Consider the following 60,948-nt stretch of genomic DNA (forward strand, 5'->3'; position numbering starts at 1 on the left):
TGATCTAAATTTCAAATTCAAGGTTATTTAAATAAAGTCACTGTCTCTCTTTCAGTTTGTAAATGCAGCGACGTCATCGTGCAGAGTTTCGAGGGTGAGAGTGTCACTTTGCCATGCAAATATGACAGCAGATACCATGGAAAATGTGAAATATGCTGGATAAGAGGAGACATTCCCACAATGGGTTGTGGTGATGAAATTATTGGAAGCGATGGGGATAAAGTGGTGAGGAGAATATCTAAGAGATACCAGCTGGATGGAGAAATATCGCATGGAGACGTGTCTCTGACAATCCTTAACATAAAAAAAAAAGACTCTGGCAAATATGGATGCCGTATACATGTTCCTGGATGGTTTAATGACAAGATGTATTACGTTCATTTGATTGTTGATGACGGTAAGCAAAGCCATAATCCCTATATACTTAATACAAATGTTGTTGGCTTTTTTGTTTTGGTTTGGGGTCAGTAAGATTTTTTTTTTAAATAAAGGAATAAAAGTAAAAAACTAAAATACTTTTTGTGATAGTAAAGACATTTAATTGTTACAAAAAATATTGCAAATAAATGCTGTCAAAAAAATTGTGAGCACAAATGATTTCGGAAGGATCACACTGTAAAAATATATGATTAATAAGTTATGACAACATATGTTTTTACATTGCTTTAACTCATAAAAATAAGTTAAGCAATTTTCTACTTGTTTTATAAGTTACAAGATTCAACTCACTTTTAAAGTCAGTTTAATGTAATTTAAGTTGAAATGACTTAAACATCCAAGTTGATTGTATTTAAAAAAATGTAAGGAAGCTACTTTTTTTACACTGAGCACTAGGGTAATGATAATCCAGCTTTGCAGGAATAGATTTTATTTTAAATATATTAAAATAAAAATGTAAATAAAATAAAACCATTAATTTTAAATTGTAATATTTCACAATATTACTGGTTTTACTGTATGAATCTGATCTGATAAATGACTCGTTGAGCATAAGAGACTTCTAAGAAAATCTTACACACTCCAAACTTTTGAATGGTAGTGCAGATTTAAAAAAGATCAATAAAAAAATATTTTTTTAAATATTTTAAAAAGTATTACAGTTTTGCATTGAAATACACTTTCTTCAAAGCACTTATTCCAACAACATGGGAAACTACATCCCCGTCGAGCAGCATATCTGAGCATGAAATCACAGGAGTATTCACCACTGTCATGGCAGAGGGTACTTGTGTGTGTTTCTATGTGAATATCTATGATGTATACTGTCTTTGTGAATCTGTGATGGCTGAATCATGAAAACATACCAGACAAAACCAAAAAAGTACTGATAATCAAGTCTAAAAAAGGAAGTGTTTTTGGTGATGGTGACAAGTTTGACATTATTTGCCATCATTCGGTCATCGCAGATGAGATCAGTTCTGTGTAAAGTCAGTGCTTTTAGCAGTTTTCTGATAGCTCGTGCTCATGTGAGAGTTTGAACATTAAAAAAAGGAAAATTCTACATCCTGTTTCAAAGCACCTGGTCCAACCACACAAGAGCCTTTGGTAACCCCTAGTTCTGGGCTTATAACCCCTGAATCACAGACCACTGAAACATCAGGAGGTATTATGATTTTAACCCTGGCAGTGAATCTATAATGACTGAAGCAAAATGTTCATTTACAATAAAAAAAAAAAACGTTTCATTATCTATAATTTATCATTGCTAATAATGACCAAGTGGTGAGATTTTGGCGCTTGCATATTTTACAAATATTTAGTCATTAAAGATCTCTGCTTTATTTAAAGACATTTAAATTGTTAGTGTAGACACATTATGTGACACTATCCTTTTTTTACTAGAAACGAATAAAACACACGAGACTTCTTCATTCGTCAGTTCTTCAAATGCTCCTGAGAGCAGCACTTCTGGACTGTGGAACTCCAGCACAACATACGGTATAACACAGCTGATGATCTGTGCTCTTTGAAATTGTTTTGTATTGCAACATATTGTATGTATTTGCAAATATGCTGATTGTGTTTTTCATTAAAAAGCAGAAACCTCAGTTAAGTATCCTAATTCGTCCTCTGTGGAACACAAAGAGAGTGTGAGTATTTCACCATAACAGGAAGCCTGATTTACGGTTTGAAACAATCAATAATGACTTGATATCCTGATACTGATTTTTTTTCTTAAAGGTAAATAAATCTGCAGTTATTGTGCCTGTCCTCCTGTTACTGTTGGCTTTGATAGTCATTGCTGGCATTCTGTTATGTGAGTCCAAACTGGCACTTCACACTTTAAAATTTAACTGCAAAACTCGTTGCGTTTATTTATAAAATGGAATTGTCGTTTTCTATTTTCAGGGAAGCAAAAGAAGAAAACCAGAGCTGCGTTAGACATGTAAGTCAATCCTTCAAGTGCTAGTATTTATGCTTAATTTAGAATGATTAAAAACATTAATTCCAAAATTATATTGATTAAAAACAGATTTACAGTTTGCATTATGCTGACAAAATGCTAAAATGTTCCTATTTAAAATAAAACTACTCACTTTACACAATGGTGTTCACAAGTTTGGGGTCAGTAAGATTTTTTTTATACTTTTATTCAGCAAGGACCCATTAAACCAATTAAAAGTGGCAGTGCACTTTTACATTGTTACAAAAACATTTCATAAAATGTCAAATAGAATGTTTTTATAAATGCTGTTCTTTTAAACTTATTCATAAAAGAATCCTGGGGGAAGTATAATGGCTTCCACAAAAATATTAAGCAGCTCAACTGTTTTCAATATTGATAATAAAAAGAAATGTTTCTTGAGACTCAGCATATTAGAATGATTTCTGAAGGATCATGTGACACTGATGACTGGAGTAATGATGCTGAAAATTCAGCTTAGCATCAGATGAATAAATTGAATTTTAAAATATATTCAAACAGAAAGACAGTTATTTTAATTTGTAATAATATTTCATAATATTACTGTTTTTGATCAATTAAATCAGTGGTTCTCAACCTCTCCTGCAGGGACCCCCTGACACACCATGTTTCTGTTTTAACCCTGAAATGGCACACCTGATTCAATTAATTAAAGGCTTAATGAGTCATTATTAGAGTAGGAAGTAGGAATTAGTTAATTGATCAATTAGTCAACTACTCATTAAGCCTTCAATTAATTGAATCAGGTGTGCCATTTCAGGGTTAAAACAGAAACATGGTGTGTCAGGGGGTCCCTGCAGGAGAGGTTGAGAACCACTGAATTAAATGAAGCCTGAACATGATGGTGATTTAACTTCTTTCAAAAACAATGTACCAACTCCAGACTTTTGTACGGTAGTCTATCTTTTAATTATTTAAGCAATACTATTGTGCATATTATAAATAAAATAAAAAAATGATATGAAGAATGCAACACATACCACAGTCAGCATCAAAGAAAGAACATCCCTCCATTAGGTCACATTTTATGTTTGTATTGAGGCCTGATCATATCATGGGCATCGCTAGTCATTAAGCACGATGTTTCTTATCATGTTTCTCTCCCTCAGAACCCAGAACTCCGAGAACTCTGTCATCTACAGTAACTCTGGCAGCAGTGTGGGCCTGTACAACAGAGAGATGGCTACGGAAAACATCTATCAAATACAGACTGAAAATGAATATGAACAGTGGCATTAATATCTCAGCAAATTCACATTTACTATTAACGTTTAAGTTGATCAGTGTGGAGTCTGTTTTCTGTTTTTGAAATATTTGTAATATTTGTAATAATCTGTATTTGTAATAATGTGACAGCTATTGCTGATCAGAGAAATCAGTTCTCTGGACTATCCTTTCTCTGACAGGCTAACACTATATCATTATTAAAACTAATCTCTATATCAAATTTTAATTGAATAATTTACCACAAATGTGTTTTGGTGCTGTACTTTTCTCATATCCTTCATATTACCAGGCTACACGAGCTTATGCCGATGTGGGTTCAGAAAGATCATAAAACTTAATTCAATAGAAACTATATTGTAAAGAAGGTCATAAAAATGTTCTGTTATCTGTAATACATATTACCCCTCCAAACTGGTTCACAACTCTTATAACACTTATAGACCACACGGGAAACTTCCTCCATAACAACTAAAAACAAAACTCACTCTTCTGATTAACAAATGCTGCATTTTTTCAGTTATGAATGTTGTACAGGTATTCTTGCAGTGCGTGACACGAGGAAAATAGTTGTAACATAATTTTGGTATAAGTGGACTATAGCCTATGTGCTTGCTTATTTTTATATTATTTTTATTATAATAAAAAAAAAACATCTCGGTTACGATTATAACCCTGGTTCCCTGAAAAGAGAACGAGACGCTGCGTCAGAATGTTGACGCAATGGGAAAGTAGCCCTTGAGAAGCACTTGAGAGCCTGTGGTAGATTCAGTCTCCAGGCTAGTGAACCCAATGAAGGTATGCGGAGAGGACCAGCCTGCCACATCACAAACATCTTGAAAATAAACCCCTGACAACAATGCCTTAAAGGGTTAGTTCACCCAAAAATGAAAATTCTGTCAACTCACCCTCATGTTGTTCCAACCCCGTAAGACTTTCGTTCATCTTCGGAACACAAATTAAGATATGTTTGATGAAATCTGAGAGCTGTCTCACTCCTCCATAGGCTTCTATGTAATTTCATCTGCCGGCCCAGAAAAGTTAGTAAAAACATCGTTAAAATAGTCCAAGTGACTACAGTGGCTCAACCTTAAGTTCATCAAGCGACGAGAATACTTTTTGTGAAAAAAAAAAAAAAAAACGACTTTATTCAACTATTTATTTTCTTCCGCATGGGTCACTGACGTGAGTTCACGAGAGCGCCAGGACTCAAGTAAAACAACGGACAGAAAATGTTCTGAGAAGAGCTCTGATTGGGGGATTTAAATCTTTACATCTGGCAACCGCAAAATGAAAGCTCATCGAGGCTTGTTAAAACAGTCAATATTTATGTAATATTGTGTGTCCTCTTTTTATTAAACTAAAACAAAGGTTTTGGTTGAATAAAACTAAAAAGTTGATGGCGTGTATCACAAGCGCACTTTGGCGTCCGAAATCGCATAGGGCCTAACGTTACTCTCTCGAGTAGGTAGCTGCTAGGCCTAGTACTTATTTTGAATAAGTAATTACTTCACGACCGCTAAAAAAGTAAGTTCTATATATAGTATGAGTGTGTGTATAGTTTATGAATGTAATTTGGACGTAGCCTAACGTTACTACATTCGCCATGTTAATTGTCATTATCATGTGACCGACCAGCGTCAGCTTCATTGCTATCAGATTGCTATCTTTTACTGTCTATGATTGCTATTCACAAATCCTCTCCTGTGGCCTCATGGGATAGTAAAGTGTCCATCGTATGCACTTCAGATTTTCTCTTTTATGAGTACTGTGAATTTGGACAAACTTCTGTTGTCACATACTGTTTTTCGCCTACCTACGAAAGTATGCGATTTCGGATGCAGCATTGGTATGACTCAAATTTTATATTAATTTGTTTCGTTAGAGAAATTGTAACTCATTTTAGAAACAATTGAATGCTTTTTGAATCAATGTAAGTGTGGCAGGTCCAATGAAATTCGTCCCGCCTATATGCGGTTGGCTCGCCTACTTGTTAAGTTGCTCCTATCAGTGAGCTGCAGTAGCGTCTATAAAGGGGTTGTTTAGAGTGGGTGATGTTACGAGTCACCGCCTTTACTTCCGGTGTCGTCATTTGGCCGTCATTCAGGGTGGCGTATGAATCCCTACGGCTGGCATTGAGCGAGACTGTCCCTCTTCGGGTAGGTGAAAGAGTTGATTGTGTTATCTGAGTATCCGTTTCTACTGTAGCAGTACCCTTGTGTGTTTACAGTCAAAGGTTGGAGTGAGGCTGATTCAAGCACGGGTGTTTATAGGCTATTTGTAGCCCAGTACGAAGGCGCTTGGTCGTCATCGGCGCGTTCGTTCCCCCACGATAAACTGGACGAGCCCTCAGCTTCCATGTATATCCGGTTGGCTAACTGATCGGGTGTCTGGCGATCGCACTTACAAGGTATGTGCGTTTATAATTTAAGGGTGGCGATCTCCTGTAGAGAGAAACTAATTTTATGAACAGCTGTAACTAGTTAAATTATGGAGATCTCGTCTAATTGTTAAACTGGTAATTTTACAGAGGGATTGGGTACAGAGTGGTCGTGTTATGGGCGATTTGTTCCGTGCTGTGGGACTACGTGGGACATCGTCTGGAGGCGCTGCTGCTTGCTTCTGATATTTGCATTGAAATTGTTTTTTGTGTTTGTTACCGAAGTGTGTGTGTGTGTGGGTGTGTTTATTTTCCTTTTGTAAGATTGTAATATTGTTAGTGTGTGTATGGTTGAGTTGTGATACTGCACTGGTCAAGTTGATGTGAATTTTGTTAACTGTGAATTTCTTTATTTTCTTATTTTTGTGTGGTCAGAAGTGGTTCTATTTATCTCTTTTTGTATTGGATTTATTTTGGCATCCTAATTGTTTATGTGTAAGTAGAGAGGCGATAACCTTGTTCTGTTGTCTTTAGTAAAGTGACTGTTTAGTGTGAGAGAGCCTGAGTGGTGTATACCCTGAATCTGTTACAGGGGTTAAGTGCTGGAGCCGGCGCGGAAAGCTGGTTGTGGTCTGTTATCACGAGTGCTGTGTCCTGAGTGGTGTACGTGTGCGAGAGTGCCGAAGCACAGGGGTATGGGAAGAGTGATTTGCCGTGGAGGCCATATTGTGTTTTATTGTCAAACTTCAGCTCCCCTGTCCAGATTCAGCTGTAACTGATTACTCAGTCGTTTTGTGTGTTGTCAAATGGTGTAATTGTTGTGGTCTATAAACTGTTGCTGAAGGTTTGTTCTGTGCTCATGAACCTCAAATTTTATCTGTAATAAAATTTATATTTTTTCATCCACGTCTCCCGCCGTTTACTGTGAGCGAACCATGCGTTGCTTTAAATAAGAAATGTTATTCTATCGTCCCTGGCAGGATTCCAGGGTGGCGTAGTCGCTAACTGATCAACCTGGCCACATTTGGCGTAGTCGGCAGGGTCCTCACGGTTGCAAGGTGGAGACGTGTATGCATATTGGTTTAAAATTGTAATTGGGGTGTTTGTGCAATTCAGTGTGTCTGTTTTTGTTTTTTTGTATCAGGGCAAAGCAGCAGCGTCTGTCTAGATTGTGGAGAGCAGTTCTCGTTAGTGGTGAGTGTTGACTTTAAGAATGGAGGAACAACTCCAGGAACTTCGAGATCTGGTGGTCCAGTTGAAGGCAGACAATGAGAGGCTGCGTCAAGAGCGTGCCCTTGCATTGCCTGGCTCCGCTGCCTCTTCTAATATGCCCGATGCAGAGCCTGTTCCGCCCCATCCAGTCGAGGTGAGTGCTAGTCAGCCCGAAAGATTCGTGTTTGTACCTAGGGACCGGAGGTGTCCCAAGTTTAATGGAAAATCAGGAATTGGCATCAATGAGTGGATTGAGGAGGCACAGGCCTGTATTCGGGCTCTGCATTTGTCTGTAGCAGACCAGGCATTCTTTTTATTTGACCACTTAGAGGGGGAGGCACGAGAGGAAATCCGGTACCGTTCTGATATTGAACGCGGGGATCCAGATAGGATTTTCCTCGCGTTACGTGAGGTTTTTGGTTGCTCTCAGTCCCACGTAGCATTGCAGGAAGCTTTTTTTCCAGAAGGCAAAGGGAAGGGGAGGGCTTATTGGAGTTCTCACTTGTCTTGATGGGCCTTATGGAAAAAGTTAAGCACCGGTTTCCTGGGGCTATGTCAAATGCCCCTGTTTTGTTGAGGGACCAGTTCGTCGAACATGTGGCCGATAATGCTCTGCGCCGTGAGCTCAAACAGCTAGTCCGCCGTCAACCGAATGCCACACTGTTAGAGGTGCGCAGTGAAGCGATTAGGTGGGAACAGGAAGGTATGCCTGGGGGTGTGCGGGCTCGTAGCCAGTCAGTCCCATTATCGTATGGGATTCAATATGGAGTTCAGGGGGGAACGCGTTCGGACGGGGGTGGGTCCTCTCAGTCAGAGCTGAGCGAATTAAGGGAGATGTTGAAGGGGCAACAAAATCAGTTGAATCAACTCACTCAGACTTTTGCTCAGTTTCAAGGTGCTCAGTTTCAGGGTGCACGTGAGCGGGGGCGTTCCCCTCGTTATGGGCCGCTACTTTGTAGGCGTTGCCATCAACCTGGCCACTTTGCCAGAGAGTGTAATGTTCAATTGGCCGGCCCCCCGTCTCCTGGTGCTGGTACATTGCCTGTGGAGGGGCAGCGTCGGTCAAGTCAGCTGTCGGGAAACTAGTACCCACCGGGCTTTCGAGCCATAGCTCGGAGGGGGAAATCGCGGGCTCAATGTCGCGTTTAATGTCTGGTTGCCCGCAGTTGAGGGCAAGTATTGGTGGAGTTTTGGTGCCTTGCTTGATCGATACCGGCTCCATGGTATCGACCATAACTGAAAGCTGTTTTTTGGAACATTTTGAACCATGGGGCCAAGAGCGGTTAAAACTTTGCCAATGGCTTCAGTTGCGTGCCGCTAATGGGCTTGCAATTCCGTATATCGGCTACATGGAGTTAGATGTGGGGTTGTGCGGAAAGACAGTGCATAAGTGTGGGGTTTTGGTGGTCAGGGATCCTCCTGGTGGCATGTGTGCTCAGGTCCCGGGTGTTTTGGGGATGAATGTGCTGAGCCGCTGTTACCGAGAACTTTTTGGTCAACATGGTCAAGCCTTGTTTGCTTCTCCACCGGTTGTGGAGGTTCCTGGGTTTGTGATGCAAGCATTGCAGCACTGTCATGAAGTTAGGTCTCAGCCGTTAACTGGACAGGTGGGTGAGGCGAGGGTACGAGGACGCCACCAGTGTCGGGTCCTAGGTGGTACAATGAAGATAGTCGTCGCTACTTGTTCCGAGCAGTATTCAGGGGGTACGGTGTTATTCGAGCCACCTGATTCTGGCCTCCCGGCTGGCCTACTGGCCTCACCTGCCTTGGTGCCAGTGGTTCGAGGTACTGTTTACATACCGGTTGTTAATGTAGGAATGCTAGATGCAGTACTCTATCCAAATACTGTGTTGGGCACCTTGTATGATGTGTATGTTGCTAGCTTACCTCCAGGGGTGACTGAGGTGAAGGAAGTGGTTGCTACGGTGGGTTTCCAAGATTGTGTGGTGGGACCCTCAGTGCAGGAGCAAATAGAAGCTGTAGATCTGTCTCCATTGGGAACGGTGGAGCAGGGTCCGGTTAGGACCCTGTTGTGGCGTTATCAGTCTGTGTTTGCAGGTGACGGCACGGATTTAGGGTGTACCAACTTGCTATCGCATGACATTCCCCTCTCCGACGATGTCCCAGTCCGGCAGCGATATAGGCGCTTGCCTCCCTCCGAATATGACGTGGTGAAGACGCACATTCATCAGTTGCTTGAGGCCCAGATAATTCGGGAGAGTTGTAGTCCCTACGCCTCTCCTATTGTCTTGGTCAAGAAGAAAGATGGTAGTCTACGCATGTGCGTAGACTACCGTCAGTTGAACTCAAAGACCAGGAAGGATGCGTTCCCACTGCCTCGCATAGAGGAAACATTAGATGCATTGACAGGGGCCCGCTGGTTTTCCACCTTGGATTTAGCCAGCGGGTACAACCAAGTTCCAGTCACTGAGGGGGATAAGCCCAAAACCGCATTCTGTACTCCATTCGGGTTATTCGAGTGGAATAGGATGCCTTTTGGACTTTGTAATGCTCCCAGCACCTTCCAACGGTTGATGGAAAGGTTGTTTGGTGACCAAAGGCATCAGTCGTTGCTTTTATACCTCGATGACATTGTGGTTTTTTCCTCCTCAGTGACACAACATCTGGAAAGATTGGAGGTGGTTTTGGGTCGATTACAGCGGGAAGGCCTCAAAGCGAAGTTAGAGAAGTGTGCGTTCTTCCAGCAACAGGTAAAGTATTTGGGTCATGTGGTGTCTTCTCAGGGGGTGGCCACAGATCCTAGTAAGGTGGAGGCTGTGGCCAAGTGGCCTTGCCCGGGTAATGTTACCGACCTCCGTTCATTTTTGGGGTTCACCAGTTATTACCGCCGTTTTTGTGGAGGGGTTTGCGAAGTTGGCGGCCCCTCTACATAAACTGGTGGCAGAGTTCATTGGGGGCAAGCGTAAGAGACCATCCAAGGAGGGCTTTGCCAGTGCCTGGACAGAGCATTGCCAAAGGAGTTTTGACTCCTTAAAGGAGAAGCTTACCACAGCACCCATTTTAGCTTATGCCGATTTTTCATTGCCGTTTATCTTGGAAGTTGATGCCAGCCATCGGGGGCTGGGGGGGGTTCTGTCCCAAGAGCAGGAGGGAAAGATCCGACCCATTGCGTATGCCAGTCGTAGTCTGCGGCCCACTGAGCGGAATATGGTAAATTACAGTTCTATGAAATTAGAATTTTTGGCGCTCAAGTGGGCAATGACAGAAAAATTCAGGGAGTATCTGTTGGGGCATAAGTGTGTTGTTTTTACAGACAACAATCCCCTGAGTCACTTGGCGTCAGCAAAGCTGGGGGCCACGGAACAGCGTTGGGCTGCCCAGCTTGCTGTTTTCGACTTTCAAGTTCGGTATCGGCCAGGAAAGAGTAATAGTAATGCTGATGCTCTGTCGAGACAGCCCCCAGCTGATAGCGAGGGGGTGGGACAGCTACTACCGGCTACTTTGGTCCCGGCAGTTGTACATCAGGCAGCAGGAGTGGAGCCGGTATATCAGGCTACTCAAGCAGCGCTTAAGATTTCCCAAGTTATTCAGCAGCCGATCTGAGGGCGTTACAAGAATCTGATCCAGATATTGAGAAGGTTTTGTTTTTTTGGCGGCGCGAGCGCTACCCTAGCTTGGATGAACGACGACTATTATCTAAGAACAGTTTGACTTTTCTCCGTCAGTGGGACCGCCTGCTGGAGCGTGGGGGGGTTCTTTACCGTCGGATCTTTCGCCCTGATGGCAGGGAGGAAATCCTTCAAGTACTCTTGCCCTCTGTGTTAAAGAAAGAGATTTTGAGGTGGCTGCACCAAGAGCATGGACACCAGGGCATTGAACGAACGACGGAGTTAGTTCGTCGGCGTTGTTATTGGCCTGGAATGTCAGGAGCTGTAGCCAGTTGGTGTAAGGAATGTGAACGTTGCCAAGCTGCCAAAGGTGTACAGCCAGTTGCCTCCAGTTTTATGGGGCATTTGCTGGCCTCCAGGCCAAATGAGATCTTGGCTATCGATTACACTGTATTGGAACCATCCAGCTCAGGTTTAGAGAATGTGCCCGTGATGACCGATGTCTTCACAAAGTACACGTTGGCGGTTCCTACAAGAGACCAGAGAGCTGAAACTGTGGCTCAAGTGCTAGTGGTCGAGTGGTTCTGTAAGTTTGGGGTTCCTGGTCGTATACACTCTGACCAGGGCCGTAACTTTGAGTCTTCACTCATACGGCAGCTGTGTAATTTATATAAGGTGGAGAAGTCTCGTACCACACCTTATCATCCGGCAGGGAATGGTCAGTGCGAGAGGTTCAATAGGACCCTGCACGACCTTTTGCGTACTTTGCCCCCCTCAAGCAAGAGGGATTGGGCCTTATGTCTCCCGCAGGTACTGTTTAGCTACAATACTACCCCCCACCAATCAACAGGTGAGTCACCATACTATTTGATGTTTGGTCAAGAGCCTCGTTTACCAGTTGACTTTCTGTTGGGTAGAGTAGAGGAGACGACTACAGGACACGTACATGAATGGGTGGTGGAGCATCAGACACGACTGCGGGTGGCGTTTGAAGGTGCACAGGAGCACCTTAGGGCTGCCGCCGAGCATCGTAAGGCACTATATGACCCTCATGTACGAGATTCACCACTGGGGGAGGGTCAGATGGTCTATCTCCGCAATTTTGGCGTGAGAGGTCGGTCAAAGATCAGTGATCTGTGGAGCCCAGTGGTGTATCAAGTGGTGAGGGCCCCTAAGGAGAGGGGTTCGGTCTACTCTATTGCCCCCGTAGATGATTTGGACAAGGTAAGACAGGTACATCGTTCCATGTTGAAAAAACGCAGTCAGAAGGACCCCTTGGTCCATAAGTCCATGTATGATCCTGTAATTGAATCGGGGCCATCTTCGGGGGAGCAGGCTTCCGAGGGGTCAGAGCAGGGAGATTTGTGGGTTTTGGAACCAGGGACCCCACCAGAGCATATCCGGGGACCCGTCGGGTCAGGGGTTGTGGAGGTTTCAACGGGCAGTAGACTTGAGAACTTGGCTGATCCAAATTGGACCTTTGGAAGTGAGTTAGTCCAACAGCCCCTCGCCCGTCCTGAAAGTTTGTCTGATGGGGCTGATGTAGTGCCGCAACGATCCAGGCGAGTAACTGCTGGTCAGCACTCCAACCTCCACCATCTCCCGCGGTCGGTGGGAGTGTTAGGTAATGTTGGAGTGTTGCCCGAGGCGTCATCCAGGGCAGTTGTGGCGTGGTTTAGACCCTGGGATTGAGTGGCAAGGGTTGGTTTATCGCCGGGGCGACGATACAAAAGTTAGGGGTAGATTGTGGCAGGTCCAATGAAATTCGTCCCGCCTATATGCGGTTGGCTCGCCTACTTGTTAAGTTGCTCCTATCAGTGAGCTGCAGTAGCGTCTATAAACGGGTTGTTTAGAGTGGGTGATGTTACGAGTCACCGCCTTTACTTCCGGTGTCGTCATTTGGCCGTCATTCAGGGTGGCGTATGAATCCCTACGGCTGGCATTGAGCGAGACTGTCCCTCTTCGGGTAGGTGAAAGAGTTGATTGTGTTATCTGAGTATCCGTTTCTACTGTAGCAGTACCCTTGTGTGTTTACAGTCAAAGGTTGGAGTGAGGCTGATTCAAGCACGGGTGTTTATAGGCTATTTGTAGCCCAGTACGAAGGCGCTTGGTCGTCATCGGCGCGTTCGTTCCCCCACGATAAACTGGACGAGCCCTCAGCTTCCATGTATATCCGGTTGCCTAACTGATCGGGTGTCTGGCGATCGCACTTACAAGGTATGTGCGTTTATAATTTAAGGGTGGCGATCTCCTGTAGAGAGAAACTGATTTTATGAACAGCTGTAACTAGTTAAATTATGGAGATCTCGTCTAATTGTTAAACTGGTAATTTTACAGAGGGATTGGGTACAGAGTGGTCGTGTTATGGGCGATTTGTTCCGTGCTGTGGGACTACGTGGGACATCGTCTGGAGGCGCTGCTGCTTGCTTCTGATATTTGCATTGAAATTGTTTTTTGTGTTTGTTACCGAAGTGTGTGTGTGTGTGTGTGTGTGTGTGTGTGTGTGTGGGTGTGTTCATTTTCCTTTTGTAAGATTGTAATATTGTTAGTGTGTGTATGGTTGAGTTGTGATACTGCACTGGTCAAGTTGATGTGAATTTTGTTAACTGTGAATTTCTTTATTTTCTTATTTTTGTGTGGTCAGAAGTGGTTCTATTTATCTCTTTTTGTATTGGATTTATTTTGGCATCCTAATTGTTTATGTGTAAGTAGAGAGGCGATAACCTTGTTCTGTTGTCTTTAGTAAAGTGACTGTTTAGTGTGAGAGAGCCTGAGTGGTGTATACCCTGAATCTGTTACAGGGGTTAAGTGCTGGAGCCGGCGCGGAAAGCTGGTTGTGGTCTGTTATCACGAGTGCTGTGTCCTGAGTGGTGTACGTGTGCGAGAGTGCCGAAGCACAGGGGTATGGGAAGAGTGATTTGCCGTGGAGGCCATTTTGTGTTTTATTGTCAAACTTCAGCTCCCCTGTCCAGATTCAGCTGTAACTGATTACTCAGTTGTTTTGTGTGTTGTCAAATGGTGTAATTGTTGTGGTCTATAAACTGTTGCTGAAGGTTTGTTCTGTGCTCATGAACCTCAAATTTTATCTGTAATAAAATTTATATTTTTTCATCCACGTCTCCCGCCGTTTACTGTGAGCGAACCATGCGTTGCTTTAAATAAGAAATATTATTCTATCGTCCCTGGCAGGATTCCAGGGTGGCGTAGTCGCTAACTGATCAACCTGGCCACATAAGCCTTCTGTAAGGACATTGTTTTATTTGCCTAATGAATAATGAGCTATCCAGTTGCAACATCACAAAATCATTAGGATATTTTACAATTTAAGTAACTTAGCCTACTATTCTATATAAATACCCGAACAGTCTTTTAGCTGTTCCAGCTGAATATTCTCACTCATACTGTCCATGTTTGTTCAATAATTCAGCCAATTCCTCGAGTCTGATGAAGAATTAGCTGGTTAACTTAATCCACCAGCTGTGACTGCATGAACACTTTGTGCCACTTTGTTTACCAACAATAGCAAACACACGTGCCACCATGGACATGGCGTGTGCTGTGTGCAGCCCCACCGACTCATTCATGGAGCCTGTTTACAAGCACATTAGATATCCAGACATCACACAATGGCCCTATTCTTTGCTTCACAACTCCACCTCCAGATGAGGACTGCAAATGGGTCAGTGGCCCTGTCCTTCTTGGAGATGTCACAGGCGCAGAGCTGGGGAACACAGTCACTCTTTCACATGTCCTCCTCTGCATATTCCTGCTGCCGCCCAGCACAAGGCAGTGTTGCCTAAACACCACACTGGAATGGCTGCTCCTCCCCAGTTATCAGTCCTTCGCTGGATCCTCCTCCTCACCATTTCAGGCAAGAAACTATAAAATTATGTAAGGCGTGATAATGTGTTGTGAGAGATTTAACTTATTACAGAAGTAATCTAAAACAACGATAGATAGATAGATAGATAGATAGATAGATAGATAGATAGATAGATAGATAGATAGATAGATAGATAGATAGATAGATAGATAGATAGATAGATAGATAGATAGATAGATAGATAGATAGATAGATAGATAGATAGATAGATAGATAGATATTTTTACTGGAAGACAAGACAAAAATACTGTTTTTAACATTATAAATGTTTTTTTTTTTTTTTTTTTTTACTAATTCTATAGATAAAACTGTGTGTCAACATTCCAATCTAAAGGAACCTTCATAGTTTGGTTTTACAAAAATTTTTGTACGTTTTAAAAATATTTCATTATATAGCCTACACTAATAGTGGTTCTCAACCAGGGGCCTCGGGCCCAATACAAGCTTCCAAGGGGGCCTCAAGATGACTTAAAATAATTTCACAAGCCTGCCTGCCCATCCAGTCTTAATAGTTAATGGTAAATGAACTTGGCTTGTTGTTCGAGCTCAACCCCCTTATGACGGTACTATAGAGGGACAATGAGAGAAATGTAGATGAGAGATGGGGAGGTGGAGGGATGCCGGAAGAATTGTCACCTCTGAAATGTTGCTTATTTTTGTGCTGTGCAGTTGACAGGTGCTCCGTGTTGGCGTTTCAAGTGACGGAGGGCAGCACGGTGATTTTGTCATGTCATTACTCAGTGAAGCACCATGGCCTCAGCCACGTCTGCTGGGGACGGGATTGTGGAACGTTCTGGTGCAATGACATCATCGTCCAAACAGATGAGTACGGCGTCATCTCCAAAGTCTCCGACAGGTACAGGCTCATTGGAGACGTTCTGTCAGGACAAATGGACCTCGGGATCCAAAGAATACAGAAGGCGGACAGTGGCCCATACTGCTGTAGAGTGGACATAGAAGGATATTTCAATGATAAGAAGATGTCCTACACATTGAGGGTCATGAAAGGCAAGTCATACAGATGCTTTAAATTTGGACAACATTTGGAGAGCTTCATATTTGAATAAATCGTCATGTATGTTCATTTCCGAAGCCCCAACGACTGTGCCTCCAACAACCACGACCCCGATGACTACAGAACAACAGGACACACAGACAGGTGAGGGGCTTTTATAAGGCAAGACACTACAGATGAACTGGGTAGTTATTTTAACAAGTGTATTGTACTAAAAGTATGTGAAATGTTATGTGTAAATATGCAAATGAGGCATTATGTATTTAGAAATATGCACTAGTTTCCATAAATCTCCAGAACAGAAATATGAACATTAGATGAAGCCAGGTTCAAAATTTGTTGGCATAATAAAGGTTTTGACAGAGGTGATTTTGGATATCTCTTTTTATCACTCCATAAATCAGAAAATACTGTCAACAGCCAGAACAACAATACCACCATATTTTTAGGAATCAATTGTTATAGAAATCATGATGAACAAACCCCTCTGTTCAAACCTTCAGAATATAGATAGGAAAAAAAACAATGGTATTGCCTCCTGTGACTTGCCTTAAAAACATTTTTTTGCCGATAGACTAATTCCTTTATACTTGATTTGCACAGTAAGTGTCGTGTAAGTTTTTCCTTAGACAAACCACAATATATGATGAATCAACGATTGCATTTCAGTTATTATTTCTATGTGCACAACCTTAACATGACAGAGACCACATAGTGCAGCAACTCAAATGTCACAGACCCTTGTGGGTAGAGATAATGTGTCTCACGAGTCAACTGGCATTAGCTGCAAAAGCAATTTCCTGTTTCATTCTGAATTTCATAGTGTCATCACTGTCAGATCAGTCCAGAGGAGCAGATTCATCATTCTCTGACATTTCCTGGCAGAATGTCACTCATGTGCTTTCTGGGGCTATGGTGAGTTACTAGTGCTCAAACACAGTATATGAAACATGAATATGAAAAAAATATGAACATATTTTTATGGTACTCCCTCTATACACAATCTATCTAATCTATCTATACACAAAAGTTTGGAGACAGATTTTTCTAAATACTTTTATTCAGCAAGGATGCATTAAATCGATCAAAATTGACAGTAAAGATATTTATTGTAACAGTGGTGCCTATAATGATGCGCACAATGAAGGAGCTGAAGAGCCTTTAATTAATAAATTCACAATGTAAAACTCAGGAAATCACAGGAGAATAAACCCAATCACATTAACTAAGACATTGTCAATACCAGACAGAGAACAAAGAAAATCTCAGGGCTTAAAGTAATGAGGAGCAAAGAGGAAGAACCGAAACAGCTGTGATAAACTAAGGAAAACGGGAACACAGAAACTAAACAGAAACTGTGACAGTACGCCCCCCACCGGAAAGGCGCATCCTCGTGCTGACAACAGTCCAAATGGGGAAGGAGGGTGGGGACCGTGGAGGTGGACGAGAGGCTGGTGAAGGGCAGAAAACAAGAGGAGGTTGTGGTGGGTGAAACCAGGATGGCGATGACAGTGGGATAAGCCAGGATCAAGAGTAGCCATGCAGTGACCCAGACAACAGCCAGGTCGATAGCCCACAGCGGAGTAGCCATGGTAGCTGACGACACCAGAGGGATGACTGATGGATGTGAAGACCCAGGTGGAGCTGAAGAGCCGATGAGCCCATGCGACATCGGTGGCTCTGGAGACCGAGGTGGAGCCTCAGCGACGAGCGTTCGAGGTGCAGCCAGAGGACTGAGGTGGAGCCGGTGGGACTGAGGAATAAGATGGAGCCTCAGGGAAGGCGAAGCCAAAGGGGTGGAGAGAAGGACTGCAGCGGACGGCTCGGAAATTCGTGGCGCAGGCAGAGCGACATCTGACCAAGGCGGAGCCAGAGGGACGAGGGAGCCCGGTGGAGCCGTAAGGACAATAGTCTCTCATGGAGCCGAGGGAGCCAAGGCGGAGCCAAAAGGGTCGACGGACCGAGGTGGAGTGACGGGATCAGTGCCTGGAGGTGGAGCCAGAGGATCCTCTTGGCTGGGCGGAGCTGGAGACCTGAAGACCCAAGGCAGATCCACACAAAAGAGTGCCGTTAGAGGAGGAGTCGAGGGGCTGAAGGGAACCAGCTGATGGACTGGCTGATTTGGGAAGAGGAGGCGGGAGAGGGAGGCTGGGTGGGAACTCTGGAGACACAGAAGACTTTGTTCTGGACAGGACCAGCGGGAACAAGAGACATAGGGAAATATCCTCTTCCAAATCCTCAAGTAATAATGCAGAGGTCAGATTATCCGGGGGTCAGACTCTCTCAAATGCTCTGGGGCAATGGTTTGCTCAGTCCTCTTAACTGGCTCCTGCATCGCGGCAGGGTTGGACTCCCTGTCTGCAGTGAACGCTGATCTGTTATTCAGCACCCACTTACCCCGAAGTTACCCTGAGGACCGACATCGGGCAGGCGTGCTTTGGTATCTGGTAAAGGGAGCAGTCCAGAAAATGTGTGTAGCGTGCCAGTTGTAGGAATCCTAGGGTGTTGGATTTCTGCTCTTGCTCCAGGCAGAGTAGCAGGACAGCTGGTAAGTCCATGACTACTCAGTTTGAGGGTCTGGTATTCTGTAATGGTGGTGGCTATAATGATGCGCACAACAAAGGAGATGAAGACAAGAAGAACAGAAGAGCCTTTAATTAATAAATCCACAATGGAAAACTCGCAGTAGAATAAACAAGCAACTATTAATAAGCAGTAATTAGGAGTTTATTTATGTAAAAGTTGTAGTTGATAGTTGGACCCTAAAGTAAAGTGTGACCAAAAAATCTTACAATCCCCAAATAGTATTAAGAAATTTGATAAAAATATAAATAGATATAAAGAGTAGGGTGGAAGTATAACATTTAAAAAGTGTTTGAGGAACTGAGACTGTTTTATGACAGCTGTTTTTTAGCTGAATTGTAACCTTAAAATGACGAAACCCTTGTGAATTTGTGATTTAAAGATGGAAGAGCCGATCTCTCGGATCACACTACAGATAAACATCCCGGTGTTGTCTCTGTCTCTCAGTCTGCTACTGCTCCTCTTGGGCGCTCTGGCCTTTTTCACCTTCAAACGTACGTATGGCTATGAATCTACTGGACATTTGTTTAATGACATTTCTATAATAAATAAGTTACGTTGTAATGTACATTCTGAGCTGAAAGGAAATATGTATATTCTGATTCAGGTGGCCTTTATGGGAAGGCATTTAACAGTGGGTGGTAAGTATGTGATTCACTTCGAGAATACTATAATGCTCTTTGAGATGCAGTGTAATTACCATGATTGCTGTGTTTTGAACCTCAGTTTCTCAAAGGAGCCCCGACACATTATATATGAAATACGCACAAGAAGACCAGTGGAGGAGAACATCTACACCCTGGAATAAGAAACAAAAAACACCTGATTCTCGCCGTTACTCATACACAGACATTCACACATCCTGCAAGTCTTTAATATTGTTCAGTTTTTGATTTAAGAAAGGGATTGCTCACTCAAAAATTTGTGGAACTGGTGATGTCATTCTAAAAATGTGTATTTTGTAAGAACATAATGACAAACTTTTCATTTTTGTGCGGAGGATCCCTTTGAGTATGAAATCTCCTGTAAAATTGTAAAAAAGAAAATATATGTCTACACATTTTTTTCTTTCCTTTACATATAACCTTTCATTTAAAAAATAAATAAATCTGGAATTTTTACTATTGATTCATTTGTTTGTTGGTTGTTGTCGCATTAGACTTAAACATACTGACTTTGCTCACATAGGGTTTAACAACTTCCTCTCCAAAAATGTATATTTTTAATCTCTTTTTGGGGAGGGTGGGAGTTTGGGTGCTGGAGGGTTTGACCTTTTTACATTTGTGGTGAAAAAATTGCTTATAAATCTCTCCATATTGCTACGTATTGGATTCAGTCTTTATCAGCTTGTTTTCTTTCAATGAGGACATTTTTGTAACGAATTGATCGTATAAAGCTCAAGTCTGCATAAGCTCAGACCAATGAGGCTTACGATCAGTCAAAAAGAAAAAGAAATGCAAAACGTGCTAATTAAAAGAATTGAAGTTGGCAAAAATATTTAATCCAATATTTGGTGTCTGATAATATAGCATAATGAGAGATTTACAAGCAATTTAAAAGGCCGGTAATTTTTGAACGGGAACACCGAATTTGGTAGCCTGAAGCATTTTCAACAGCCACAGCCACAGCATGAAGTCATGATCTGCAGTGTAAGAGCATTTTTCACCACACGACGGCAGACTTTCTTCAATTTCCGTTATAACTGCTTTTAGTCACTTTTTATACACTAAAATAAGCCTTTTTTCAAGATGTATGCATTTCAGTTAATAGTAAAATTCCAACAAATTTAATTGAATAATCCTTACATATTATGAATTAAGAATTAACATTTTAAAAAACCTATAGATCTTAATAAAACATTTTGCATGGAAACTCTTTGACCTAGTAGCTTATATTTACTTGAAGTACCCCTGAGACTTGAAGTTAATAAGTTAGGTCAATGATAAAATTGTCAATAATAATAATAAAATTAAGTTCACGGTTCTCTGATGGTTAATGGTCACGTGACGTTCAGGTAAACAAATATTTTTGTAACAAGTGTTATATATTTTTTAACAAGTGTTTTATTTTGATTGCTTTTATTTTAAAATTAGTTATTTTAATTAAAAAGAAATATGATTTAATACAAGATTATCCTTTTCAAATCAATGCGATAAACAAGTTAGGTCAAAATTAGCCTAATCTAAAAGTAAGCAAAAAGTAGTCCGATTATATTACCCTAAATATGTAATGTTATGGATTATGTTAGCCTACTAACAACATTTTTTGTCATGTAATTTGGAATCAGTAACTGGTTATAATTTCTGAAACAGGCTGGTAGGGTAATGCGCACTGATTTTCATGATGAACGCGATGTCTTGCGCCCTCATGTGGCTGAGAGAAAAAAATACAACCACTTCCCACCACTTCAAGTAAATAGTTAGTAGCCTAGAGTGGTTTCATGTTTTGGTTTCAAACACTAAAACATAAAACATAACCATAATCCCAAACCGGCTATTATTATATTTTTGTAATAGGCCTAGCTGTTGGGTAAATACATTCTGGAATACATTCAGGTCAACTTTGTGTTTTACGTATGTCATACGGTGGCCTCAAAAAATATTAGGACAGTTCAGACACACTTAAAATGTATGTCATTGCATTATCTGCAAACACATTCTCAGTTTTCTCAGAAACTAGCTGAGCCATTCATTCTTCCATTTACTTTTAACCAACTAGTGAATTTGTAAAGTCAAGATCACACATGGTGTCCTATTGAGGTGTCTAGTTGTAGTGCATCAATTTACATCAGATTAAAATGTGATAGCGAAATATTTTGGAAGCCACTCTGCACAAATTAAACATCTGTCTTTATACTTTCTTGCTACAAAAAAATGTATTATATTAAAAGTGAAGTGCTCTATGAGAATGATTCAAATAAAATCTGTAAAGTGTAATAATAACATTAGGCCTAAAGATAACAAAAACAATAATAAAATATGTATTTATACAATATAATATCATACATTTTGAATCACACAAAGATTAATAAATAAAAAAGCTAAAAAAATATATGAAAAAATATAACATTTTAAAAAGTGATGTTCGGATGGGAACCTATTTTTTAAAGTTTTTCCTCATCTGCAGTACGTCTGTAGGACGTTTCCTGTCAGATGTCAAATATACGTTTAGAAAATGTCTTTAAGATGTTTATGGTTTAGAATGTATGTAAAACTGACATCTTAAAGACGTCTATCAGATGTTAGTAAACAGCAGATGCTTTCCAGATGAAGTGATCTTTAACAGACATCTTGCCGACGATTTATTTATTAATCACTGTTGCTCCAAAGGTTCCTTCCACGGCAACTGTGTCCCAAAGATCCTGTCAGGTCCGCTCCAGAAATCAAGGCCGCCATAAAGGTCACAGAGGTCAGAGTCACTCACAGGCAACAAAGAGGTTACTTGCGTACCTTTTCAGAGCTGCCCTGCTGCTGCAACCCTAGAACCCGCTACGGTTCCACAGCTGTGTCATAGCATGAATAATATTACATCTGTGTGCAACTTTTAACCACATGTTTGAGAAAATAAACACATAATGTGTTATTTTATCGGGAAAACATTTAATAATCTGTAAATATTAACTATTCTGCTTCAATCCTACACAGGTTAATTATCTAATTTGAGCAGTTTCATCAGGTAAGTAACATCTAAAAGAGGAATTACCTCCTTTTACTATTTAAAGTGCAAAGTCAAATGTTAAAATTTGTGTAAAAACAGGATTTAAAAAGGAAATAATACTGGGTTACCTTATAGTGGCCGATATCTTCGTAAGACAATACAACAAAATCAACATACAAATCTGCCAAATTTTCTATATGTTGTAATCACTATGATCACAAAATGTAATCAATGCTTTAACATGCTCATTGTTTCTGCTTAACTGAAAACTCAAATGATCTGTATTATCTTAGACCTGTACAGTTCTGCCGTATGGACATTACTTTAACAGTCACCTCTGATAACAGATTACTCTTAATTGTACCATATAAAAATGCATCTTCTGTAAAGCTACTTTGAAATAATGTGTATTGTAAAAAGCGCTATACAAATAAATGTGAATTGAAAAATATGTAATGGGAAACTAAGAATAACTGAGTTACAGTTAAAAGACTTACAAACCATCCACTACATGAAAAGTGTTTCAACTTGCATTCCATAAAACGTACCTCAGTGGGAAATTTACCATCAAAAGGCATGTGATATTCCTTTTTACAATGTCATAATGGAAAATTAAATTATTTTAACTCAGTTGAATGTATGTAATATTGCCATTCATTAATTATGAGGGAAACTCATTTGGGTTAGTATGTCAACTCGCCATAATTTCAAATAAACTTTATTTTTACATAAACCGAGTCTGAATTGATCACACATACAATAAAAAAAATCTCTAAATGACAGAAATAGCCTGTCTCCAACCTTCAAGCTACCATCTTTACACAACTTATTTGAACAAATACTCGCTGTACAATACAGTATAACAATGTGCCTTCAGAATACAGTGGTTGCTTTCATTGTTTCTTTCTAAATGTCCCAAATACAGTGCATTAATAAATGTATACACATTTCAGTTTTAGAGGAATGCATTGTACAGATAAAAAAAAAAAAAAAAAGAGTCTGCAGAAAAAAAAAGAAAGAAAAAAAACAGAACAACAGCTACAGTACACAATTAATTTCCTTGAGGAATCTTTTGATTAAGAGGAAGAAAAAAAACAGGCATCTTAAGGCTTATGTTGAATTAGATGGACCTTCGTCAGGAAGTATAAAGGTCTGCAGAGTAAATACTGCTATGTCATACTGCCCTTTTATATTTCAACCGAACAAAACACTGATATTTATAACCGTCATCCAAGAAAGTCTATTCTTACTATCAAAACAAGTCGAGAGGAAAGACAAAAAAAAGAAAGAAGCGGGAAGCTGTTCGCCTCCGGTTCCGTTCTGTCAGTTTGAAGATGAATTCTAACAGGACGTCCGATACACATAAAACCTTTTTGAAATATTTGCATCCTTCAGACTGTCTCAGCAACTCATTCTGGAATGTACAATGTTGATGGGTCAGCGTCTGTGACTGCCTGCATATGATAGTAGTCGGCATGTCTTCATTAATGGGCGTCTACGCCTGCGCGCCTCGTGCGAGGGCAGCAGGGTTCCTGAGAGGCCTGCCAGTGTAAGGTAGCAGGTGGTGCAGAGCTGAATGCTGGCGGTGGAGGTGAGGGGGGGGGGGAGGAGATCTTCCCCAGATAACTTTCAGTTCTCCTCAATGAGGGTGATATCTAGTTCAGTACAATCCCTTTCAAACACGCTAGTTTGTCCTCCGTCGCGGTCTTCGGGGTCCTCCTCCTCTCTCTCCTCCTCCTCGTCACTTTCACTTAACGGCCCGATACTTGTCCTGCCCAGGCCTTCAGCTGGTGAACATGAGCCTCTGAAGTCTCCAAAAAAAGGCTCAAGGCCCATACAGACATCGCCTCCACAGGCCAATCTGCCACGTTCCATATAACTAAGAGGGTCTGTGCTTCGAGTCTGAAAACGAAGGGATAGTAGTTTAGTTTAGTGACGAAAAAGCATGGGTGTAATTTCTAAGATTGCCCCCGCAACTTTTTGAGACACAATTATTATATATTTTAAGAGTTTTAGGTGCCGTGGACAGATGCCACGTATCGTTTCTGCTGTGAACTGAATTAAGTCATTACATTCGTGTTAAGCTACTATAGCTAGCACACATTTTTTAATAAGGATTACTAGGCATGTGTTACAGCACCTAATCAATATTCATAAGTAAAGCTGACAAGGGTTATACGTTTTTTAAACAAAACAATTTGTCAGTTGAAGTTAGACATTTGGGTAACACTTTACAATAAGGTTCATTAGTTAACTACCTTAGTTAACATGATCTAAGAATGAACAATACTTCTACAGCATTAATTAATCCAAGTTAATATTAATTTCAACATTTACTAATACACTATTAAAATCAAAGGTTGTATTTGTTAACATTATTAATGCACTGTGAACTAACATGAACAATGAACAGCTGTATTTTTATGAACTAACATTAACTAAGATTAATAATACAGTAACAAATGTATTGCTTATTGTTAGGTCATGTTAGTTAATACATTAACGGATGTTAACCTTATTGTAAAGTGTTACCGACATTTGTTTTGAGGGGGATTATTATTATTATTATTATTAAATCTGTAAGGTCAAGAGCTTGTGAACAGGAATTGAATCAAATAAAATAGAATCAGGAAATCTGTATCAATACCTAGCCCTATTTTACACGCTATTTGATGTCACATTTTGTAATGTCTCTTTTTCTTTATCGTACAGTCGACTGCCTCTTTTTCCTCCTCAAAAAAAAGAAGAAGATATTTTTAGTAACAGTAGCTGCAGTAACTGTAAGGAATAGCAAACGCATACCTGAGTCATTTTGGCGAAGTCTAGCACAGGCCGTGCGCATGGCCTGTCCGGGTCCCTCCGGCGTTTTAGGCCAGGTTTGAGCAGGAGAAGGTCGCAGGGCTGAGAATGGCACCGTGGAAGTTGAGGAGGAAGAGCACGGCGCACAGAAGACGGAGTGCTGCAGGCGGACGAGGGCGAGGCCGGCACCGCCGGAGGGTGAGACGTGATTTGCGGGGGCACCGGAGGTGGCGGCAGGAACTGGGCGGCAGCTTCTCGAATGAGGACGGGAGAGAGGGAAAAGCGCCTCTGTGGCGGAGGCGGCGGGTGGAGCGGCGAGGGAGAGGAGGAGCATGAGGATGGCGAGGGGAAGAAGCAGCAGCAGGCGCCGCCTCCGGCAACGTCACTCGGGTCCCAGGGGAAAGTCCACGGCAGTGGGGAATCTGGGGAGAGGGCCAGACTGAAAAAGGTGGGGCTGGAAGAAGAATGCAGCGAGGAGTTTAGCGAGGAGCTGGGGGCACGCAGTGGACACGGCCCCCCCGCGCCCCCTCCACTGTGGCATCGGCGGTTCACTGGTGTCCAGACCTTGGAGGCGCTCGGCCGCCAGGTGTACCGGCAGCGTGAAAGGTCCTCTGGTACAGACAGCGAACGACAGTGGCGTTTGGGGGGTGGCGGGGGGGGAGGGGGAGGCCCGGGAAAAGACAGGTCCGTCACAGAGGTGCTAGGGGCGAGCGGACGGTTCAGGGCATCCCCCTCCGGCAGGTGGCTTTCTGGAGGACCCAGGGGCACGGGGCCGGGGGGGAAGCTGGAGCTGAGCACCCCCTGCAGGCTGGCCTTCGAAGGAGGGCAGAGCTGCCAGTAACTGCTCTCTGAAAGAGGTCGGACAGAGTTGTACGAGTTAATAGTGTGCTCCTCAGCATCAATTGTGGGAAGCATGTGACATTTGGAAGACATTACATATTGGTGCTATGACAAAGCCTTTATAGGGTGCTGCCGGGATGACATATTTTTGTAGGCCCAAACCCCAGAAATGAGTTAGCATTTTAGCACTTCTGGTTCCATCGCCCTGAAGTGAATTGGTTTTTTGAATGTCTGGAATCAGGTCTGTAGTTAAGATAAGCTCAAGACACATATACTCTACAAAATAAAATACATCAGTAATACCCCCTTGTGAATTTTTTTATGCTTTTACTTGTCTTTAAAAAAGCCCATCGCTAATAAGTGGCTAAAAATGGTACTAAAGAGGTTGTTGGGGTCATTAACATCATTACACCGAACGTGTAAACTCATTTACTTACTAGTCCGCTTTTACAGCCTCATTGTGTTTATGGCCCTGTATACACCTGGTATTAAGATGCGTTTTGGTCATTCTGATCACAAGTGGACGACACTAAATACAGGTGTAAATGGGGTCTAAAACGTTTTGAGCTTGTCCACTTTCAACCACTTCCGAGGTAGTCGAAAACACATCTGACAGGATTGCTTTCGTAGTGTAAACGCTCATGTGGTCACTCAGGTTCGAACAGCCACAAAAAAAGCCTACTCTCCACCTACTGACCTAATGCGTAAACATTCTTGGAAGCGCACTAGCCAGACGCAGGTTCCGAAATTAACTTTTTGGCTCACCTGCCACGGGGACTGGTAGATGAAAAAATCCACCAACCAAGCATATTTTTTACCGGCCAAAATAATAAACAGCCTTTTTGTGTCACATATACATTAATTTATATATAGGCTATATTTAAACATTTTTGTCATATTTCTGGTCTATTATTTTCCATTTTTACTTTTATTGACACACATATTACACAATTTACACACATTAAAATAATATTTTTGTGGTGGTGCCTATGAAAATAGTTCTGTACTTCGCTTTGGAACAGGAGCATCGATAAGAGGACTCGTTAACGTTAACTCGTTACATTACTACTTTGGTATGAACATTCACCCGCCAGTAAGGGCGGATAGCCTTTTGAGATATACTCGCCAAACGGAAAATCTACCCGCATTTGGCGCTTTGCGGGTGTTAATTTCGGACCCTGGCCAGACGGGATTTAAATTTGTCGGCTGAAGAAAAACGTACCAAGCACAATGTTCTCTCCCCATTCCTGATTTCTAACACTCACTCACCGTGTTCGGCGAGGTTTTGCGGCTGTCAGAGCAAAAACGAAAGTTACTGCTCTGCTCTCCGTATGTTTTTCCTTTGTCTCCGGGCGCGTTCATATGTAAATTTTGCGAGCTTATTTTGTCCATTAGATCAAAAGATCTGAAGAAAAAAACAACAACATACATTTACCCGCACATATAGACCCTCCCCTCGAAGAAATCAGGACAGAAGTGGTTGAAAGAGAACAAAAGAGACAGATTAAAACACCAGGTGTAAACGGGTTTGTGTCTGCCTCGTCTACTTGTGATCTGATCGAACAAAACGCATCTTAATACCAGGTGTAAACAGGGCCTATAAGTGTGCTCTTGCAAACTATTCTAACTTTTTTTTTTAAATAAAGAATAAAATAAAGTGTTTTTAAATAAAATAAAGGGGGGTTATGTTTGTTACTTTTACTTGGAACTCAGAATAACCAAGAAACTCTGCACTTCAAATTATGGAGCTATTTAAAGTGATGGATCAATGCTCCAGATACTCAAGAGAGGTCCGATAAGTTACATACCAGGCATCAATCCATCTGTGGGCCGGCAGGTTTCGGGGCTCTGACGATGAAGTAGAGACTGAAAGAAGAAAAAGAAAAGATTAATTGCATTGCATTAACAGACAGATATTCTGGAGAGCTTGACTGAGCCTACTACACATCTTAAATGGTAAAGTGAATTACATCATACTGTGCTGCGATCTAAAACACAAGTTTTACCAGTTTGCTGTCCAGTGGTTGTTGCTGATGCTGGGACAACGTTGTTGATTAACATTTAACGAAACCATGGCATGGCAAATTGGAGGAAGAAGGAAAGGTGGGGAAAGAGTCTGATGTACACTAAATAAAACTGAAGCACTGTCCACCAAACATCCAGGACACGCTGCTCGCTCGGTCTCACTCAGGAACCATGATGACGCCCTCACCTGGGGCACAGATGTCAAAACAATCAATAGATATTTAATCAGTTTTATTATTTTGAATATTATTATTCAAGTTCTTTTTGTTAAAAATATTCATATTAGTTCTTCACTACCATTTCCTTACCCTGTAAAATTATTTGGTCTTTTTTTTGGACTCTTCGGACGTTTTTGAATTACAGTACGTTGTCAGGATCTGACTCTAGAAACGGATTCCTCATGATTATGACCCCTTTAAATAAATGTATCTGAACGCTAAATGACACATTTTGTTGTTGCTTGTACATCAAGATATTATATAAGAGATACACTGCGGCCGAAATCGAATACTTTCCTACTATATAATATGCGAAAAACAGTACACCAACAGAGTAGTATGTCCGAATGCAAAGCATTCGATAAACAGTAGACGAAAAGTCCCCAGATTACCTACTACTACTTCCGGTGAGATGCTGAGATGTGCATACGATGAAAACGTAACTATCCCATGAGGCCACGGGAGGGGATTTATAAATGGGAGTAAAGCGACGCAACTGCTGGTAGGTCATGTGACAGTAACAAGATGAAGGATGTAGTAAGTCTGAATTTCATTTAATGGTCGCAAAGTAAGTTTAAATTCAATTTAGGAAGTGTAGTACCTACTCAGACAGTATGCAATTTCGGACCCTGCAATGGTCTCTGTCCCACATCCCTCTCAAAGCACAGAGCCGCATATAGGACGAGACATTTATCTTTGAGAAGATATATAAAACAAATGTTTTTTCATGTAATATTTAACATTCTTATGTTATTTAGGTTACCATTATTTACTGATATTTATTTCAATGCGTTACAGGCTGTATTGTGTTGTTTCACTGACAGAAGGGCTAAAATAAACACACTTTTTTTTACGAAACTGATGTTTAAGCCTCATTTATTATTATGTTTTATTATTTCAAAATGAATTTAAGTTAGGTCACTATATATATATATACACCGCCAGTAGTGGGTCCATTACCACCATGGTGGTAAAAAACTGCCACCATCTCAGCCCTAAGGACAATACAAAATGGTGGAACATGAAAAACGGTTAAACAAATGTTGATGGTAAATGTTCCAGAATAGCAGGGTCCCCAGTCTCTTGAGTTACTTAGCTGCTGAAAGTGTCAAGAATATTACAATTAGCAAAACTACAAAGTATTCCTGATCTACTCTCGATGAAAATGCTTTAAAATTTCTTGTCCCATTCAAATTTTTGAAGTCTACAGTTGAGCTCACATGTAAAACTTGTCATGTTTACAAGGAAGAGTATAAATCCTTGATAAGAGCCCTTCCTGCGTAACACAACTTTGCAAAAGTACGCACAGAAAAAATGTATTGCTCAATTTATTTATTTATTGTTTTATTTTTATTTGCCATCTCCTTTCGAAAAAAATCATTAAACACACCATGAGTCCGGTATAAAATGGGGGAATAAAACTATAATTTTACCTCCTCCCTTTTATAGTACAAACAATCCTCTTTATAAAGCAGGTATAAGCCATCTTCATTAACTATGCATTGCCTACAGCGCACATATAAAATTCCCTTTGATTAATAAGTCCTTAATACTAAATTGCTGACATCACACTTTTACACTGAAACAAACCAGGAATTTCAGGTGACTGACTTGCATGTATTTAAAGTACCCACAAAACAACACTGGAAAATATGCTCGCAAAAGAAATTACACACAAAAAAAAAAAGACATTCAGATTCCTATAAACTAAAATACTGGCTTTATAGGGCAAATATTATATTTTTAATGGCAGCCATGCTAATCTATTTGAGACACTAACATGAACAGAATATGACCAAATTTTTATCAATATTTGGATATTCTTGTGCTAAACTTATATTTCTCTTCTGATGTATTGTCAGATTATCTTTTAATAAGAAAAATGTGATTGAAGTTCTCGCTTCCCAAGCTCCGCTAAGGACTGTAACCCTGCAGGGCAACGGCCCAGTCTGCTAGTGGTCTCCCATTACAGCACACATGAATAGCGGCTGCTTGGTGACAGGTGTCTGGGAAAGCTGCACACAGTCAAGGAACCGGCTGTTCCACTGGCCTGATGCCACTGTGGGAACTCCTACCAACACATCTTTCCCTGTCTGTGCTCACTGGCACACCAAGCACTAAAAACACATCGTCCGACATGACTGGTGTATAGATACTAGTCTAGTGCTTGTTATTAAGAAGTATGGCTGGGTAAAAAAAAATATAGCCTTGATTTTAATCGATTCTCATTTTTCTCGATCTTGCTGTTTTCAGTTGATGAATGAACAACAGAACATTGCAGAGCACATCCCATCCAGTAACTCGCAATAAGCTTTGTTACTTTTGATATAAAACAAAGTGTCAGATTTTGAATACTCTCCATTTTATTACGAAATTTTTTAAAAAGACACTGACAGATCGCTTTTGCCGCCTCAGATCAAGCGAAGCGGCAGGTGAAATGATCATCTCTTCTGCTTTACTACTAGTTACAGCACAAATTAAACATGACTGTCTGGACATCAGAAGACATGTTAAAAGATACAGTACAACTTACTGAAATCCGTATCATGTCTCGTGTAATCGCTCAATCAGTACTTCAACCGTCAAAAGACGTCAATAAAATAGCTTGTAACAATATATCACGTAATGTTATATTTACCTCAGAAATGCCATTCGATGACCATAAACTCGTTAGTCAGGTTAAAAAAAAAACTTGAGGGGAGCATTTTGCTACATAAATGCACCATTTATATATTAATTATATATTTTTTTACTTTTCATCAGTATTTATTGTATGTTTGAATAAAATTTGTCAAGTTGTTGTTATGACAGCCACAATGTAAATGTTTATATTTCAAAAAACTAATTGTAGTGTGTAATTTAAGTGTTTATATACAAATCAGTTAATATTAACATTCAATATGAATGTAGTCCCTACCAACTGAATCCCTGTATAGTTACAGCATTAGTTGAGTTTTTTCATTGAGAAAATTTGCCATGTACTGTATATCAAAATTAATCAATATCAAATCGAATTGGAATCAAATCGCAAGCTTGTGAATTTAATCGAATCGTTAAGTTTATCAATACCCAACCCGACTAATAAGTCCCGAATACTTTTTAAACTGGGATCTGTGGCCCCTTAGTGCAAGGGAGTACTAGGGGGTCTGTGAAAAAGTGTAAACAAAAACAGTGTAATATTTTTTTTAATAAATTAATAATCATTTTTATTTATATAGAACCTTTCCAACACCCAAGGTCGCTTTACAATAATTACAGAGGTTAGGAAAGATTTTAATTAATTAAAATGAATAAATAAATAAATAACTCTTACAGTACAGAACTATAATGAGTTGAAAAACAAATGAATATAATTTAAATATTTTCCAAATAATATTTTAGACATATTTAAAGTATTAATTTTCACAGTATAAAAAATTTAAAATTTAGGATAGGGGGTTCCTCCCACAAGGATGATCGTATATAGGGTCCATGCATCTAAAATAATTAAAAAAAAAACTGATTTAGATAGTGAGGTAAGAAAATAATAATTCACAGCTCTATGCTGATTTAAGTGAAGAAACGTCGCTAGTAATGACGTTTCATGGCGGTCACGAGAATATTCGGGTTCGGTTCCGCCGTTGCCTTGGTAACGCGCTGAGCGGTCGCGGCTGATGATGGAGGGGGAGGGGGAGCCTGCCTGTCATCTCCATTATAAGCACATTAAGCGTGACATGTAGCACAACATATCCTTCGTCTACGATTCAAATCATCTGAAGAAATAAAAGATATGTGTGTGTCTGTGTGTATATGTATGTATGTTTCACGATCGCATCGCCATTAACAAAACAGAATAAAATCGCGCTGAAGGTCGGGCTAGGCCACTGGGTTAACGTTACATTACTGAAGCGCGAGCGTGAGGTTTGCACGGGGCATTAGCCAAGTTTAGCCATTCTGAGCATGTATACACATTAAGAGTATATTGATTTTTGCGCGCCGAAGGCAAGCGAATGAATTGAGACTATAAATATGCATCGGTCGACATTAGGAAGCAGAAAGCGGTTTCATATCGCGTGAACCGGTTGTAACATTACTCTATTTGCTTGATTTCGCAGCTTATGCAAGCGTATAACACATGAAACCCTAAAACTCTAATTCTATATTTTACATTTTATAAAACGCCATTCATCGCATGATGATTAAAAATAACAGGCTGCATGTCAAGCCAATCAGGAACAGGCGACCCGGGCTATAGTAACGTTAGCTAACGCGGAGCTGTAAACAGGCCTATTACAGAAATAAAGCTAGAATGTCTTCCCGTTTCATAGGGGTCAGTTCTGTTCGCAAATCTGCAAAAGCGAATTACTGCATCCCTGCCATGTGCTGCAGATTTGTTTACACGCGTTTATGAAATGCAATTCTGCCCCCACGAGCCAATTTCTAGCTGTTAAGCCATGCACAATGAGCCCGACTGCAGCAAAACTACATATTTATATGAAGAATGCAACATTTAAACGAGGATGCACTGATGATTTTCGACGATAATGGCTTACCTTGAGTCAACCGAGAGTGGTCGATAAAACCCCAGGCCTTGTATTATGCTCGCAACCGAGAGATTCAGCCAATTCGGTACAAGAAGCTAAAGCAGGTCGGCTTGCTGTCTAATACAAACCGTCCTCGCTTTGGCCTGGAAATATATCTGTATACGATTGTCGACTGCTCGGTTCAACAAAAACATATCGTTAAAATAACATATGCTCGGTCATAAGCGAAGACCGATAGAGATGATTTAAAGGATCGTGTAAAATTGTGGATAGGTCTGCAATTGCACGCTTGGTCGATACAGACTGTCTTCTCAACGTCGCCCACTAGGGAAAAATAAGTGCGTCCCTTCTATGGAGGAATTTGTAAATAACATTCAGGGCATATACGGTCTCGGGTTTATCAGAGCTGTTTTCAGACAAACGCCTGCAAGGAACTGCATGAGAACTAAAAGGGAGCAAATGTATCAGATGAATAAATGGACGATATAAAGCTGTCAGACAATATACAGTACAGTGACTCTCTTGGACTGAACCGATCCTGAGAATAATACGACTCTCAGAATCATGGGAATTGTAGTGAACCCTATAAAAGGATTTTCATTCTTTTTAGTAATTCCCCCATCTAATTTAATGCTTCTTTGCAGGAAAGATATATGCAATAGCCTATATTTTTATCCTGAAAATAAACTCTAAATGAAATCAGATTATTCACAAGGTAAAATGGCAAACAATAAAGCTAGCCGCCTGAAATGTTTGACTGACATTTCTCCACATTCTAATAACTTCGTACTAACATACCCAATCAATAAACTTGCATTGCTCATGTAATTGAGCCTAATAAAAAGGTACAATTATTTGAGTGAGGCTATTTTAACAGGTGAGTTTAAAGTTCACCCAAAAATGAACTTTTTTGCCACTCTCAAGTTGCTCCAAACCTGTACAAGTTTTTCTGTTTAATATTTTGAAGAATAATTGGTAACCAGACAGTTGATGGACCTCACTGACTTCCATAGAGAGAGAGAAGAAAAAAAAACTATGGAAGTCAATGGATACTGTCATCTGTCTCGTTACCAACATTCTTCAAAATATATTTTGTGTTCAACAGAAGAAACTCATTTGGAACAACATGAGGGTGGCTAAATGACAATTTTAATTTATTAATGCATCATCCCTTTAAGGGGCCGCTTACACGACAACGTGTTTTAACAATTAATTTACACGACAACAGCGTTTTGGGGGCTTGGGAAGAAAAAGAAAAAAGCAAACTTTTGAAAACGGGTTTCAAAGTGCAAGTTTTTTTTAAACAATACGGTTATGGTCCGTGTAAACTACAAAAACTTGAATTTGTGAACACTGTGACAGTCTATAGCTGCGTAGTGTTTCTTTACAATTTGACATTGCCAACTACCATATGCATAATACAGCATTAAGGGTACATTTGTTGTGTAAATGGATAAAGCATAACTACTATACAGAGGGTAATTAAACTTCCAAACAATGAGAACATTGTGCAGAACACATTAAAATGGTCAGTATTTGACAAACTGTAAACTTGTTCATCAAATCTGATTGGAATGTTCCAGGATCAACAATGATGAACTTGGTGAAAAGGTTTGCTGCAGATAAACCGCTATTGATACACCAACATAGATAGCACAACTAGTTAGTAACATAAGGAGAGTAAGCTATAGCCAGTCCACATCTTTATTAGTTTTGCTTTCCATTCATAGAGGTCCACACAAAAATAAGAAATAAAACTTCTAAACTTCCTGTTTTTAGAAAAACAGTGACGTGACAAACAGGAGGGAAATGTAGTGTCAAGAACAAAATAAATAGAACATGTGCTTTTGAAGGACACGATAAAATAATTAGAAAGTGAGGAACAAAGTAGCAACTTGGAAGTGTACAACATTTAAACATTCATCTGCAGAGGATGTCTTGATTGCAAAATACATAGTGCACAACATTCTGAACTAGGAGACGGTGATTCTAACGTGCAATTCTTCTAACGTCTAACACTGCTGGTAGAACAAGCTTTGCACCTGATCTGTGCAGACCAGTCACATCATTTGAGGAGACACTACGTATATCTCCAGAAAGGCTCTTCATGCAACAAAGGCGCCTGGTTTAGGTTGTGGTCAGTCTCGAGGAGAAATCGCAACCATCCTAGGACGTTTTCCTGTGCTGTTAGGTGACTACTAAAAGTATAGCCCAATCCAAGCTGAGAGGTTTGGTCTCGGTGGCATGGGACTCCAATCTGGACAGAATAATCCAAATTAGCACTGAAACCATCTGTACTTTACAAGAAATTACACTGGCTCTTCAAACAATAAATGCTTTGACTTGTTACATTTGCAAAGAGGTGCCGTGTATTCGACACAGAAGACATTTACACAAAACAGGATAGAGTATTCCACTTCAAATACAGCCATTTAATATTTAGGTCTGACCTGAGAAGCATTAGAAGGCAGCCAAGGATCATCGGTTGAGAACTCAGAGGGTTGGGAAATAATGGAGTCTGTTGCCATTTCCCACTGTGTGCTCTCATTTTCGCTGGCTTCACACAGCTCTGTATTCATCTTTTCAAGCAAGCTCTGCCTAAGAGAGTAAAAAAAAAGAGAAAAAAAAAGCTAATTAATTGAATCTGAAAAAAAATAAAAAGTCTTTAAAAGACTTACAATTGATCAACAGGGTCTTGTCCTTCCATGTTTTTCTGGGAGGCAGATGGTGGGTCCCATGTATGAAGCGCTCTCCGCCAGAGCCGGACTTGCATATCCCAAGATCTGCGACTATATTTGCGGTATTTGTTTGGAGTGGAAGGGTGGATCCCAGGGACGCGCAGACGCCTGAACATTGAGGAGATATAATACCCAGAAAGCTTAGTTATACTTTCACTACAATCAGGAGAACATCCAACAAGACAAATGATGTGAACGGTTGTTTGCAACTTAATTTTCACCAATTCTCACTTTGGAACCTGCTGCTCATAGTTCTGGTAGCCACAGGTATTCTTTCCATACTGAATCTGTTTTTGTCTGCGCTTTAAAACTGCCTCATTGGTCTCAAAATGTGACGGGTCAGCGTTGTGGGGGCACCACTGTACCCCTGATGGTGACCTAAAAAAATGAGTTTGTCATTTAATCGGCTGGAACAAGAAGGCCAAATAAATAGACACTTATTTATTATTTACTTATACACCAAGAGAGATTTCCCAGACCTCTTGATCCCATCGATGTCTTCGGTTCCAACAGCAACACTAGCTGTAGACATCTTCAGGATGCATCGCTCAAGGATGGAGGACCTGAATAGGGAAGAAATGCCACGCTTTAAAATGGTTGTACAAGACATTTAGAAGTGAAGACAAAACATCCTCCCTAAAACATCCTCTACACGACCAAAAACATCTTAATAACAGACCTGCGAGGTTTCTGAACAGCAGAAGTCTTTTCTCCATTATGTGAAGCTGACTGTGGGGTTTTAGAGCAGCTGGGTGGGTGGGGGGAATCCACAGTTCATAAGACAGCATCAAGTTTGCAATTTGTAGCAAAACCATAGGAGAACAAATTACCATGTCATTCCTCAATCTAGATATTTACCTGACAAGACTATCATACACTGTACTGCAGCCTGGTAGAAGCCAAGGTTCTGGGCTACATGGAAGAGAGTGTGTTTTAGTCTTGAAGTCTTGGGCAACATCTGTTGGCCACAAGTGAAAGGGCAGACTTCTAAAATACAAAACAAAAGACACAGAGTCCCTACACGCTACAGTAACACATCATTATATTTAAAAATGAACAAGCATAACTTTGAAAACATACAACCGCGACTCAAAGGGGCTTTGAAGAAGGCTTTCTATGCGTGTTGTCATGATTTTGGCTACAGCCACACGACACGTTGCGTTTGACAAAGCTTTTTATCAGCGACAGGTGTATCGGGGGCGGGGCTGTACAAATGAGACAGGTAGCCTAAGGCCAGTGATCATTAAAACAAATAATCACAATAAATGATTCATGATAAAATAATGTAATAATAACGTAAGGAAATAATTGCGCTTTTATTATGAAAATGCCTAGTACACAGTTTGGTCGTTCCCACAGAGAACAAGTTGTCAGTATTTCTATTTAGACACAGCCTACCTTAAAGTCTTGGTAACAACAACAACAAAGAACAATGTTCAGCTCTTTGCAAAAAAGAAAAGAAAAGAAAAAAGATTCAGTTAATTTAACTTCTACACTTTTTGTTGCGGCATGGAGTAGAAGCTGTCAGAATGGAACCAGCCTATTTGAGGCTTTTCAGCTAAATGTAAACAGTAAAACAACTATGAAACACAACACAATTCGTGAAAACACTTTGAACGTAACAAAACATAAAACGTGTTTAGCCAACGACTATTGCATTGTAAAAAAAAAAAAATCAGGGTCAGTGTCAGTGACAACAACAGTTTGATCACTTTTGAAATAGATGAGCAACATCACCTATGAACAGCACTAGTTTACGACAGCCACGCACTCTTTACGACATCACAATAGCAAAATGGCGTCTGGCAGTGGGGTAAGAAATTTGCTAACACTTGTTTTGATTTCTTTCTTTGTTTAGAATTGCAATCTTTCCGCTTAGAATTGCAATCTATTCGCGTTATTTTGAGATAATTTATGTGCGAATTCAGTTCTTAAATTAATATCTTTAAAAGTGTTGAACGTTTTATATCGTAGTAGTTGGACGATCCAAACTAACATATCCGTCACGCCAGATGGTTTTGTTTGGTCATATAATAGAGCGAAAACAGAGATGTATTTTAATTATGAGACGCTTTGGAATCTAACAATATCTAGTATTATTGACCGACAGTATGGATTTTTTTTCTCAATTAATATTCGTGTATCATGTTCACAGGCCTTTCTATGCAGTCGAATGAATACAGCTGACGTGATTCACTTATTTAACATGTTTATAATATTTTCTGCTTGTTTTTGTAGTCCAAGAATGATTTTCGACGCAAATGGGACAAAGATGAATACGAACAGCTGGCCCAGAGACGAATCACGGAAGAGAGAGAGAAAAAAGATGGTAAGCAAATACAACGTTGTAACCTTTCAATATTTATTCAGTAAATTCAGGTTAATTGGGACACTTTTTCCAAGTCATCTCAATGGCAAAACATGTCCCAATAAACCCTGAATTCAGCCTACATCAAGTGTGTTTTTTGTTTTGTTGTTTTTTCAAGAGCGTCAAGTACAGGGTCAAATAATCCCAGATACTGAAATATTCACTTTATGATTTAACCTAAATATATAATCCAATGAAATAGTTTATGGCAGTATTTCCTATGTCATACATTTTTTTCATTCTCCAGGCAAGCCTGTGCCCCCCGTCAAACGGGAGCTTCTCCGTCACAGAGATTATAAAGTGGATCTGGAGTCAAAACTGGGGAAGACTATCGTCATCACTAAGACCACGCCACAGGCTGAGATGGGAGGGTGTGTATCTGCTGTACAATTGACTGTAGTATGACGACGTCAATATGAGTTCATGAAAGAGTGATCACTGGCTATGTTTCCATCCAATGTTGTGAATTTAACTTGTGCACAAAATAGGAATATTCCCTAAAACATTTGCGCACAAAGCACAGTTTCGATTCCATGTTTTGAAAAGGATGAAATCGTTGTTTGGCAAATCGGTGCAAAATATCTGTAATAAAAATAGAAGTTGCTGCAGTCGGCGAAGCCAATGTGGCACTTCTTTTGTATGGCATAAATTACCTGCGCAGATGAAATGCAATAAACGCTGTCATTTGGTCTTGCATTCGGACGCCCATTATTCCCAACCATTTTGATGCTCAGGGATTTCAGAATGATCAAACTTACATTTGAGACACTATGCAATGAAATCGTTCTGCTTTTTAGTCCAGTTATCCAATCACATCCTCTGTTGAGGCAAAGTCACATGAATTCTTTGTTGCTCATCAAGGGATTTATTTGGTAAATGTGTTTCCATCTGAGTTTACGGTCATGTACGAAAAATATCCATCACAATTGAGTGCACATAAAAGTTTTTTATGCACAGCTTGGTGTTTCCTCCATGCAGCTTTTTTATGCGATGGAATAATTTGCTTTTTTGAGGGTTGTTGATGGAAACATAGCTAGTGCTTAGAGATGCACCGATACTAAATTTCTCCGGCCGTACCGACAGCCGATTATTCTGAATGATATCGGCTGATGCCGATACCGAAATCTCTCCCAAATAATGCTGAAAACTATACAGGGAACCTTCTCATTTAGTACACTACAATATTAGAGGTTAAAATTAACAACAGAGCTATTATATTCAACTGCTATTTATTTCCAGGTATAATATTTACACTTAAATAAAAGCTGAAATGTTTGTACACTACTCAGTTGCACATAAGGTAGTTTTTATAAACACTTCTTCATGGCAAATTTATCCAAACATGCATATATTTAACAGTAAATAAGCTCTTCTCTAGTGTTTTTATAGCTAACGAACAAACTGTGAGCATTGGATAACCTTCCTGAGGTAAATGCAACATTAAGTGATTTTGTTCACAAGCTGTTTTATTGGCGTCTTTCCGCGGTTGAAATGCAAATTGAGTGATTGAGTCATGATACAGATTTCGGTAGGTTGTATTGTATCTTTCAACATGCCTTCTTATATTCAAGCATGTTTTTCTAGATTTAATTTGTATTAAACTGTAAGAAAAGACTCGCGCTCCGCACTGCTGCTTGAATTGAGGCGCTAGAGCAATCTGTCATGTCACATTTAAGAGCGTCAAAACTTAAATTTCGTGATAAAATGTACAGAATTTGAAATCTGAGACTGTTTCTTATCAGAAGTAACAGAGCACAAAGCTCTTTGCGATTATTGGATGGGAGGTGCTACAGATAATGTTTGATGTAGGGGGAAATATCTGGCAACCCTGGCTTGATCTATGGGTGATTCATAGTGTCAAATAAAGCCTGCATTAACGTCGCTATTTTTTAACTGTTAAAGCATTGTTGTCTCGTTAACTTGCCCTAAAATCAGCACGAGAGATTTTCTTCACACACAGTCTGACATGTTTTTCCGCACCCTTTTGATTGACAGAACATAATCGAGCCCTGATCATCGGCTGTTTTTAGTGAAAATAATATCTTTAATCGGCGATACCGATTATTGGCCGATACATCGGTGCATCTCTAGTGCTGTGTTGAAACGGGTTGCCCAGAGAGTTTTTTCATTGGCTGCCTGTATTTCAGCTCATTGGGCTATTTCTGTTACTGTAATAGAGTGCATTAGTGCCAGTCCACTTTTTCAGCAGCTCTGGTCTAGGAAGTATTTTTTCCATTCATTTCTTCTATAGGAATTTCAAAAAAGTCTTTGTTAAAGAGTTATAAGCCATGAACCAAGTCAACCAGCTACGAGATGAATCATAACATTACAAACTTTCATTTGAAGCAAAAAGGATTTAAAAACCGGACAAAAATACAAAGGTACAAGACTGTGTACTTGATGGCTTTAGTGAGGGAAAGAACTACAATCCCATGAAGCATTGCAAACTGCATGATCAAATTAAAAATTGAGAAATATAAAATTACACATTTGAAAATGTTGATTATGTGTAAACAAACAATATATTTTAAGATTATTGCAAAATATGCATATATAGTGAAATATTTAAGCATTTTGAGACTGAGTGTAGGGAGACCGACCCGATTACGTAATTAGCGGTGCTTCATGGGAGTAGGGGGGGATAATAAAGAGATCTTTTTGGCACGTTTTGCTTGTTTCGACTCAGATTGGTGAAATTTTCTGTACAGCTGGCATTATGGGTAATGTAGTTTATCACCACGAATTCCGCTATTAAACACAATTATTTTAAAACTAAGTTGAAATAAGGGGGGCTGACAACTTCAACAGAAGCAAATACTATCGATTAACATCCTCATAGCTCACAGTAGGGCTGTCTTTAGAGGTATGTAAGTTATCATTAAAAATCTATTTCCCTATGGAGAAAATGAATGGAGTTTTTGCTTCTGGAACCTTTCTGTTGCACTCTGTTGTATCTTTGTCAATTAATGATATTTGTGTCAACATCTTTTTCTCTCTCTCTCAGGTACTACTGCAATGTCTGTGATTGTGTAGTAAAAGATTCCATAAACTTCTTAGATCATATTAATGGTAAAAAACGTAAGTATTGTGGTCTTTGTTCTTTTCTTGTTTTTTTGTTTTTTTACAACATCTTGACTCAATGCAATATGTAAATTCCTATTTATACATTTGTACCTGTACAATATTTAAATGAATATTTATACTATCTGTACATACTGTATCTTTTTATACAGTGCTTAGCATAAATTTACACACCCATGCTAAAGTTGACTAAAAAGAGGAATAAAAAATCATCACATACCCTTCACCATACCTAGAGATTGGCATGGGGTACTTTCCATAAGATCATCTCTCAATGCAAATCAAACCAGCTATTAGGCTAACTGAAATAAAACCATGCCAATCTTTAGGTATGGTGAAGGGTATGTGATGATGTGGGGTTATTTTAATTCCAAAGGCCAAGGGAACTTTATCAGGATGCATAGTATCCTGGATCCATAAAATAACTGCTTTTTAAAAAAAAAAATCTGCCTGCCTCTATGGAAATTTAACATAGGGGTGTCCTGACTTATGCCTCCTGTATTTTAAGGAAGAACATTTATTTGTGATACATTATTCATTCACAAAGAAAATTGGTGTCCTTGAAGGTGGGATTTTTCCTAATTTTTTTAATTAAGGCATTAAGATCAAGTTCCAAAAGATTTTTTTATTTTTTTATTCCTCTTTTTAGTCAACTTTAGCATGAGTGTGTTCACTTATGCTAAGCATTGTACGTTTCTTTTTATGTGCAGTATTCTGTACATGCTACTCTTGTAATTCTGTGTCTAGCTGTAAGTCTTTGTAAGCACACTTGGCCAGTAGCATTTTCTAATTCAGTACATTTATGCCCATTTATAGATCAGAGAAACTTGGGGATGTCCATGCGAGTAGAGCGCTCTTCATTGGACCAAGTTAAAAAACGTTTTGAAGTGAACAAGAAAAAAATGGAGGAAAAGCAGAAGGAGTATGATTTTGAGGAACGAATGAAGGAGTTGCGAGAGGAGGTCAGTGTTGAAACTGAGGTTCATTTACAAACACATATTTGTGTTTTTTGGGACAAATTTTAATGGTTAAATTTAAATTTTAGTTATCAAAAAGTATGTCTAATTAATTGAAATCATGAAACTTATACAATTTAACATTTTATTAAAAGTTTAACAAAAATGATGTTTAGGGCCCTATAAAATGCATTTTATTGTTATTAATATATATATATATATATATATATATTTTTTTTTTTAACCAAATTCTGTTTTCTGGATTCCATTTTAAAGGTTTAATTAAATGGTACTAATCAAATAGCATGTCTAATTATTGGAATTCATAAAAACAACAATTTATTCATCCAAAAATTAAATAATTAATTATTAATCATATGAAATAAAACTTTTATTTAAAAAGTTTTAATAATTTATTATTATTATTAGTGTTAGTATTAGTGTTAGTATTATTATTACATTGAGATGTTAAATTATACTGTACAACAGTAAGATATTTCTGTCAGTTTCTTCAAAAGTTAAACCGAACTTTTAACAGATTGCCGGGAAGACCTTAGAGTTTCCGTGTTTAGGATATGACGATAGTTTTTCTCAAATGAAACTGCAAAAAATGCTGATAAAGTGACTCTCAGAGCAGCTCTGGAGAGGAAGTTCTCATATAATGCAGAGGCTGAAAGCACAGTGAGAGTCACGTATGCTTCAGTGTGTATGACCTGCTTTTTATTTATTCAACAAAAATTGTACAAATTCCACATTATAAGGTTAATTACGTTTTTATGACAGGATTTCACGATTTCGTCTGCGTTTTCTGCATTGTGAAAATCATAGGGCCCTAAGTATATTACTACTCAATTTATAATTTGTTGCCCTGTGTTTTTTTTTTGTGTGTGTTTTTTTTTGTTAAGGAGGAGAAGGCAAAAGCATACAGAAAAGAGAAGCAAAAGGAAAAGAAAAGAAAGGCAGAAGAAGACCTCAACTTTGAAGATGACGATGAAATGGCTGCTGTGATGGGATTCTCAGGTTTTGGATCCTCGAAAAAAGGCCACTAATCACTCATTTCCAATTTTCACCAAGGCCTTCTCTGAATGGGTTTTTCTGAACTGTATGAACATTTTCAAGAACTTCATTATTCCTTCACAGGACCAGACAGCTTTTTTTATCGCAACAAACTGTGAAATACTCCTGATTCAACATGTGGTAAAAACCTTTAGTAGGTTAACCTGTTTTTGGCCCTTGATCATAGAACATCAGCTAACTCCGTCATTCTAAATTAAACTTCTTGTTATAATTAAGTTTTTGTTATATAAGGTCATTGTGTAAATAGGGCTGCATTATGCATATATGCTTTTATCAGTTGTGTCTCAAGTAACCCTTTTACCCCTTCTGCACATAGAGACAGGAAAAGTTCAAATTAAAACATTACCTTTTTTTTTGAAGACAAGACTTGATGCTTCCATTCTTCAATGTGTGTGTGTGTATGTATGTATATATATATATATATATATATATATATACACTAGGGATGCACGATATATCGTCCATCATATCGGTATCGGCCGATATACGTTCGTTTTTAATGTTATCGTTATCGTCCCAATAAGAAAATTTGGCCGATAAATAATGTTATTATATCCTTCAACTGAGACATTTCAGATGTGCACTGTTAGCCATGATGGTTTTGAATCGCTTGAAATATGATTGGAATCACTTCAATAAAAAAAAATACAGTTCAGTGCAATATGCACAGTGCAACTCTGACTTATAGGCTACATAAAATTATAATGGGAACATTATAATTGTGTGCTTGGGACATTGCTTTTAATGGTGAGTCTTTTGTTTTTGTAATCAGGCTCTCAAAAATTACATAAAAATTTAGATTTATCGGCCAATATATTCGTTAATGGCTTTCAAATATAAAGAATTTTCGGTATCGACCAAAATTTTCAGATCGGTGCATCCCTAATTTATACACACACACACTGTAAAAAAAATTACATGATCAATAAGTTGTGACAACACATGTTTTTACATTGCTTTAACTCATCAAAATAAGTTATACAAGATTAAACTCATTTAAGTCATTTTAATGTAATTTAAGTTGAAATGACTTAACATCCAACTTAAAAATTGAAGGCAGTTACTTTTTTTACAGTGATATTTGTAAATCTGCCCGTAAAAAAATAAAGACTAGCTTAGTATATTTTTATTTTTTAGTCACAGAACAATTAGTTTGATATCAGTTGTAGAATATTAATTTACCCTATGTAAGCAAACACAGTGCATTCAAGTAAATGCATTCATACATTAAATACATTTAAGAGGAACTATAAATCCTGTTATTGACAATTAAGCAAATGACTATGATTCTGGAGACTAATTACCAAAAACTAAAGTGAAGGAACAGTTTCATCTGGTATTGATTTATATAGTAGATCACCACCTGATGGTGCTATTGGATCTCATGAATTTACTTTATATGCAAAAAGCACTTAGCAAAATAATCAATAAAATAGGTTAAATCAAAAGTCAGCATCTGACATTCTAAAGGATGTCTTATAGACCTCGTCAATGAAAAAGACCAATTCACAAGATAAATATTCCAACAAAGACCAAAATGTTGATTGATAAAGGGAAGCAGCTCAGCTGTTCACACAGTATACGAAGAGTTCTGTGGCCTTCGGTCAGAGACACATGGTGACACGTAGCCAGAGGGTTCAGGCCTTCATTTGCCTATAATGCCACATTGCCATTGTGCACAGTTAAAGAGGAAATATAGCATGTTAGTTTTATCAAAAATGAGGAAAAACTTAGCACCAGTGACAGGTTTGTGATCTCAAAGACAAACCTGAGACCATAGACTGTGAGTTAAAAAACGATCTATAGCATGAGTCATAAGATGCTCTAATAATTGAATATAAAATCACCAATAATGGCTGAAGGAAAGAGTGTCTAAAGAGCCATTGCAAACGATAGTTTCCACTCAAATAAATTCAAGTCGTTACTTCTGAATTCAGTGTGGGAGCTCCTTTTAACATTATTGACGTATAAACAACAGAATGACATTACCTTGAATCAAGACAACTCACTGACTTTGCCTCCAAACATATTTCAATACACCCACTGTACCACTTTCTTCTGCGCTAAGCGGCCAGGAAATGGAAATAACTGTGTGACAAAGCAGGGTTATTGCATGACATCAAATAAATGTATAACTATATCTAAACAAAACATCCGTTTACAGGTTTGTGAATCACATACACATTACAGCTTCATCAAAGTGAATATTCAGTGATGGAAGAGATATTTCCATGAACTAACCCCTACAGACCCAAGAACAGGAGCAACTGAATGCTTGCAACTCATAGTTTCCAGCTGTGGGTGGTAAATGCAGTTCAGACAGGGACTGAACCAGGCGCTCATGTTGCAGGTCACAGTCAACATAATCATTCACACTAAACGTTTTCTTTTTGCAAATGAGGTATTTCGTAATTTCCCACAAAACAATTTGGGTGCGTGTTTTGAAATTAAGCATATACAAAAATTGCACAATTTAACCGGGTTTACTTTATAATTAAAAAGTGTAATTGCCAATAGTTTTATATATAAAAATAGCTGCTATTATCAATCAAAATGCTAAATCTAAATGTGGATTTTAAATCTCCATTTAAATAATAATCTAAATATTTAGCTGGGAAGCATCATTAATGGCAAACGAAGCTCTGAACCAAAAGATGTGACTATATGACTATAATAAAATCACAGTCTTTATAACAGCATATCATTATTTTCTATTGTAAACTTGACTGTCCGTGTGTGTTATCATTTCTGCTTGCAAAGTTAGCAGTCATGCACTGTAAAAACAAATATGATCAATAAGTTATGACAACATATGTTTTTACATTGCTTTAACTCATCAAAATAAGCAATTTCAACTTTGTTAAATAGGTTCTACAAGATTCAACAAATTTTAAGTCAGTTTAATGTGATTTAAGTTGAAATGACTTAAACATCCAAGTTGATTGTACTTAAATTTAAGGCAGCAACCATTTTTACAGTGATACTGCTCATACAATGGTTTTTGCTTGTGTTACTTAGAAGTGTGATTGGCAAAGGTTAATTGTAAGTGTGTAATCCTCACTAAATGACTTTTCTAAAACTGGCCAGTTCCACATCATTTGATTCTGAATTTTGATAAATGACTTAAGAGTTTAAGTAATTTATCAAAATTCAGAATCAAATGACGTGGCAAATAAATATTGTTTTTTTTTAAACAATGATAGTGTGCAAAATGTCCAAATGCTTATAGTCTAGGCTACATCATTCTGAGGGGGCGAGGATGAATTATAATATTTCAAGAAATATCTTGTTTTTTTTTTTCATGAAGGGGCTGTACTTCCCCTATTTGTCACAACAATCATTAACAGGAAGTCTATGGGGAAGTGGATGTCATTCTTTCTTTTCATAGTGCTCAGGCGAATCCGGGGTGTTGGTTTTTTTTTGTATCATTTATGAAAATGTTGGTAAAATTTTGAGTAATTCTTCCACGTCTACATTTAAAACTGGGTGAATCAGTCTATTTTTGGAGTCTTCTCTCCTTTGATTTACTTTTCTTGATTTGACACCAGTCTCCTCGTGTTCTGGGTGGACATAGCGTCAGACACAGTGTGAACCCACTGTGAGAGTGGCAACATTTTTTCAATGCTTGAAGATATCAGGGATTTGATATTCATAAGCAAGTGTAGTAAATTTGGAACAATGAGTTTCGATGGTGTTCCATCCAAATCGGAGGTTCTGAGCTGGGATTCACATCGGTTAGCAGACTTTCTGAAGAAAGTAAGTTGCTTTCTCTTTTAATCTTTCAATGTCAAAACACTTGAATTGAAAATGGGTAAAAAAAACTGTTGTAATTATTATTACAACGTTTATTTTATAGACCTTCAGCACACATACTTATGAATTTAATACCAATTCCAAAAACTGATAAATGAGAGGCATTTGTTACAGCACCAATGAACCTAAAAATAGCATAGAACTTTGATAGACCAATATTTGATGTTAAATGATATTTAATATGACAATGTTGTTTATGTATAGGAGATATGTGTATATGTGTGCGACCCATTTTCAGCTGACATAATTTCTTTTTCATCATCTTTAGCGGAATCTAACTGGATGTGATAAGGTCATAACACGGTATAACATCAGTGGGCAAAGGTTTCTGGTAAGTACCATTTATAATTCGGTCCACTGGTTTTGCTGGGTCACAGCCCAAATTTTGCATTTAGAAAGCAGAAATTACCATTTTCAGCCTACATGTTTTTTTTGTTTTGTTTACATGTTTTGTTTTTTCATTTGTAAAACTCATAGTTTTAATTTAATTTTAAAATGTTATAAATAGGTATATTCTTTGTGGAGCACAGACCAAAATGACCCTTTGCAAAACAGATGATTGTGGTCTGACTCAGTGTAGCATCATTGTTTCCCTTGATCCAACAATTCTGGAAGTGCTGTTATTAGAATCTAAAACTATACCAAGAAATGTTAGAACTCCTAATCAGTCAGAATTAAATAACAAAAAAAATATGTTATAAATAAAGGTGTTATAAATGTGGGTATACAGTATACAAACACACACACACACACATACTGTAAAAAATTGTACTGTAAAAAATTATTGTTGGTTTAACTTAACGTAAGTAACCTTTGTAACCTTAACGTAAGTTCATTGAAATTAAAAATTCGAGTTAAGACAATTAAGGAGATTGGTTTGATCAACAGAAACTCAACACATTATGTTATCTGAACCACATGAATTATTGAAGTTGATTTGACCAAAGAAAAAATGTTTCGATAACAAATCAGGAAAATATTATTAGTGTGTGTATAGTGTGTGTGTGTGTATGTGTGTCTAAAAAAAATATTTTCACGATTTATCACATTTTTTCTTTTCTTTTGTATATATATATATACACCCACACACTTACAGTTTGATAAATTAATTTAAAATCAAGCTGTATTTTTATTTTAGAGTATGACTGAAAATGACCTTCAAAAGTTCCCAAAGCTTCATGCGCCGTAAGTACTGACTGCATTTTTTTGTTCCTGCTTATTTTGTGTATTTGTCATTCTTTTTTCTTTTTCTGGGTAAATCGCACAGTATTACACAGTACTCAGCCACAGTATTCAAAGACATGCTTTTTATTTATTCATTTAAAAAAAAAAATCAACTGTAGCACATCATGTATTGTACAGAGTAACAGTGTGCAAACAGGTAGAAACATGCAAGAACGCCATCAGTGACAGTGACATTAAAAAGGAAATACTGCACAGGAAAGATAAACCAAAGAAACAGATGTGGCAGGAACCATTGCGTTGATGCAGAAACTCTTATGTAGAGCATGTTTGGTGCGAAATGGTTGACACCCTCCACACCTCAATAACACTGAAATAAACAAATGTAATTGACTTTTCCCCAAAAGCCAATTTGGCATTAGATATGCCACAGTGACTTAATGGTAATTTGATTGTTGTTAGTTTATTGAGTGTCAGTGTCAGGTGCACCGAAAAGAGGACAGAAAAATGATGTCTTTGTTACCACATCCTGCCTGAGCTGAACCCTCAGTCAGTTCATAAAGAAATAATTATATGCTTTTCTGTCTCCTAAAACGCCTACTCAATTACATGCCAGCAGTGTTAGTTACACTTTGAGGATTTGAAACTGGTATTTCCCTAATATTTTTAGGCTTATCTCCAAGATTTGTCAGGAAATCAACAAAGAGAAGAAGAGATTCTTTCCACCGATTCCAGCAATAAGGCCAGTACTCTCTACCATCACAAATCTTGTGTTATATCTGAGATATAATATACCATTCAAAGTTTGGGGTTGGTAATATTTTTTAATGTTTTTGAAAGAAGTCTCTCATGCTCATTAAGGCTGCAATATTTGATCAAAAACAGAGTGAAAACAGTAATGTTGTGAAGTATTATTACAATTCAGAATAACTGTTTTCCATTTGAATATATTATAAAATGTATGTAATTTATTTTATGATTGCAAAGCTGAATTTTATGATGGCAAAGCTGAATTTTCAGCATCATTATTCCAGTCATCATTATTCCATATACCATTCAAAGTTTGGGGTTGGTAATATTTTTTAATGTTTTTGAAAGAAGTCTCTCAGGCTGCAATATTTGATCAAAAACAGAGTGAAAACAGTAATGTTGTGAAGTATTATTACAATTCAGAATAACTGTTTTCCATTTGAATATATTATAAAATGTCATTTATTTTATGATGGCAAAGCTGAATTTTCAGCATCATTATTCCAGTCTTCAGCATCACATGATCCTTCAGAAATCACTATAATATGCTGATTTGGTGCTCAAGAAACAGTTCTTATTATTATCAATGTTGAAAACAGTTGTGCTGCTTCATAGTTTTGTGGATACCCTGCTAAAAAATATTCAGGTTTCTTTTATGAATGGAAAGTTCAAAAGAACAGCATTTTGCAACATTATAAATGTCTTTAATGTTTAGATCAATTCATGATTTACTTCCCCTCATGTGGTTTCAAACCCGTGTAACGTTCTTTCTTCTGCGGAGCATAAAACAAGAATGTTTTGAAGAATGTTATTTGAGAAACTCTTTTTTTGCTCTTACATTGGAACAATGGACCCCATTGACTTTCATTATATGGACAAAAAAAAATCACTGAGACATTTTTCATAAAAAGTCATTCAGGTTTGGAAGCACATGAGGGTGAATAAATCAGTGGAATGAATTCATCATATAACTACCATATAGTCCATCTACTGTCAGTACGCGACTAACTATCCTTATTGTTTTGTAAACAGGCCATCACAACCAGTTCCCAGCTTCCCACAACCACCAGGTATGATACAAAGTAGAATATATTCAATGGTACAAGTTTGCTTTTAAAGATATTGTCTAGAAGTCACCTGCTCTTACTATTTTCAGTTGACCAATATGAGGATCAAGCGTGGGACCCTGAAGAGTTTGTAAGTCTCTTATGTGTGTCTCAAACTGTTTTGAAGTGATCAGCATCACATCTGACGGGCAGAACGCATGTATTCTTTCCTCATTAAGGACAGTGAAGACGACTACGAGGATCCTAACGAGGATAATAATTCAGAAGGTGATGCTAGCGGTGGAGACTATGAGTCCCCGGAGGAGGGGTCAGACAGTGATAATGGCTACGAGCCTCCTCCATCTGAGCCAAAAGAAGACACGGCCCAGATCTGTCCCGCTAAACCCATGGAAAACAGCGATTATGTTGGTACGCAAAAGTGGACACTTTTCCATCCTATTGCTGTCTCAGTCCTTTGGAAAAGTCATGATGGGATTCCTTGATTTATCAGATAATAACCGCACACGTGCAGTGAGCAGAAGCCAACCGCCTGTGCCTCCGGAGCGCCCGGGCCCCGGACCCTCTCTCCCTCATGTGGAGCGGCCGAGTGTGAGTCCTTCATATTTCCAAACAGTATGTGTCCCACTTAGTCTATAATTTTCCCTTTTTGAGTCTATAAACAATAAAATCTTTATTCAATATTAGGTTGGACAACATCTGAGAGAAGAGCGGCCCCTAAAAAGACCCCCAGGTAAAAGAGTATGTTTGTTCTCAGTGACAGCTAATCTGGGTGGGATGCTGTTGAACTGATCCACCTTTTCCCCCGTCCCATGCTCTTGTAGCACCTGCTGTAGACCGCAGCAAAAAGCCAGGAACTCTGGACAGAAGCCACCCTCCTCCTGTAGCAGGTCACTGCCACTCACACATTTATATCTTAATGCTTTTTTAGCAGATAATAATTCAGTAAAAATGCAATTCAGATTACCTTCAGGCTAAAGGGAAGTCCTTGACTGTATTGTGTCCTCACAGGTGGAAGGGGCACTAGCTCATTGGACAGAGTAAGTTTGATTTGTCCTACCTCCACATAGAAGCTGCCAACATCTGCTTTCATTTCCCACTTTTTTCATATCACCAACTTGCCTTTACCAATCACTAATTAAATAATATATTATATTAGAATTAATATATATTTTAGGAATCATGTCAGTAGCTATATTATATATACACTCACCTAAAGGATTATTAGGAACACCTGTTCAATTTCTCATTAATGCAATTATCTAATCAACCAATCACATGGCAGTTGCTTCAATGCATTTAGGGGTGTGGTCCTGGTCAAGACAATCTCCTGAACTCCAAACTGAATGTCAGAATGGGAAAGAAAGGTGATTTAAGCAATTTTGAGCGTGGCATGGTTGTTGGTGCCAGACGGGCCGGTCTGAGTATTTCACAATCTGCTCAGTTACTGGGATTTTCACGCACAACCATTTCTAGGGTTTACAAAGAATGGTGTGAAAAGGGAAAAACATCTAGTATGCGGCAGTCCTGTGGGCGAAAATGCCTTGTTGATGCTAGAGGTCAGAGGGGAATGGGCCGACTGATTCAAGCTGATAGAAGAGCAACTTTGACTGAAATAACCACTCGTTACAACCGAGGTATGCAGCAAAGCATTTGTGAAGGCACAACACGCACAACCTTGAGGCGGATGGGCTACAACAGCAGAAGACCCCACTGGGTACCACTCATCTCCACCAAAATTGGACAGTTGAAGACTGGAAAAATGTTGCCTGGTCTGATGAGTCTCGATTTCTGTTGAGACATTCAGATGGTAGAGTCAGAATTTGGCGTAAACAGAATGAGAACATGGATCCATCATGCCTTGTTACCACTGTGCAGGCTGGTGGTGGTGGTGTAATGGTGTGGGGGATGTTTTCTTGGCACACTTTAGGCGCCTTAGTGCCAATTGGGCATCGTTTAAATGCCACGGCCTACCTGAGCATTGTTTCTGACCATGTCCATCCCTTTATGGCCACCATGTACTCATCCTCTGATGGCTACTTCCAGCAGGATAATGCACCATGTCACAAAGCTCGAATCATTTCAAATTGGTTTCTTGAACATGACAATGAGTTCACTGTACTAAAATGGCCCCCACAGTCACCAGATCTCAACCCAATAGAGCATCTTTGGGATGTGGTGGAACGGTTTGTGCATCCCACAAAACTCCATCAACTGCAAGATGCTATCCTATCAATATGGGCCAACATTTCTAAAGAATGCTTTCAGCACCTTGTTGAATCAATGCCACGTAGAATTAAGGCAGTTCTGAAGGCGAAAGGGGGTCAAACACAGTATTAGTATGGTGTTCCTAATAATCCTTTAAGTGAGTGTATATACTTACATATGCAGCATTATTTATAATTATATAACAATTTATATATGTATATATTATAGTGTGTATGTGTGTTATAATTTATGAATCAATTAACAAATACCATTATTAGGTTTTTTAATCAATATATATTTATGTGTGTATACGTCACTCATTATTGTTATTATTCTACTAGGCCTATATGCTTGAAATATAAATGACCTTTTCCCCGCCTAAAATTTTCCCCATTTTAAAGTTCCATTTTGACTAAAAACAATAATAATTTATATTTTAAAATCTCTCTAATAATATTTTTTTTCTGCAGGCTGTCCAACCGCCAAGAGGGTATGATTTCATTTAATTGAATTTTTGTTTAATACTGCATGTGCAGTTTTAGAATGACAATATTTAAAGTCATAATTTACTATTATTTAAAGGAGCTGTATGTAAGAAATTTATTTCAATTAATCATAAAATGGCCCTGAAATGTCACTAGACATTAAGAAATCATGTGCATTTCAAATACTTATATCACTGACAACAGTAGTCTGGCCAGGATATTGTCATTTAAAAAGTGCAGTTGCAGCCCTCAACTGATGTTGATGATGTCATGTTGTGTTTTGGTCTGATGCTCCGCCCTCCACCTATCTACCAATCACGAAGTCAGTAGTGTTGCGGGATCCGGGTTGCCAGCTCTGCTCTAGTTACCACAGCTGTAGCTCGTCACGCTCCTGCTGGATCCTGCAGCCGATCTGGCAACCTCGAATCAGGGAGGAGGGGATACACCCAGGGGCGGATCTAGGAAAATATTTATGGGGTGGCAAGAGGGGGGCAGGAATTTTTGAGGGGTGGCAACATGGCAGACGTATATATACTGAATTTAATCACAGTTAACACAGTTTGATGAGAAATCGTATGTGTAACACACTACAAAAGGGCATTATTTGTATCTGTTTTGTGTGTGTGTGTGTGGGGGGGGGGGGGGGGGGGGGTTGGGGGTTGAACTATACTAAAAGTTGAACTATACTCAGTTGAACTATACTCCACAGTGATGAATCCTAAAACAAGCTATAAGCTGCATACCGGTTTTTCCCATGGAAATCTGTGGTGAGTGCAGAGTGCACCTCTGTCCCTCTAGGGGGGTTCGGGGGCATGCTCCCCCGTAAGAAAATTTTGTGCTTTTTAATGTTAAATTCATCAATCTGGTGCACTTTGAGAGTTCAAAATAAAGAGCTCCAACCCATATTCAGTGTGCAAATTGAACAAAAAAAAAACTCAAAACTCTTTTTAGTTGTGATATAGTGTCTGTCTACATTACACTACTATATAATAATAGTTATAATATTAAATAAAATACCCTGTGAACATTCACACGTTTGCTTTATCATAGGCTAAAATTTATCTCCATAAATATTAAATAATATTTTCTTAATTCTGCGCATGTATTTTTACTTACTTACATCAATTGCTCGATCAATATTATTATCACATATTTTACATTTATATTTTTAACTGTACACAAACAACTTAATATAGCTAAGTTTGTGTATATTTTACACGTAGTAAAATACTGTAGGCTACTGCTTATAAACACCAGACAGATAATGATATATGAAACAGATGTTCTTTACTCATCTCACTTGCACAAAATAAATGCAGTAATATAAAGCATAGAAACGCACAGGTGAAATACACTGAAAATGATATATGCATTTAAAAATTTGGTCGGGTTGAAAACTTATCTCTCTGGTAATGGAACTCGGTCGCTGTTGTCTCTTGCTCTCGCTGTCTCCCGCTCTCGCGGTCAGATCACCGGAAGTATTTGCCCACACAATTAAGTACGAACGTCAACGGTCGTCATATTATGCACGGAGCGAATTCACTGCAGTCGGACATTGGAGATTCCCGTTCGTAAATTGTCAAATTGGCCATAACTTTTAATTCGTTGCCGCCAACTGGGGTGGCAGCAGGGGTGGCAAGGCTTTCCTTTAGGGTGGCATTTGCCACCCTATGCCACCCCGGTAGATCCGCCCCTGGATACACCACTCTACAGTAATTTGACAGTGTTTGCAGTACTAGTTTTGGCCACAATCTTACATACAGCTCCTTTAAGATCTCTTATTAGTTTGTTTACTTTAGCCTATAGCATGGTCACAATGATATTACTGAATGACTGCTATTACATCTGTGCACATAGAATATGCTATTTATAGGTCACAGTGATTTTGCCAATTAAGACATATTTTGTTGATCCTGAAACAACATTCCTGTCCAAAAACTGAAAAACCTAACCCTTATAGTAACCCTAAACTTGACATAAACTGTCAACTTGACCCTCAAATCTGCTTGGTTGATTGGAATGTTTTTCCAGGAACATGTTCTACTTGGTGAAATCACATTCATAGTAGCGGTCAATTACTAAATCTCTGTTTTAAGTATGATAGGTTGGTATGATGCTTTTTTTTCCTACAGCATTACTGCTGCTCCTCTCAGACTCCCTGCAGTGGAGTGTCCAGGAGACCCAATGAGAATTCCCAAACCCTTACTTCCTCCATCAGGGGTGCGAAGAAGTGCCTCCTCTATAACACCAGGCTACTCTCAAAACAGGTCAGATTCAGGAATGTAACACTACGCCATTCTATTCACAGAGCTGCCAATGTAACCTGTATTTCTTTTTCCAATAGGCATCTTGACAGACACGAGGTACGCATAAAGCACACACACACACACACACACATAGCCTTGTCCTAATTGTTTGTGCAATTCACATGATATAGCAATTCACTCACATAATTTTACTGGGGGGGGGGGTTCTCTTCAACAGTTTCACGATGACAGTAAGTCATTTTCTTATTTTGTGTATTTGCATATTTTGATGACAGAATTAGTAAGAAAGCAAACAAACGCCCAATGTTTGAATACTCTGTGATTTTACAGCTGCCAGGCACAGCTCCAACACATTTCCACTGCACGCCAGGAATCCATCGCCAAGACCGCCAGGAACCCACGGACAGCCTTTTCAAACAGACACGTGTGTATTCAAATGAGATTAGAGACTTGATACTACTCAAGATTATGCTGCCAAATTAATACTGAAATTAAAAAATACGAGTTAAAGGTGCAGATACTCCACTATATCTGACTATTTCTCTGTCACATTTCACAGTGTTAGCCCCAGTCGATCACTACCGGCAAAACTGAAGGAGGGTAAGCACGGATTGCACTAGTTTGATTTATCTTACTATATATCCAATGAAAATAACTAGATCCACCTTTTATTTTGTTGAATGAAAGCAATGAACGATCAACTGAGAAGTACAAGAGCACCACTACCACCACAAACAGACATGGGCGGCATGCAGGTACAGAACTTTAAAGTGCTTGAGCTACTGACAAGGGTTGCCAGGTCTGCACAACAAAACCCGCCCAATCCGCTTGGTAAGTAGTGACGTAGGGAATCCTGTTTCCGGGTCCAAGCCTCCATTCGTTTCAATTGAGGGCGAATTCCAAACAGCGTTTTTCCACCCTTGAAGGGCACTTCGGGAAGGGGACGCCCTTTGTAGGAGCGTTCCAAACAGAAGTGAACAACTGAATCCCTTCACGAAGGGCCCTTCCACGAGTCTGTTAGCGAAGGTAACATGCGATGGTCACTTCAAGGAAGTAATTTAATCATTTATGGTCATGTTCTGCCCTTCGGAGTGAGTAGGGCATAGGGATGCACACTTCCGATTGGAATTTGCCATGAGAGTACTGTCTTAACAGCCATTTATGAGCACTATTTATTCATATCACACGTTTAAGCTTAGCTTTTAAAACGTTACAGTGTATACAAGTCTTCGAGCTCATGGCGTCCCCGACATTTAAATATTTATAAAAGACATCACTCTAATAAAAGGGTCATGATTTTTCAGTAGTGTTACACCACACCGTGAGTGTGTATTAGCACCGTTTGTTGTTTGCTTTTGGTAGCCTATCTACCGGTAATAGAGCACTTGAACCCGGAAACGGTGACACGTGACGTCAGATTTGGATTTAACAGGCGGATTGCTAATCAAAACTAGCCCAATATAGGGTCCTCCGGTAAAAAATCTCGACTACGAAAACTACCCGCAGCAACGGAGTAATAGTAGCCCAATTCTGCACTGTTGTGCCGACTGCTGCTGTGCTGACAAACAATCACACCACTACCCGACCAGCAGATGGCGCCCTTGTATTTCCTTTGAGGTGCTCCTGGAATAACTGGAATCTACTTTCTAGTACACTGGGGGAAAAAATGTGATGTAGGATTTACTTTGAAACGATATTCACTCAGAAATTGCTAAACAAAGGCAATAAACTTTACACTGAATAAAACATGAAATTTTGAAGTGGAAAGACAGAAAAAGTAGGCCTATTTTCTTGTAAAACATAGGCTACTACAGTAATCTTTATCTACTGCTTCAAAAAATCATTTTTTACAGTGTATGGTGTATTTTTACTTCTCCAAGGCTCTGGTGCCTTTTTTCTTACAGTGCAGGCCTATAGTTAACAGCCTGTTCTATGCTACATTTGACTCATGTTACTATTAGGTATTTTGTGAAATGTTGGGTTAAATCATAATTGTCTCAAAAAATCAGAGAAAACAGACAAACATTTCTCATTAGTCTTTGTCAACCCAAATATCTTATTATTTCTCCATTTATAGGACATGGATCCAGCTTGGTATGTGGGTCAGATCACCCGCGGTGAGGCAGAGAGCTGTCTGAGAAGAGTTAACAGGGTGAGGCGCATGCGTTCCTTCTCGTTGGAATTGGGGAAAAAATATATAATTTTCAGGTTAACAAAGTTAATTTGTTGAAATGTGTGCCCTGTAAGGATGGGACGTTCCTTGTGCGAGACAGCTCAAATCGATCCTCTAACCAGCCTTACACACTCGTGGTCCTGTACCAGGAAAAAGTTTACAACATTCAGATCCGCAGGTCGCAAAACGGATTCATGCTAGGCACTGGGATGAAATCCTCAGAGGTATTCAAACTGTTGTTGTTTTTTGTCTGTAATTATAGCCACACGCTCAATGACCAAAGCTTGTAACACTGTTGATTGTCTTTGGCAGACTTTTGAGCGGGTTGGCGGCATTATCAACCAGCACAAACACACGCCACTCCTTCTTATTGATGCTAAGAACCGAGAATCAAGCCAACAGAAGCAGTGTGCTCTGATTTATCCAGCTGGATATTAAACATAGGTTACATGACTAATTTACAGTAACTACTTTTGCTTTTTCATTTCATGATTTGAATTTTTTTTTCTTTCTTTTTTTAAATCAACACAATTCAAAATCTCTCAGGTGTGTGTAAAAATGTCTCTGTTGACTTGTTAAACATTGTACAGTTTTTAAATGCATAGCTGCACATTGCATAGCACTGGGTATCTGTTCAGAGTAGCCTATTTTATCACTATTTTGACTGTTATTGTTATTTCTCAAACAAATCAGTCTTGTCACTTTTATTTTAAATTTTCCACGAGTCCCTGTTTAATTGTTGTTAAATTCGTATGATCATGAAATATGAAATGTATATTGACAAGACAATAAAGACTATAATTCTACATGTGTGAGGAACTAATTGAGGATTAATCGCACTGTCAACGAGGATTCATGTTTGCCGCTTATTTCTCTGAAATCAATCTGTTCACCTGCCATTAATAATTTGAAGACTCACTTTATAAAGGTAAAACGCAGGGCACAGTTTCCCCTAAATTATCTCACGTCTATCAAACTGTCTCCAAGTTGACAACACACCGGTGCACAAAAGGGGATTCGGTTACAATGACTTTGGCATGAAACGTCAAAGCAACAGGCTACAATAACAATGCTGTTTGAGGAAGACTGGTGAAATTTATTATGATCTGACCCCCTATCTGACCCCCCGATGCCATTGTGTAATTATGTGTAGGCCTAATATAAAATAAACAAATATCAATCTTTGCCAATCTCCCTTTTCCCCAAAACATAATGTGCGTTAAGAGTCTAATTAGGCTACACTTATTGCAATTTACTGTAGCCTAATGGTAAACATTTTAGACGTGATCGGATATCAGGCTTTCGTCAGACAGGTTGAATTTAAATAAACATTTAAAGAAGTAAATTATGGGGTGCGGTATTAGCGAAATTTAGGTCTAAAAATGTAGGCACAACGGATCAAATGGTCAAATAAACCGTAGACTTTCAAGAAATCGCGCGCGATCAGGCTACGCCGAGACAGTGGAGTCGCTCTGCGCGTGCAGGAATGGGTGGTGCGCGTGCTCTGTTTAAGAATGTAAATTTCGTTTGAGACCCAAATGGCTCAAATTGAATTCGCATTATCTCAAGTGAAAGGGTGGGGGTAAGATGAAATAGTGGATACCTTTAACCACCCAACAGCTTCAAGTCATATACAAATGTAAACAAATTAACCAAGCCTACGGCATGATGGTGTCTTTAATATAACAACGTTTAATGCCACAGAAACCACATTGGAATTTGTATTCTTAAAATTAGTTGGATAAATTTGTCAGCACATGTTGTTTATTCATTTAATTAGCTATTTATTTATTTATTTATTCATTCATCTATCAATTTATTTCCCCTCATTTCACTTTAATAGTGAAAGATTAAAACACAATAATCTACTTATATAGTGTTAAATATGATTAGTTGAATACTGCAAATTTTAACTGATCCAGAACTGTTCCAATTTTTTTTAATTCAACATGTATGTGAGTGACAAACGAAATGTTTGTGTTGTGCATAATGATATATGAAGGTAAGGAATTATGCAAGGTAATTTTAATTCAGGAATGTAAATTAATACATTGTAGACACTCATGAAACTTAAGATATTTCACTGATATCTCCCTCCCCCCTCCCCCACACACACACACACACACACACACACACACACACACACACACACACAAACACACATCCCCAGAGGTTCCACCCCCCTCCCCCCCAAAAAGAGGGTTGATCTGTGACCGTGACAGCCAATCAGAGCAGAGAGGGTGTTACAAAACTTGTATAAATAGTTCAGGTGAGACAGGTGTCAGGTTGTGATGCACCTGACCAATCCACCTGTGTTAGACAGAGGCAGCAGAACAGTACATGGCATTTTCTCCCAGAACGACAGAACAAACAGAAAAAAAAGGGAGGAAAGCATGACGTCATTTGTTCCACAAGCCCTTTCATCCCAATTCCACAGCATGGGACAGGAGTCCCAAGAGTTCAGCCTGTACGGTGACAACTTCTACAGCACTCAGCCTGTCCCTAGTCCACAGCAAACCCTGCCGTCCGCTTACGATTTCGGAGAATATGCCGGACAGACCTCCAACCCTTACCTGTGGTTCAACGGACCTGGGCTCAATCCGGCTCCCTGTCTCAGCGGAGGGCCTCAGCACTATGGAATGCCGAAGTCATACATGTCTGCAGGTGGAATCGGAGGCTCGGACGGCAGCATCAGCTGGTTCTCCCTGCCGTCCCAAGAAGATTTGATGAAACTAGTGAGGCCTCCATACTCTTACTCAGCACTCATTGCGATGGCAATACATGGAGCCCCAAGCCGACGTCTCACTCTTAGCCAGATCTACCAGTATGTGGCTGACAACTTCCCCTTCTACAACAAGAGCAAAGCCAGCTGGCAGAACTCAATCCGGCATAATCTCTCGCTCAACGACTGCTTCATGAAAGTGCCCAGAGATGACACCGATCCAGGTTAGAACATAATCAAACTACTTCTTGTGTTTAGAATTTTTCTTGTGTTCTACTGTTTGGGTTTTAGTTCCGTTTTAGTTCATTTTTCAACTGCCAAAATAACATAAAGTTACTTCTGTTGAACAGGTAAAGGCAACTATTGGACCCTCGACCCAAACTGTGAGAAGATGTTTGATAATGGCAACTTCCGTCGCAAAAGGAAGAGAAAGTCCGACTTGGCCGAAGAGGAGGGAAAAGGCTATTCTGGATCGGACTCTCCTCTGTCAAGTCCTAAAGAGCCCAGCGACACCTCCGAGAGAGGAAACTCTCCAGTCTCTGCAGATCTGACACCATGTCTCAAAGGCTTCCTAAGTCAAATGGGTGATGTGGCTTCAGGCTCAAGAGAGGCTCTTCTTCCATCTCCTCTGGCATTGCCTTTGAGCCAAAGATCTTCTCCTAATGGGGCGTATGGCTCGTACTCACCGAGCGCAACCGTGCCGCAATGGGAAACCCACATTCCTCCCCCTGTCGTATCCAACATTTCCACTTCGCCTGCTCCATTCACAGACAGCTATAATGACACTTTGCTCAACCAGTACACTAGCCAGCTCTATCCCGTGCTGGGCTCCTCTGACTTGCTGTATCCACGGGAGGGAACAGAGGTGTAGCTCGGGTCATATAGCACCATCATGTATGAACTGTGGCTACAGGCACTTGAAGGAGCGGTCGGCCCGCATCGTGAGCCAAGTTCCCACCGCAGTGCCTGATTCAGCAGGTCCGAGTGGACACGGAGGAGATTCCCTCTATCAGACAGTTTGTGTGAACGCTCTCAAACGCTCTTCTCAGACTCACGTGCTGACATCATCTAAATCATGTTGTAGCTGAAAGACAACAGTAATCGCCCCAGGCGAACTGCTCCCAGTCCCGTTTTTTGTGTTGTGGTTTTTGTTTTGTTTTTGCAACAGATTTCAATCCTGTAACATTGAAGGCTGGAACATGCAAAAATGCACTGACTTTTGTCACAAATATGAATTTGTTCATTGTTCAATATTTTTTATTTGTATTGTTTGCTTTATATAATTTGTGATTGTAATATATATTGTATTTGCCAAAATAAACATGCATATTCGCAATTGCTACCGTCCTTATTGCTATCATATTTATAAGTGATGTTATAACAGTGCTGTTAACTTAAACTATTGCAAATGGTTTATTTGAAATAAGGCTGAAATAAAATATATAACTTTAAAATCTTAAACTGAAGAAAAATAGAAATCTTGCCTTGGCAACTAACTAAAAATAAATGTGTAAGTTGAAGTACTAAACCCTGTAAACAAAAAAAAAGTTGTTGCCTTAAATTTTTAAGTACAATCAACTTGTATCTTTAAGTCATTTCAAATTGCATTACATCAAACTGACTTAAAAAAATTAATTGAATCTTGTATAAAAGTTGAAAATTGCTTAACTTAGGCCCTATTTAACTTATAAGTTGCTTAACAAAATAAATA

General features: G+C 39.2%; 7 protein-coding genes across 11 annotated transcripts in view; 5 read left to right on the top strand and 2 right to left on the bottom strand.

The window, feature by feature from the left end:
- The window catches only part of havcr1 (hepatitis A virus cellular receptor 1), a 4,034-nt gene extending 311 nt beyond the window's left edge, over positions 1–3,723 (top strand). Inside the window, exons 2-9 of one of the 5 annotated variants that reach the window (XM_056262043.1) lie at positions 56–397; positions 1,130–1,222; positions 1,517–1,603; positions 1,843–1,938; positions 2,038–2,090; positions 2,182–2,257; positions 2,350–2,386; positions 3,535–3,723. In XM_056262043.1, coding sequence (XP_056118018.1) covers positions 56–397; positions 1,130–1,222; positions 1,517–1,603; positions 1,843–1,938; positions 2,038–2,090; positions 2,182–2,257; positions 2,350–2,386; positions 3,535–3,664 — 914 coding nt within the window. In that variant the 3' untranslated portion in view covers positions 3,665–3,723. The remainder of the gene's footprint in view (positions 1–55; positions 398–1,129; positions 1,223–1,516; positions 1,604–1,842; positions 1,939–2,037; positions 2,091–2,181; positions 2,258–2,349; positions 2,387–3,534) is intronic. The other 4 variants (XM_056262044.1, XM_056262045.1, XM_056262046.1 and 1 more) reach the window with 4 other exon arrangements.
- Positions 3,724–14,197: 10,474 nt separating this feature from the next.
- On the top strand, positions 14,198–19,341 carry timd4 (T cell immunoglobulin and mucin domain containing 4). The gene is made up of 7 exons (XM_056262048.1): positions 14,198–14,681; positions 15,363–15,701; positions 15,787–15,852; positions 16,532–16,623; positions 18,674–18,785; positions 18,899–18,932; positions 19,018–19,341. Exons 1-7 carry the CDS (start codon positions 14,486–14,488, stop codon positions 19,097–19,099), a joined length of 921 nt encoding a protein of 306 aa, XP_056118023.1. The 5' UTR covers positions 14,198–14,485; the 3' UTR covers positions 19,100–19,341.
- Positions 19,342–22,650: 3,309 nt separating this feature from the next.
- Positions 22,651–32,678, bottom strand: fam53c (family with sequence similarity 53 member C). The gene is made up of 5 exons (XM_056262049.1): positions 32,363–32,678; positions 27,594–27,799; positions 27,396–27,453; positions 24,751–25,595; positions 22,651–23,850 (listed from the first exon to the last, which is right to left on the bottom strand). The coding sequence occupies exons 3-5, from the start codon at positions 27,400–27,402 to the stop codon at positions 23,578–23,580; spliced, it is 1,125 nt and encodes a 374-aa protein (XP_056118024.1). The 5' UTR covers positions 27,403–27,453; positions 27,594–27,799; positions 32,363–32,678; the 3' UTR covers positions 22,651–23,577.
- A 1,361-nt stretch (positions 32,679–34,039) lies between these two features.
- Positions 34,040–36,323, bottom strand: slbp2 (stem-loop binding protein 2). The gene is made up of 8 exons (XM_056262346.1): positions 36,172–36,323; positions 35,950–36,078; positions 35,771–35,839; positions 35,571–35,654; positions 35,323–35,469; positions 35,032–35,199; positions 34,804–34,951; positions 34,040–34,610 (listed from the first exon to the last, which is right to left on the bottom strand). Exons 1-8 carry the CDS (start codon positions 36,219–36,221, stop codon positions 34,434–34,436), a joined length of 972 nt encoding a protein of 323 aa, XP_056118321.1. The 5' UTR covers positions 36,222–36,323; the 3' UTR covers positions 34,040–34,433.
- A 510-nt stretch (positions 36,324–36,833) lies between these two features.
- zmat2 (zinc finger, matrin-type 2) lies at positions 36,834–42,928 on the top strand. Its single transcript, XM_056262050.1, has 6 exons — positions 36,834–36,904; positions 37,330–37,420; positions 37,707–37,830; positions 40,464–40,537; positions 41,357–41,502; positions 42,402–42,928. Exons 1-6 carry the CDS (start codon positions 36,887–36,889, stop codon positions 42,543–42,545), a joined length of 597 nt encoding a protein of 198 aa, XP_056118025.1. The 5' UTR covers positions 36,834–36,886; the 3' UTR covers positions 42,546–42,928.
- Positions 42,929–45,927: 2,999 nt separating this feature from the next.
- Positions 45,928–57,037, top strand: lcp2a (lymphocyte cytosolic protein 2a). The gene is made up of 21 exons (XM_056262051.1): positions 45,928–46,329; positions 46,655–46,717; positions 47,525–47,571; positions 48,239–48,310; positions 49,351–49,388; positions 49,475–49,515; positions 49,604–49,793; positions 49,876–49,973; positions 50,070–50,115; positions 50,207–50,272; positions 50,394–50,422; positions 52,061–52,080; positions 54,208–54,342; positions 54,420–54,438; positions 54,560–54,572; positions 54,673–54,766; positions 54,902–54,942; positions 55,030–55,097; positions 56,420–56,494; positions 56,590–56,739; positions 56,828–57,037. Exons 1-21 carry the CDS (start codon positions 46,195–46,197, stop codon positions 56,951–56,953), a joined length of 1,566 nt encoding a protein of 521 aa, XP_056118026.1. The 5' UTR covers positions 45,928–46,194; the 3' UTR covers positions 56,954–57,037.
- A 1,801-nt stretch (positions 57,038–58,838) lies between these two features.
- Positions 58,839–60,573, top strand: foxi3a (forkhead box I3a). The gene is made up of 2 exons (XM_056262347.1): positions 58,839–59,461; positions 59,588–60,573. Exons 1-2 carry the CDS (start codon positions 58,909–58,911, stop codon positions 60,106–60,108), a joined length of 1,074 nt encoding a protein of 357 aa, XP_056118322.1. The 5' UTR covers positions 58,839–58,908; the 3' UTR covers positions 60,109–60,573.
- Positions 60,574–60,948: the final 375 nt, after the last annotated feature.

The sequence above is a fragment of the Rhinichthys klamathensis genome, unplaced genomic scaffold, assembly GCF_029890125.1.
Source record: "Rhinichthys klamathensis goyatoka isolate OS25496 unplaced genomic scaffold, OSU_Roscu_1.1 h1tg000191l_1, whole genome shotgun sequence".
Lineage (NCBI taxonomy): Eukaryota > Metazoa > Chordata > Actinopteri > Cypriniformes > Leuciscidae > Rhinichthys > Rhinichthys klamathensis.

Excerpts from the sequence above, each read along its gene's own strand:
- slbp2 (XM_056262346.1), bottom strand. The coding sequence starts at position 36,221 with ATGACAACACGCATAGAAAGCCTTCTTCAAAGCCCCTTTGAGTCGCGG. Across the intron at positions 35,840-35,949 it reads GTGTATGATAGTCTTGTCAG|CTGCTCTAAAACCCCACAGT; the intron begins GTAAATATCTAG and ends CCACCCACCCAG. Across the intron at positions 35,470-35,570 it reads GACATCGATGGGATCAAGAG|GTCACCATCAGGGGTACAGT; the intron begins GTCTGGGAAATC and ends TCATTTTTTTAG.
- lcp2a (XM_056262051.1), top strand. The coding sequence starts at position 46,195 with ATGCTTGAAGATATCAGGGATTTGATATTCATAAGCAAGTGTAGTAAA. Across the intron at positions 49,794-49,875 it reads GGAAAACAGCGATTATGTTG|ATAATAACCGCACACGTGCA; the intron begins GTACGCAAAAGT and ends TTGATTTATCAG. Across the intron at positions 56,740-56,827 it reads CTGGGATGAAATCCTCAGAG|ACTTTTGAGCGGGTTGGCGG; the intron begins GTATTCAAACTG and ends TGTCTTTGGCAG.
- foxi3a (XM_056262347.1), top strand. The coding sequence starts at position 58,909 with ATGACGTCATTTGTTCCACAAGCCCTTTCATCCCAATTCCACAGCATG. Across the intron at positions 59,462-59,587 it reads CAGAGATGACACCGATCCAG|GTAAAGGCAACTATTGGACC; the intron begins GTTAGAACATAA and ends TCTGTTGAACAG.
- zmat2 (XM_056262050.1), top strand. Across the intron at positions 37,421-37,706 it reads AGAGAGAGAGAAAAAAGATG|GCAAGCCTGTGCCCCCCGTC; the intron begins GTAAGCAAATAC and ends TTCATTCTCCAG. Across the intron at positions 40,538-41,356 it reads TCATATTAATGGTAAAAAAC|ATCAGAGAAACTTGGGGATG; the intron begins GTAAGTATTGTG and ends GCCCATTTATAG.
- fam53c (XM_056262049.1), bottom strand. Across the intron at positions 23,851-24,750 it reads ACTTCGCCAAAATGACTCAG|ACTCGAAGCACAGACCCTCT; the intron begins GTATGCGTTTGC and ends CTTCGTTTTCAG.
- timd4 (XM_056262048.1), top strand. The coding sequence starts at position 14,486 with ATGGGTCAGTGGCCCTGTCCTTCTTGGAGATGTCACAGGCGCAGAGCT. Across the intron at positions 16,624-18,673 it reads ATGTGCTTTCTGGGGCTATG|ATGGAAGAGCCGATCTCTCG; the intron begins GTGAGTTACTAG and ends TGTGATTTAAAG. Across the intron at positions 18,786-18,898 it reads GGCCTTTTTCACCTTCAAAC|GTGGCCTTTATGGGAAGGCA; the intron begins GTACGTATGGCT and ends ATTCTGATTCAG.